This window comes from Uloborus diversus, unplaced genomic scaffold, assembly GCF_026930045.1.
Source record: "Uloborus diversus isolate 005 unplaced genomic scaffold, Udiv.v.3.1 scaffold_966, whole genome shotgun sequence".
Lineage (NCBI taxonomy): Eukaryota > Metazoa > Arthropoda > Arachnida > Araneae > Uloboridae > Uloborus > Uloborus diversus.
In genome coordinates, this window is record NW_026559194.1 from 308 (window position 1) to 72,396 (window position 72,089).

A 72,089-nucleotide genomic window follows, 5' to 3' on the forward strand; every position below is an offset into this window, starting at 1 on the left:
AAGCAGAGTATAACGGGACACCCCTCAATATTTTTCGACTTATGGATAGTAACATACTGGAAGAAGTTTAGCTTCCTTTTTCAACTGAAAGACGGTGCTCAACCCCCTCCCCCAAGCTTCGTAAGTCGAGGGGGGTACTTTTACAGCATCATATTATTAGGAAGTCTAAAACAATGGTTGGTGTCGGGTGTCCTGGACTCTAGCTGAAAAAAAGTTTTTTTGAACCACCCCAAGCCAGCTCCTTTTCATAAGCGCTAAATTAATTTGTTTTCTTTATGCGTGTTGTGCATAAAATTCTATATAAGTACACGTTAAACTTATTATAAAATTAGTCATCCCAAGAATGAAGTTTTTTTTTTTAATCTACGGAACCTAACCCCTATTTTAACACTAATATTAAGTCTTAATCTTAACTTACGCGGTTTTGATTCACGCAGAATTTCTGAGGAACGTAACCCCCGCGTAAAACGAGGGTTTACTGTAATTTAAAAAAAAAAAGTAACGTCAAAGGAATGGTGAAGAGAAGTCTGTGGCGGACCTGCGTCCAGACCCCATTACCTTGAAATTTGGTACAAAATTACTTCAAGCCCCGAGGGTTTGCACATGAGGTTTTTAATCTTAAATTTCGAGTTAGTTCTTTTATAAATAATTTTTTGAGTTAAAATTTCACGTAAATTGCCTATAAAAGTGATGAGATTTCCCCACACCCCTTAACGCTCTATGTCGTTCGAAACAGATTTTTTTTTTTGCATCAAATGAGAAGTTTGTTACAACTTTCTCAGTTAATTAGAACAGCAGGGTACTCATCTCAAGTCCTTAGCTAGAACGCAAAATATATTACTAGAGACCACGAATTTGAAAGTGACTTTTGAAACTTACAAACTGTTGTTTTGCAATACTCAGGAGCCCCGCAAGTTAATACATGTTAGTTTAAAACTCAGAAAGGGGTGCAGCTTGTTCAAAATAGAACTCGTAAAGCGTTTTTAATCTGATTGTTTCAAATTGACGATTTAAATCTTTGCAAATCAAATTTAAAATTGAAATTTTGCAATTATGTCTCGAAATTTTTCGAATCTTCTGACAAAATTTACTGAGCAATTATTTTTTGGGAGGTCACGGCGATCTCCCGTGACCTCTCATCGGGCGCCCCTGGTTAAATAACATTCTTTTTTGCATTATTTTACTGTAGTATGCATCTGGAAAAAATAATAATGCACGTGATATCAAAACTCGTTATCAAACTTTTAAAAATGAATTGAAAAAAAAGCACTTCTTTCCAGATTATTTCATTTAATTATAAATATGCATCAAAAATGCCGAAACAATATTCAAGTTTGAGATGTGATAAAATGTAAAAAATGTTTTCAATTCTAAAGACTTTATCTAAAAGCATGGTTCGCACTAAAAAGTATAAAATTAAGTATATGGTTTCTTAATTGCAACACTGAAAAACTGCAGTTGACCTTAATATCTTTTGTTTAGGGTAATTCTAAAGCAGTCAATAAAATTTAAATTAAAAATTCAGAGAAGAATAAATAGAGCCGTTATAATATAAAAGTTATTCATAAAAAGCAGTGTACCGCCTAGTTCTTTTTCCCTCAAAATTTAAATTTAAATTTTATTGGCTGCTTCAGAATTTCCCTAAACAAAAAAATCAAAGATCAACTGCAATTTTTTAGTGTTTTAATCAAGAAATCATACACTTATTTTATTTTATACTTTTTAGTGCGAATCGAGCTTATAGAAAGTCTTTATATTTAGAAAAAGAAAATGTTTTTTTTTTTTTTTTTTTAATACAGATTTTACATTTTGAAGTTTATTTGGGGTTCGCCTTTTTGAAATTTAAAACACATTTACTAGTTACCTATCCTTCTTTGGAAAGAAAAAAAAAAACAATTGTATTGACTTTCGTTCTAATATAAATGTGTTGCACCTAAAGAAAGAATAGCTTAAAATTTACTATTCATCTTTTTTCAATATTGTTGATTATATGCTCGAATTAAAAAACATTTTAAACAAGTACAGCGGGAAAAAAGCGCTTTTAAAAACACCCACAAATATATAGTTTCTTAAGTTAATCTTTGAAATTAATTCGTTAAATTTATTAATAATTCATTTATTCATTATTTTTGGCATTAATTAAAAAGCAGAAGTATGATAACTTTATAATTACTCTTATTCATTGCTTTTGACAACAATTAAAAACCGGAAGTAAAACTCAGGGTTTATTACAAAGAAAGTAAACTGAAAAATAGTCTTTAATAATAAAAATAGCTAATTTTTAACACATTGATTGACATTGGTCTTTTAAGCATATTATTAGATCGTTTGTATTACATCGTTCAAATTGTATAAACAATGACTTACCTGCTCTACTAACGTCTTTAGCCATGGTGCTAAAAAAGATGAAGGTTGTGGGGATTCTTTTTCGCAGCCTTTGGTTCTCTTTCTAAATACTGCTCTTGATTTTTTTTTTTTTTTTTGACATATCTTAAAATTGATTTTAAACCATACATGACGAGCAAAAAAATCCTGGGAATCGAAAAAGAAAAGGCAAAACTATCAAAAAAAAAAAAGTAAGTGGTATGAGCTAGAGCAGAGTATATGAGCTAAAGCAGAAGATGGGTACTCTTTAGAGAATGATTCTGAGGTTCAGCCTCTTCACAACACGCAAAAAAGACCACCAAATTTCGCGGCAGTTGATGAAGGCATCCATAAAAAGGGCTCCCAATTCATGAAACAGGGACTACGGCCAATGGAACAGTGTAACAATTTTCCCCTAGGCTAGCGGGGAACGCTTTCGTCCGTTTCGTCAAACTGAGAGAAACACATCATGTTGACAGCTTTATGACGTTTAATTGTTGAAAAGGGATATTTGAGCATTTCCGCTGTTTTGTATTGGTGTGTACTTCCCACAGCTCTGCTCCTATTCCTTTTCCAAGAGGGAGATTCTTAAGATAAGATATAGCAGGTCACTCTAAAATGAGTATTTTGACAAAAAAACATCGTAAAAAAAGCATAGATCAAAAAAGTAAGATAGCATGTACTTCAGATGAATTGGAAGAAGGTTACTTTTGTTGCCTTTTATTTAAGTGAACATCAAATGTATGTTACGCGACGATAGGATCGCCCCACCCAATTCCAGCTGTTTCTTTTTTTACCGTTTCCTTTCTTGTTAAGAGGAACGTCTTCGATTAACACCATTATTTTCTTAGCAGGGGCAATCCCCGCACGGAAGAGAAAGTTTAACTAGATTGTACAAATAACTATTCATGAAAAGCGGCTGTGAAACTGTCCTGAAGCGAACCACTAGGCCACACACAGAGGTGAAAGGCTTTAAATATTGAAACTGAGATTTTTCTTACTTTCGACACGAAAAGGAGGATCTAGTTTTATTAAACTAGTAAACTGCATTTACTTTGAAAAATAAAACAAGTGGCTGTGGATAATTCTTGGCCGGCCTTTTTCCGTTCAGGAAGGACCAGGAACAAAGCACCGTAAGCTTCACCTGGCCCCAGTGGAAAATACATGCAGCCTACCCCCCCCCCCCTTCTTCGTACACAACCTCTACTGAAATAGCAGCATCGCGAAGAGAGTGAGAGGAGATCAAAACACTTATTAAAAATATAAAACTACTATACGTCATACAAACACACACATATATATGTATGAAGATGTGTTGTAAGGGGGCCACGGCCGACGAGAATCGAGACGAACCCCCCTTCATAAAACTTGTAAAATTTATACTGCTTGGACTCCAAGCCAGGCCCCTTGTTTCCGCAGGATCAACGAGAGACCACATTAGCCTAGTTGTAAAATAAGAACAGGGCACTTGAAAGGATTCGGTTTGGAATCGGAGTAGCATAAGTTTTCTGCGGGAGGAGGCCCGGTGACCAGACTGACAAGGAGCCGCTCTCGGCGGCCCTGTGTTTCCGACTAGGCTAACATGGCTTCTCGTCGGCCCCCCATGAAAAGTTTTACGGTATTGTGCTCTAAAAACCTTCCCCCGAGCTATCGGTATCCCTTTGGGGCCGTGGCCCGATAATTTCGCTCCTGCATGGTTAAGGCTCTGATCCCTTTTCGGCGGCCCTTGGGGGAACCGGCCCTTCTGGCATTTGCCCAAATGCCCACATAGCCAGTCCGCCCCTGTGAGGGGGGGATATTCATCACCACTTCGGGATTAGGCGATCAGGTACACGGGCCTTTTCTGGGCTTCAGTTGCGCCGCCTTGGTTCAGTTTAAAAACAGATTAATTATAGGTTGAAATTACTAATTGGTAGTTGAAGACAAAGATACATCTTTTGCATATAATTCATGACAATTGCATTGATAATATGCGAATTACACTTTATTATCATTTGAAAATAATATATAGATCATTTGACAAACAATTTTAAAAAATCCTTTGCTTAAGAACTAGGGGGGGGCAAATAATACTTTGCCCATAGCTCAAAAAAAGTAGGGGGGCACTTGCCCCCTATGCCTATCCTAGTTTACGCCAATGTTATTAAACAACGTTATTTAATTTTTTTTAAACTATGTTTAGTGTACCTAAATCCATACATTATTACAACATTACTGAAATCTTAGTTATATGCTCAATTAAAAAAAAACAAAACAAATCAATTGGTTATTAAACAGTCTCTTTGTTTTTCTTAATTCTTTTTTTGGCTATTGTTCTTTCTCTTTCATCATACAGCAGTCAAAAAAGGAGAAGCATAACTACACCCTATACAAATTGTACGTAGTACGATGCAAAATTTCGGGGACAAGCTGTATAAAATCTTACCCAGAATAGTTCACATTACCGAAGCACATCCACCTTCAAAAGGTCGCCTTGAGGGACTATGTACTTCTGCCAGTGTTCATATAACTTTTGGAAACACTCCTGGAAGCCATTTTTCACTACCTTCTATGATGCAGCTTCATCTTCTCCTGATAGAAGAAAGCGACGTCTATGCAAATGTTTTTTTGCTGGGAACAGGTAAAAGTCACACGGAGCTAAGTCCGACGAAACGTTATGTTATTTGTTTGTCATATCAGAGTATTGACCAATCGAACCGTGCATCCTCAACATGAAAGTCGCCTTCTTCCCCACGATGAAGTTAAAACAACAGCACAAGAGGCCTTACAGGAATTTGCGAAAAATGTCTTCCAGGAGTGCTTCTAAAAGCTATACGAACGTTGGCAGAAGTGCATAATCGTTCAAGGTGACGATTTTGTAGATAGATATATGCTTCGGTAATGTGAACTATTCAGGGTAAGTTGGATAAAAATGAAACAAGGTTTAAAAGCACAAAAAGGATAAAAAGTTTATAAAAACGCAGACATGTTTCGGAGGCAATAGCCTCCTTCCTCAGTGCGAAATGTACATGTGGCACTTTTTTTTTTAAATTGCGAAATGTACATGTGGATGAATCAAGGTCAAGGCAGAGTTTAAATTGCGTAACCGGAAAAACATTGACCAATCAGCTATCAGCGAGTGCTGAGGCAAAATATGACGTATTCTAACATGTAAGATTGAATAAGAATGGAGAAAAATGCGGAACAGCAAAAGACTCATTGCAAAGATACTTTAAGTTTTTATGAATGTAAAAGGATTCCAGAAAATCTAATTCACCTACTGTTGTAGGTCTGCAAATGATCTTGGCTTCCAAAAAGAGAAAATTGTGCCTTGTGTCCCAACAATGTTTTGCAATTGAAGATTTGTTCACTTCCTGTTTTTTAACGTGGTTTTCATGTTCTTTCCAACGAAATTTAAGTGAACGCCTTGTCTGTCCCACGTAACCGATATTACATTGACAAGGAATGTGATATATGCCCCACTGATCAAGTGGTTGGATTGGGTCCTTAAGTTTGGAAAAAGAAAGTTTATTTTTGGGTCTGTAAATTACGCAAAAGTCAAATTTACTGAGAATTCTAGAAATACGAACAGAAATGTGTGGATACAACGATAAAACCACAAAATTTGTAGAAGAAAAACTATGTATGTTGGAGGTTTTATTCCGGGTTGAAAGTTTGCAAAAAGCCCTGTCGATGACCTGAAGAGGATAACCGCATGTACATTTCGCACTGAGGAAGGAGGCTATTGCCTCCGAAACATGTCTGCGTTTTTATAAACTTTTTATCCTTTTTGTGCTTTTAACCTTTTTTCATTTTTATCCAATTTACCTGCACAAAGCTATCCGCTTTTCAATCTATTCAGGGTAAGGTTTTATACAACTTGACCTAGAACTTTTAGATCATACTACGTACGTATGAGTTTTCAATTTACTATTTCATAACGTTTTTGAGTGATGCAAGTTTACGCGCATGAAGACATCACAAGAGAATTTGCAATAATTAACTGAGGAGGCGTTCAAAATGGATATTTGGTTATCTATATGTTCTTAGGTACATATGTATGTACCTAAAAAACTTGTGAAATGAGATGTGCCGAAAAAACTTGTGAAGTATAAATTTGGCGACAGTAAAATAGAAATTTAGGTCGAAATCCGATTTTTTTTTCTGATTACAATTTTTTATTCGTAGAAAGGAAGTAAAGTGAAATGAATCAATGATCCTTTAAATCCCTGACAATCTTATCAATTTATTTCTGTTTGATTTTTTTTTTTTGCCATCGGCCAACGGCATCGGCCATCGGCAGGAAAACAATCGGCATCGGCCCATCGGCCAAAAAATGCCATCGGTCGAGCCCTAATATAAAGGTTACTTTTTTTTCATATACACAAGGCAAGTACACGTCAAACTCACGCTCCAACATAACTGTCACTATTTGTGGTTTAACCGGTTGGATAGGGCCCTTAAGACAGCTGTTTTTTCGTCCAGACCAAACGCTGAGTAATCCCTGCTCTAGCACCTCCAGAGGTATTCATTTGGAGGACTTTGTGGCCACATATCATGTCAGGCAAGCAAACTATTCCCCCCCCCCTCCCCTTTTCTGAATCCACTACTGTTCCCTTTGGCAGCTACTGCTGCAAAAGAAAATTCAGAATGAGTATTTGACAAGCAACAATAAAATTAAGAATTAAAAGAAAAGTGACAGAGTCACAACTGTAGAACCAAGAGGGAAGATTGAAAATCCTTTTAAAAGCCCTATATTATAAAAAATCAATGTTGAGTATTTCATTTGCTATTAAATTGAAAACTGCAACAGGTAAAAATTTTAAATCATTGCGTTTTATGTCCTTGTCAGTCAACAATGAATTCGTTTATCAATCACATGAATAAAATCTGCGAAAAAAAAACGTTATAATTCAAATTCTTTGAATCATGGAAGTTCCGAACACATTCTATCAGACGCTGAAAAATATTCTCTTGATTTTGGTATCAAATTTTAAAATTTTTAACTGTTTTCACTGCAAAAAACCTTCTAGAGGTTTTTATTTAATATTTTTGTTATTTAATGTCATCCAAAGATGCAACCAAGCTAAGAACACTCTTGATCAACTCTCCTTTCGAACAAAATTTTTTTTTCAAAATCGGTCCATCCCTTTAGGCGCCAGAGTGCCACAGACAGACCCGTCAAACTTATAACCCTCTTCCTTTGTGTGTCAGGGTTAAAAATAATCACCAATAACATTGCATTGTCATAACTTTCACCCAAACTTTTAATAATGGTTACTTTGAACGTCCATTAAAAATGTTAGGCACAATGAAACTTGTGTGTAAGTTGTCTGCTTGCGGTGCAGTATTTTAGCGATCAACTTTTAAACAAAATATTCATGTTCTAGGACTAATTCTGTACCTGACAAAGAGGTGAACTATACAGGTTTTCCTGTTGGTTTTAGGGGGATTCCAGAATTTGTTTAATAAAAAACTCCGGAATTCTGGGGTAGCCCCAGAAAATTTGACCCCTGCACCTAAGAGTGTTTTAGGATTGCATTGAGCTTTCTTTGGTACATTGGGATTCCATGAAGTTTGGATCCAGGCACTTAATTTTCCAGGCTATAGTATACTGCTTTTTTTCACAAACTAGGGTAGCCACAGGTAAAGTACATTTCCATTATTTTTCATGTATAACTTTAAAAAATTCCCTGATAGATCATTCTTTTCCGGCTATATTTCTATGCTCAGAGATGAAATGTCTGAAACTCGTTTTTGAAGCAAGCTTCAAAAGGGAGCAAGCTAGGAGTAAAACTGAATTGGGAAAGGTTTGGAGCAGTAAAATTGTGAATTTAGAACATATTGCAACAGTAAAAACTTAATTTTTGTATCAACTTGCATAACTGCTGACATTGTTAGGACACTTACAATTAGGAAGACTTAGCATGAATAAGTTTCATGGCAAAAGTTTGGATGTAGAAGGGGTTTTTAAATTTTAGAAGGAATTTCTTTAGTTAACCTCTTACTAGACCCAAAATTTACAAGTTTTGGGGGAAAAAAAAGTTTTGCAAGAGGTACAAGTTTGTTGTCTTTTAAACCTGATAATGAACATTCTTTGCAACAGGTAAAAAAAAATAAGTTCAGAATAAAAATTGGGTGTGTTTTACTGCATTTTTTGGTAACTAAAGTTTTAAAAAGACAGAAAAGGATATCAGCATTGATTGACTAGGTACAATTTTCATGCTTGTGTATGAAAAGGTCTGTTTAACTGTAGGGAATTTTTCCGACCATTTTAATTACTGAAAGATCCCTCTTTTTTTGGGAACTTTGTTGTTTTGATGAAAATTAAAGAGATATTTACTTCATTTTGGGAGAAGTAGTTGCACTAAGGCGAGCCTTGTTTTGCATATGGACATTGTATTTTAAATTGAATAATGGTAACTTTATCCTTGTCAGAGAAAGAGACAAACATTGAAGTAAACATTAAAAATTACGCAAAACTTTTTTATGGCCATAATTTCTTAAGTACAATCTCGATACAAAAGCATAAAATGAATATAACTTTTTCAAAAATTTTATTAACAAAAGTGAAAATGCAAATGTTTCTAAAAATATAACAAACACTTTAAACGGTATAAAAACACTATAAACTTTTCAGCTTTAAGCACAATATGAAATCATTCACCAATAAACTTTGAAACCATACTTATAAAATATAAACATCTTTACATACAAAGGAACTCATATGACACACAAGAAATAAAAAATTATAATAACAAAAAAAAACTGTCAAAATTTTGAATTTGATATTTAAAAAAATGCTTGAATTTCTAACCAAAAACAGCACAAGTTTAACAATTCAGAGTTACCAACCCTATAAAAAGAAAAAAAATAGTCACAGTCTAAGTTCAAAAAAGATTTTAAATGATGCTACTTTGAGGAAATATGGGTTTTTATCATGTATTTCTTGTTTGAAATAGATTAATATCACTTGAATGATTTAAAAAAAAAATCTTTGTAAATTACCATGCGAATGGCTGAATATGCCTCATGAAAGTATTAATTATTGTTTAAAAAAAAATAAATACAATTGAAGGGCTTGAGGCAGAGATGTGACAAGCCTTTTTGTTTCTCATAACTAAAACTGAAATAAACATGTCAATGGATTATGTCATTTGGAAAAAAACATATCTGGTTTTAGTATTGCAGAATATAGAATGTATAATACCTTTGAAAATTCTACAAATATTTTTAATAACTTGGAAATTAGCCTACTGAAAAACTCACATTATGTGGCATATTATTCTTGCCCCGAGCCCTTCAATTTATAATAGTGTCATTAGTACTAACGCACTATTATCTAAACTATGCTTTTGTTTATAACGATGGATGCAAAAAATATCTTTGTGTTTCAGCTCAATAGGCTTTGCACAGAGTAAAATTCAGGAAATTATCAGAAAAAGGACGAACTGATGCTGAAGTGCACTAAAATTGCTTAAGCCCCTTTTCCACCTCTATACGGTAAACCATGCATATATGTAGTGCCGTAGATTCTTGAAAAAATGAACAAGCTATGGCACTACTACCTATTACGGCTTGGCAGATCAATTTTTCCTCTTACAAATGAAAATTTTGATAAATTATGTAAATAATCCTCCCCATTGAAAAACGAAAGAGTTGGCAGGTCCGACAATTTATGTTTGATTTGGAGTTAAGAAAAAAAACACCATTTGAAAAAAAATAAACCTGTGAATTCCTTACGTTAACAAACATCGACTAATTTTTAACATATAAATTGCGTTAGTGGCAATATGTGATCAGCAGTATTGTACTAGCAGAGAATGCAGGGAAACGCCTTTCTTCAAAATGTTTGGTTTGTTTTTGTTAAAATAATGCAAATTCACTTTAAATTTGTTTGAAATTACTCTTTAAAAAATAAATTGTTTTAAAATTAAAGGTCACAAAGTAGTAGTCCGACTGCGTTAAAATCGACATTTGATGAAATATTCGTAATCGTTTTTATGATTTCATTTTGTAGTCTGATTCATTAGCTTTCCAAAACTGTCTTAGTTTTTACCCTACGTGAATTACAACTGGAGTTATAGCTGTATTATTACAGAGTCGTACACTGAACTCCAGACCGGAAGTTGCATTTAAACGCGTTTTCTGAAGAACGATATTTTTGAAGAAAGCTGTCTACTGTATCAATGATATCTCAAAAAGTTATTCGAGTATTGATGTGAAATTTTCTGAGATAGTTCTCTGTAATATGCTTGATGTTTTCCTATAAAAGCTAAGCTGAATTTCATTCTTAAGTAATATTTTCATGCGGATAAGTTTAAACAAAGACGTTTGTTTACGAAAAAATACCAGTATAGGAACTTCGTTCAGCTATATTTCAGTACTTTTTTTAAAAATAATAAAACTTTTAGAGCAAAACACACATTAATGTCATACAAATGTATTACTACAAGGGTTTGTGTGTGATTAGAACCAAATTTTGTCCATAGCTGTTAGCGTAAGACACGTTTTTTTCGCTATTTTTCTTCAAATTTGTCCATTTTTTTTTTAAATAATATTTTAAAAGCTTGTTTTTACATTTTTTTCATCCTTTTGAAATATATGTAGTTAAAAAATAACATTTAAAAAAATGTCCAGGTTATTTTTCAAAAAAATGTCTTCAAACGCAGTCGGATACCTTAACTGACCTTTTTAGTGTGACAAAAATCCATTAACCATGAAACGTGTACCCTGTAAAAAGATGAGTTCCCTTGAATATTTTTTCCCAACAACAGAACTGGTGATCAGCTAATGAATTCTAGTGGCTTCTGGTATCATTGATGGCTAACTTAATTGAAACTTCAACATGTTTTAAATTAGTATGCAGTATATTTGAAATTAATGTATGCATCAGAAAACCAGTGCAACATTAGAAAACATTTGAAAAACCATGAATACTCTATTTTGCAATAACACTAACTGCTCTCATAAGGTGCTCAGAAAATAGCTTGAGAGCCAATAGTAGTAATGTGAGTTTAAATCAGTGGTGCCCAACCTATGGCTATTGAGCTGTTTGTTACCCAATGATGTTCACAAGGTCACAAATCAAAAACAACCAAGCAACCTCATTCAGTATTAAGAAGGAATATAAATGTGACAAACCCAGAACCAAACATTTAGAAATTGGTTTCTAAAAAATAAATGCTAACTTCACATAAATAAAATGAGCATCAAGTAATGATAATAATTCTTAGTTTGTTATTTTGCAAACTAATTAAGTTTTTTTAAAGATAAATCATCTGTGAGGTGAAGCCCTAAAAAAAATAAACACTACTGGTTTAAATGAATTCAAGTATTTGATTAGACAAAGTTTAAATTCAAACAATTATTAATCAATAAAATATTGTTTTTACATTATAATTTTACATTTGGTAAATGCAAGAACATCATGTGCAAAAAAAGGAATAACATTTCAATATGACCATTTTGATAAAAACCAACATACTTATAGTTTAACTGTTATTTAAAATTCAGATTCTTTAAGTTAACGTAAAAATCCTGTTGCCTGTTATATATCAGAGTTGTAATTAAATATGGTAAACACACAAAATATACATAAATGCTGTAACATATGTTTTTAAGTACATGCATGCCCCAGTAATCTTTTTATTTGCTTAAATGATTTGCTTATTCAATTATGAAAGAGGATAAATAGTCAACCCCGCCCCTCCTCTCAAAACATTCTTAAATATTATAAAATATCTTTTTTAGTAAAAACAATACTTAGCAACAAAATTATATTAGATCATTTCTAGCAAACATTTTATCTCTTACAGTTCAGCTGCAGTGGTGTAAACTCTGACTGACGCTCGCAGTACAACATGTTTGTTAGATTATCATAATTTAGTGTATAACCTATGCAGTAGTTGTACACTGAATCAAAATAAAAAGCAAATATTTAACATAATTAAAGTTCTGTTCTTTCTATTGTTATTTAAGAAAATGTACGTTTTTTTTCTTCTAACTCTACAAATTTGATCTGGAAACACGAAGTTCTACTATACATAAGCCTACTTAATTTCATTATCTGTGAATGTAATTTATGTAAATAAATACTTGAAATTTTAATTATGGGGAAACACACAAAAGAAATAAATACTGTAACATATGTTTAAGTACATGTCCCAATTAACTTTTTATTTGAATTGCTTAAGAAAATCAACAGTCAAACCCCATTAATGCAAATACTCTTGATTGGAAATTTTGCGCAACAAGCCCTTCCTGATACTGAAAAAATATGGGGGCGGTGGGCATCTCCAGAAATATAACTAGATATTTTAAACCTACGCAATTTAATTTTTGATCTTAAATATGTTTGTGAATATAATTTGAATAAATAAAGTAATACAGGAAGTTTCTTTACTGAAAAGGTACAGCGAAACTCATATGCAACGTTTCTAATATTTTTGTATTATTATTATTTTTTTAAATTTTACAACTGAATTTTTTAGACATGAGCTCATTGATCTATCTAAAAATAGGCGTTTCCAGCACATTCTGAACAACGGAGTTTACGTTTAAAGTCTTTAGTTAACTATGGCATGGTATAATCTGGGGATATGTCAGTATTTATTTAAATCTGTCGAACTAATTTTCGGATCATTAGATTTTTGAGAATTCATGAAAAATGTTTTGCCTATTTAACAAGGGTCCTCCCCCCCCCCTTTTTTTCCCTACATATACAAAGTTAAAACCTAGTCAACGGTGGTGGATCAAAACCTAGAAGGGTAGTCCAAAATTCAGAAATTTGTCTTTCTACTAAAAACAATCGCCTTATAATCAAGTTTTGGGTGTGCTAAATTCATTACCCAATCAAAGGCTAAAACATACATAAAATATTTGAGTTATGGCAAGAAAAAGGTATAAGATATTACATTATAAAATTATTCATTATTCAGAATATCAAGAAATTTTATACTTGAAAAAGTAAATAAACAATCACTACAGCACTTGATTTGCTTTCAATAAAATTTTATCTACAATTTAAAAAACAATATATATCAATTTAAAATACATGAAAAAAAAATTGTAATATTCACCAGGAAGACAATATGACCAGACATATTATAAAAATCAACCATAAATATCTACATAGAACCTACATTTAGAAGCAATTGTAGCAAAAAGATATTTTTACACAAGTTTAAAAGGAGCACTTAGAGACTAGTATTCTTAAATGCTTTGCACAAATTTCTGTTTCACATGCATACATTCAAAATAACATTACTAGAATTAATATCCTACAAAGTTTTAAAATCAGAATTATAGAACATTTTGAGCCCAAGACATCAAAAACATTTTAAGTCATAAAAAAGCTAAGGAAAAGAAAAAAGACAAGAATGTTAATAAAAAAACTTTATAATAAATCATTGATCATTTCACAACTGGTTGTACCTCAAAAATGTATATTTTGAGAAAAGCTGCCTTTAGCATTGGCTTCCGGCAGTCCATATACATACACATAGATTGTGTATCAAGGTTGCAGCATGATGGTTAAACCCTACATAAATTTTGTTTTTGAACTATATTGCCAATCTTCGTATCTTGATGCATATAAATGTAAGGGCTTGTATGACTCCCTTCCCCCGGGGAAAAAAACTTAGCTGGGCTAATAATGTGCGGGTATTTTTTATAAATGACCAAAACCAAAAATTTCCTTAAAAAATAAACTCAAAATGTTCAGTGAGATAGGACCATTTGTGAGATGGTTAATGAAATACAACTTATGAAACATAATATCAAATATTAACCAACTAGGCGATTCTCGAAAAAATGTCCCGTGCATAACGCTAACAATTTAATCTTATTCAAGTAACTATAAATTAAATATGGGATTAACTGTTATGCTTTGATAGTATATTAAAGCATGTATTATTCCCGAACAGCATTTTTTTTTTTTTTTTGAAGGCTTTGGTTAGCTGGAAAAATGAAATACTTAGCGTTACGCACAGGACATTTTTTCGAGAATCGCCCAACTGTAACTCAAAAAGTTAATGAGTACAAAATTAAAAAATAATAATAATTACTTGAATCAAAAGCTTCTACGCACCATTGTTTAACACCCAAAGATTAAAATAAAATTCAAAAGATAATCCATGAAAATGCAATTTATACACAATAATATTGATCAAGTTCAACTCAAATGATTAAATTTAAGACAAATGAGGTAGTGAGAAGCAAAGGGATGTAAGTGGCAAAATTAAAAATTTGGGGTAAACCAGTGCAAATGGTAGGTGAACCTCTCCTGTCTTGAGGCAAGAGATAATACTATTAGCCCTGGTAGGTGCTGCTGTACAGCATGAGTTAGGAAAAAAAACCAATGAAAGCCTACCTAGGAAGTAATCTTTATAGGCATTTTAGTCAAAACTTGAAAATGTCCACTTACATCCCTTTGTTTCTCACTGCCTCAAATGAGAATGAAATTAAAATCAAAAGCTATGATTGACAAAAGCATCTGAAAAGCTCTTACATTGGTAGGTTCAAATTTTGGGAAGGTCTGAATGGAAAGTACTAGCCTAGAGTGTCCGGGTGCAACATCTTAAAAATTACATTTTAAAAAATATTCAATAAAACCAAATAATACTTAAAAACTGAAGTTACATCAAAACATTTTAATATTGAGTAAGATGTCTACTTAAAAAACAGATTCTTCAACTTAAATTAACCTGTTGCTTTGGGGGAAAGTGGATGGGAATAAATAGTTTTTGTTTACTTTTTTTTTTTTTCAATGTTCAATTCTTTGAGTACAAATGTGTGCAATGCACACAAAAATCTTAATCTTGAAAAGTAATGGAAAAAAAATCTAAATTGAATAATTTTTGATGATTTAATATACATAAATTGTGGTATCTAAACTACAAAAATGAATTTTTTTTAAGGTATCACAGTTTCAACATAAAACGAAAAATGAGCTATAGAATCTACAAAGGTACTTTGAAATGCAAAAAAGAGAAATTTTTAAAAATCAAATCAGCAATACTTAAATTTGCTTATTTCAAATTTTAGCTTTTCAAGAAATGTTTGAAAAGTAAATCAAATGATAGCTTCAATAAATATATATATTTTTTAAACAGGAAAGCATCATATTGCAAAATTAAAAGCTCTGTTCAAATATATACAATTTGTATAATTAATTATATACACTTTAAATATAGTACATAGAAATAATCTAATCAAAGCATCATTGGTAAATCAAAAAGATCACACATTCCTTCCGTTTCATCTAAATTAAAAAAGTAGTCCCTAGTGCCAGGTGGAGGACTGAGTCTTAAAAACGGTGAAAGAGCTGCAAAAAAAGAAACAACTTCATAAAAATGCATGAAAGCTTTCAAAACGAAAAAATTATATATACGTCCATTTCACCTCCAAAAATTAACATTCAAACAAATTAAGAGCAATAAATACATAATTTATCTATTGCATTTCAGATTGTTATTGTTCCTAAAAATTAATACACAGTAGACCCTCGTTTTACGCGGGAGTTACGTTCCACGGAAATACCGTGTAAAATGAAACCGCGTAAATTGAGATTTAATAATAGTGTTAACATACGGGTTAGGTTCCCTAGGTGAAAAAAAATCCATTCTATTGATCGATAAATATATATAAGTTTAATATGTACTTATTACAATACAAATGCACAACGTGCATAAAGGAAGCATGAATTAACTTAGTGCTCATTATAACGAGCTGTTTATGTTATTCTTTTGGCATACAATAAAAAAAATTTCTCTGTAGTTCGATGTGGGGCACTAACGCCATCCATGATCATTCCTTTAATCTCCATGACAGGATCTTCCTTTACTAATAAATCAGATCATTTGTCATTATACGTGAATGGCTCAAAATTTTCAGTGAATGCTTTTGGTTGTGTGTCATTGATATTCTCATTGGTTTTGTTCTTAATTTGTTCAGTAAGTTACCACTCTATAGCCAGAGCTAAGGCAGAAATACATTCTTCGAGTCGAGCCGAACTATTGTTTCGGTCACTTGTCTGTTCAGTGCTAATCTTATATAATTAAAAACTGAGCGTATGTATCTATGTATGTATGTCCAAGTAACTTTTCACGAATGCCAATGAACTGACTATCGAGCCAGGTGTGGATGTTATCTTCCCGTCTTAATGTCTGGATATTTAACATAATCCTCTGATAATAAATAGCCAAGATATCAATTAAGAACTTAATTCTAACCCTTAGATTTCAAAATAAAATCCCTATTTTTCGAAAGCTTTCCTCCATTCAAATTATTATTCAGTGCTTCATCTCAACTTTCCGTAACAATGCTGTTATTAAAATTTGTAGTTGTAGCGTGAAGAAAATCGTTAAATGTGAAAGATGTTGCCTTTTTTTTTTCTCGAATATAAACAAATAAAATTTTGGTTTTTGTTTTGAGGCTTTTCCTGCAATCGGGGGATTTAAAATGCTTACTTTTTGGTTATTTTCCCGCACTCTGCCACAAAATTTTACTGATTTTTTTTTGTTTTTGTTTAAGCCTGATTGTTGAACATGCGTCACTAGACGTAACTATTATTTTCGAGGTACACCGTGCAAAGCCGGGCGACGCAGCTAGTTCCATATTAGCTACCGTTTGTTTGGCACTCTTGGCTTCCTTAAGAGGTTTTCCACTTCCAGCTCAGTCACTTCCTAAGCCGGGCTGATGAGTGCTATTAAGCACGTTACTGCAGTTCTCAGCTGGAATGACTGAGCTGGCGGAGTATTTTATGTACTTCTAAAAATTCTTCCTGTGAATTCTAAATTGTGCAAGTTTAATAACTTTACTTCTGGAAAGCGCTCTGGAACCAATCCCAAAAAATGTCCACAGTTGCCAAAGCTCGCTAGTTAGCATGTTTATTACTAGTCATCTACAATATAAGGAGTTGGGATTTTGAAAGAGAATGAAATTTTATCTGTTAGCATTGCCACATCCGCGTAAAATCGAAACTCATACGAGTAAAATAAAGGTGTCAAATCTTAAATCCCGCATAGTCGAAACCACATAAAAGAAACCCGTTTAAAATGAGGGTCTACTGTATATATATGGTAAGGAACTCCAAATTCAGAATGCTTGAGAAATGATATTTCCAGATTTTGAAATGTTCCAGGTTTTGGATTAAGACTTAAAACGAGCTGATGTGTGCATCACATGACTTTCTTTTACCCCAATTTAATCATAATAGTGCCTTGGAGTAAGCAAAGAAACTTTAAATATTTTTACCCCAAGTTTGTTGTGAACTGAAGCAAAAATAAAAAAAAAAAAATTTCAGAATTATTTTCCCATTGGACATTTTAATTTAATTCAATAGATAACGCTCTAAATATTGCCAATAGAGGCCAAAAAGAAACCAGATTTAAATTTTTTTAAAAATGCCAAATTTGTCACCAAGTTAGCAAAAAAACTTGGCAACCAAAAGCTTGGCGATATATTGCCAAGTGTTTACCAAATTATAACACCACTTGAGTTTGCATTAAAATTTACAATGACTTCCCCCCAAAACGGTGTAAAAGATTCCCTTTGGAACATCCGAATGCAACCAAAAGGGGAGGTGCACAACTAACCCCACCAGGAGTCTACATACCAAATTTCAACTTACTAGGACATACCGTTTTTGAGTTATGCCATATACATACGTACGTACATACAGACGTCACGGGAAAACTCGTTGTAATTAATTTGAGGATCGTCAAAATGGATATTTCGAGTGTTTGTACGTTCTTAGGCATATATCCACGTGTGGTCGGGTTGAAAAAAAATCATTATTCATTGGGGGGCGAGCAAAGTGGAAATTAAGGCCAATTTTTAGGTGAAAATTTTTTCGGGAATCCATTACTTCCTTTACTTTGTAAAAGGAAGTAAAAACCGGAAATTATAATAAAACACGTTTTCATGCGAAATTTCTTTTATCTCAACGAATTTCGAATGTTGAGAATTATCTGATATGACGACTGATACAGTAAATAAGGCATACTTGCCAACTTCCGAAGGAATAAAAACAGGGGATTCCACTAGAGGTATATAGGTGATTCACCACAGAATTATTAAATTATGCTTTTAAATAACATGAATACTAAATTTAAAGTGAAATGGGGATTTTTCACAGATGTAAGCAAATTGGTAGCAGCAAGAAAAATATAGTGCAAAGAAAAAAACCAAATAATAAGGAGTGAATTTGCTTAAAGTTTCGTACATTCCCATGTCTCTACCAAAAAGTATGGCTACCAAAATTTAAACTACTAAAATCCCCCCCTCCCAAAAAAAAATCAATATGTAAAGAAAATAAAATATAAAATAAGTAGGTATAGGGTAGTACATGTTAAAATAACTTCAAAGTTTCAAAATAATTGAATTATTTTTAAGATGCAAAAGGATTGAAATCTGCTGCAATTTTCGGCAAATCACGTGCTTCGTTGAATATGCAATGTAGGTATCGCCCAAAAAATTAATTTTTACTAAATGAGTTACTAATTGGAAAAATTCTTTTTTCCTGACATTGGTATACTTAAACAGGGCGCCATCTATTGAGTAGAAAGTGAAACTTCTTCATGATTAATTGAAAAAAACTGCAAAAACGGGAGAAAATCGTAAAAAACGTCCTTTTATTTACTTAATAGTAAATAACACAAAACATATTGAGCAAAATACAAAGCTATTTTTCAGTATAAATATGATTAACCTTGTTGCATCGATTGGCATACCATATTATGCATAATAATAAAATCAATATTCGCCAATCATAGGACAATGCAAATAATCATTACACCCCTCCCTTTCGCATATTACATTAAAATTACTCTTTTCTAAAAAAAAAATTAATTTTTAAAAATTCATAACTTATTGAACATTTTAGATTACTTTCAATAGTTTACATTGAGATAAACATTCAATTCTGTTTTTGGAAATTTACATCTACTTCCATCTTGCAAGTGACCAAATATGGCGACTAAATGAAAAAAACGTAAGATAATAACTAAAATTTCTGTATTTGTAGCATAAATGTAGTTATAAATAATTAATAATCCTTAAAAAAACTACAATTAAGACAAAATAAGAGTTTTTAGAACATCAAGCATCTAAATCCATTAAAATAAAAAATGTTTTTAAGATAAAATTTTGCATTTTTTCCAGAAAATAATTACGAATTATCCACAAAAAAAAAGGACACATTTTGCGTTTGTTTCGATATTTTGCATTGCAATAAACATTCAATTCCATTGTGGGAAACCTAGGCACTTAAAAAGTATTGTGTACTTCCATCTTGGGAATGACCAAATATGGCAGCTATGCCAAAAATAGGGAAGTTTTCGATTTTTCAATTTTATTTTTATATAATAGAGTAACATGTATGAACATCATAGGTGAAAAAATTTTAGCGATACAATAAGTAGTTTTTTTTAAATTAATTTTTTAAGTTCAAGCTCTTGTGACGTCAAATGGCATAGGAAGTGACGTCATCCCCTCTTCCGATAGGGGAGAAGCGAAGGTCACGCATTCAACTTCGAAGACGAAACGTAAAAGGCTTTCTCCTCGCATTTAACTCCTCGCGTTTCTGGAACATTAAACCTCTCATCCTCTCGGAAATATTTCGAATATAATCACTGATGTTACTTGAGGAAGATTATTTAGATTGTGCTTTAACGAATCCGGCCTCCATAGTGTGTTCAAAAGGATTATTGAATTTCTAAAAAATATAAATATCAGCGGGCTCAAAATGTCCCTAGCGAAAACAAGGGATCTTCGGCGGAAGGCTGCCCATTCGCGCCCTGTGACGTAGGCTCGTGACGTTTCAGAAGCGCGCACTTTTGCGCGTGGATTTTTAAAAATTCATTACAAATCAACCACGGTGTTTTAAAATTCGGCGATGGTGAATTTTTTAGTTTTGAGGGTCAATTAACAATATCCAATAGCCAAAATATGAACATTTAATAGGTTGCAACTTCCCTATTAAGAAATAGTTTTTTGAATTTGTAGAATGAAAACCATTGAAAAATAATAAATCTTCATGAAACTACGATTCAGTTGAAAAGTTTTTAGCACATTTGCGTCCAAGGCAATGAAGATAAAAATAAGTTTTAAGAACAAAATCTTTCATTTCTCAAAAAAAAATACATATTTAAAAATTAATCAATTTGCAGCACATTTTACATTACTTTCATTAGTTTTCAGTTAAAGAAAACATCCAACCTTGCTTGCTTTTTGGAAACTTAGGCTTTTAAGCATCGTGTCTACTTCTATCTTGTGAATGATCAAAAAATGGCGACTATGTTTCACACGTTGCTAAAAAGGGTTTTTGATAAAAAAAACAATTTCTTCGATCGACCCTCCTATCCTCAGACTTGTGCTTCTGAAGTAGTAAATTGTCTTCTCCCCTGTTGAGCTTGTGCATAATTCCTATTCACCTGAGGAATTTTTTTCTTGGGAACTATGGAGCAGCAAAAATGGCGACTGCAGAATTTTTTTTTTTTTTGGCGTCGCCACTTTTTTATTGCCAGCATCATTTTACCTCAAAATTTCAAAAAAATTTCAGGAAACATTGACAAAAACGAAGATTAGACCTCATAGTACAAAATTCCCAGGGAAAAAAAATTATTTTGGATAAAATTGCAAAATTTCCTGACACTTTTAGCTATGTCATTTTCCCTGACAATTCCAGGTTTTCCCGGAGCGTACCAACCCTGTCTTCACACACACACATTTCTTGAATTTTATTAAGTCTTCTAGTGCAAATTTAAGAAGAAGACCCTATATCAGGTCAAATTACTAACAAATCTATAGAAAAGATGGGAATACCAATAACTAATATGAACTTAAGAACTGAACACAAATTTAAAAATCCTCACACAGGTACAGTACAGAGGGCAGATGATGTAGTACTTTTGGAAGGAACCTTGAAGAATTAACTTTTACAAACACTAGTTACAATAAAAGAACTTTTTGAAGGTTTTGATGGACAAGTTCATGCATGGACTGTGCTGAAAATGGACTTTTTCACAGACCAATAGACTTAGTTCATCCTCTCAAAGCAATAAATGGGCATAGTTGACTTTAAACATTTTTCTTTTTTTTTTGTATGCATATTAATACTATTTCATTTCAGATAATGTTGCATTTTGTATTTCTATAATTAGTGAAATTCAATTTCCATGAAGTTTAGACGGGGAGGATGTAGAAATTCTCTTTGTAAGTTTTCCGTAAAGAGGTAGCTGGAAGTAAGTTTGTTCAGCTAACTTCGATAGAAGAACATGAAGTTAATACAGCGTTAAGCAGTATGTTTTATAGTGTAATGTGCTAGTGTAAGTTAATAAACATTAGCTTTATGCTGTCATTAGAATTAAATATTCCTTTGCATCCACTGCACCACCATTTGGCCATTTTTCTTTCTGGTTGGCTATTTTTGGCTTATTTCCTGAAGTGGTTTGGCTACTTTCCTTAATTTTCACCAAGCAACCCAGGCATTAAGGGAAGAAAACACGAAAAAAAAATTACATGCAGAATCATCAGAAGAGGTTGAACAACGAGAAAAAACTAGTATGTTGTGGCCATCACGAAACTTTCTTCTATATTTTTCCTTTTTCTGATCCCTCCCCATGCTTGACGAGGAAGCAATATTCCTAACAAAAACAAAATTACACATGCAAAAACTTGACGACCATCCCAATGTCTGAATTATTGTAAAAGCAAAGGAAAGAGCGAAAATTGAAAGTTATTTTAAAAGCCTTGCTTGAAATAATTACAAATATTTTATTTATTAACAAACATAAGATGGCAACAGTTAAAAATTTTAAATCATTGAGATAATATTTCCGATCATTTCCATACAATTAAAATCGCGAGAAATACGCAGATGACAATCTATTACAATTTATCTTTCTTATTGTTGCATTAATAAAGCTATTTCTATTCGCAAAAAAAAAAAAAAATCAACACCTCTTGGAGCGATTGGCCTCAAAATTGAACCAAAGCCTGTTTACGTATGGATTCACATATATTCCAAATTTCAGCCAGAACGTAGCATTACTTCTTGAGATATGGCACTCACAATGGAAAAAAAGAACGGGCGATTGCACTACCCCCTTTTTAGCTGTTGACACCAAAATAAAATCAGCTCTTATACCCACTAAGGGCTACTTGTCAAAAAAATTTTGTTTCATTCCGTTCGTTATTTCTTGAGATACAGCAGTCACAATTGACGACAAAAAACGTTCTATAACTCAACCCCCGTTTGAGCTATTGACACCAAAATTGAATCAGCACCTGCTCCTGTTAGAAGCAATATGTGGACCAAATTTTGTTCGATTTCGCCAGTTACTTCCTGAGGAATAGCAAGCACGCGTAACTCAAAAAACGTCCCATTGCTCCACCCCCCTTGGAGGAATTCGCGCCAAAAATCAATGGGCACAACTTCACATAGAGGCACATATGTGTACCAAATTTTGTTCAATTTCATGCGGTAATTTTTTGCTGTAGAGCAGCCACAAAAAACTGGTCACACACAGACGTGACACACACACACACACACACACACACAGACAGACAGACATTTTCCAAAAATAGTCGAAATGGACTCAGCACACCTCAAAACGTTCGAATCTGTCAAAATTCGAAATTCGAAAATTTGCACGAATCCAATACTTTCTTCTATATATTAGATATAGAAAAAAGTAACAATGAAATTAAAAACACTGTTGTGCCCATAATGCATTGAAAATCTAACCAGGTTTATTCAGAAAAGAAAACTTGGATATTTTAGAGGTTTTCTTGGATTTTAGGTTGTCATAAAATCTGAACAAAAATTATTCAAAAGCTCATATTTTGTAATTCCATTGTAAAAATACTTGTTTTTAATGGATTACAGTTGCAGAGCTTAAATATCTATTTTCTAAAAGATATTGACATCCAAAGTGGCTATCAAAATCGCTCAAGTGAAAAATAGCCTATTTTCAAAGAGCTATATCTCAAGTTTGTCACCTCGCACCTTCTTTACGTTAAAACCATTAGAAAGAACAGATTTTTTCCTTTCAAAATAAGTTTTTTTTTCGATGGTGTTCTTTCCTTTAAGGATAAAATAAATAACAGTTGTAGAAACTAAAAAAACACACTTTAGTAGCAAAATGAACTAAAAAGTTAAAAAATAATATTTGGATGACAAGTATGTAAAGTAATTGACCTAACACTTAATTTTACTGTAATAGAAAAGAAGCGTGGTTTGCTTCTTATCAGTTGTCTTAATTTTCTTCCACTTGTTATCCATGCAAAAATGTAAATAAGCAGCGCCCCACGCTTTTTTTTTATTACAGTAAAATTAAGTGTTTGGTCAATTACTTTATATACTTGTCATCCAAAGATTATTTTTAACTTTTTAGTTCATTTTGCTACTAAAACGTGTTTTTTTTAAGTTTTTTAAACTATTATTTTATTTTTTACTTTTAAGTTCATTTTGCTACAAAAGAAAGGTTTTTTAGTTTTTTAAACTATTATTATTATTTTTCAAATAAGATTTAGATACTAAATATTGCTAACACTTGTAACTCTTAAATGAAATCTTTGTGCATGAATTCGATTTCTATAATGGAATTTATCTTAGTATTCTATTGCATTAGACATTTTGAATGCTTTCTGATAAATTCATGTGCAAACACTGTTACATTTCGCTCCTCTGATTTGTACGTTGTAAGTAATTCTAATAAGCCACAGGCTATTTGTCCAAAGGAAAGTTGGACCCACAAACATACAAGTTAAGCTAATAAAAGCGTATTAATTAGAATAAACTAATAACTTATCGTTAATAAATTAATTCGATTGTAGAATATTGCATTGTCATTGGGTCTGAGGTTGCATTCCAAATTTTAAAAGAATCCGATCACAAAAAGGGGGTGAAAATTGAGTTGCAAGATTATAAAAATTTAATTTCGGTGCAGACGGGATTAGAACGCACGCCCAATGATTCCCAGAGGTGGATGTCAGCAAAGACCCGCGCCTTAGACTGCTTGGCCACGAACGCTAATAAAGTGGTGGAATGTACTAACAGTAATAGGCCACTAGCTCTTAGCCCAAAGGAGAGTTACTCACAAACATACAAGTGAAGCTAATAAAAGTGTGTTAAAAATTCGAGTCAAACTTAACAAGCTATGAATGAAAAACAAACAGCCTTACTTTCTGTGGAGATAAGTTCTTCCAATATTTGTTCTTGCAGTTTGTCATCTATGATTTTAAAACATATAAAAATATTACTTAAAATAGTACATAAATTATACTTGCAATACAAAATATAAAAAGAAAACAAGAAAAGGAAAAAAGGAAGTAGAAAATCAAGAAGATGTTTTTTTTTTCATTATTGATTTAAGTGCCATCAAGCAACCTTAATAGCAATAAAGACTGTTTGGCTTAATGCAGAAGTCAGCAAAGAAATTTCTTTTTAAAAGAATATGAAGGAGACTTATCTCCTTTGTTTATTTTTAATTTTTTTTTTTCTGAAAACTTGCCAATTTTCTGGGTAAGAGGGAACTTTTTGATTTGCACTAAACAGGAGCAGGGTACAGAAAAGAGATAAAGAGGTCCAGAGCAACCCAGGTCCTCACTCAGTTGATCTCAAACTACTGATTTTTAAGGGCCTCTTTTATCAGTTTTATTTGCACTTTTATGCTGTGGGTTTACTTCCAATATTTTCTGAAAAGTTTTAACTATTTATTACTAATGAGGTAGAGAGAGAGGGGCATTTAACTTTCAAAATAGTTCAAATCTTTACAATATGTACAAGGTTTGAAATTTCAAACGTGGTATACAATTTTTGGCAAATCACAATAATTTTCCAGAAATAGATTTTTACTAAATGAGTTAGACTTTAAAAATTAATTTATGAAAAAAGTTCTAAATACGACAATTTGAACTCAATCAACTCATTTTGACATCGATTTTTTAAAAAACTAAAAAACGAATTGGTGAAAAATCATGGGATTACGTTCGCGGTAAAAGCAGATACTTTGCTTGTTGTAATTTCCAGAGTCGATCAAAATTTCCCTGAGTTTTCCCGGTTTTCAAGTGGTATTTTGAAATTCCCCCAGATTTCCCTGTTTTCCAGGCTTCCTAAATGAGTTTCCAGACTGAGTGGTCAACCTGAAAATGCAATGCGACAGGATTCCTAGCCTGCAAATTTGCCACTGCTGTATTGTATGTTCATTTAGATCATTTTTTATTAATGTAATACTGTTTATATTCAATGTTTTGTACTTATTAAATAAACACTATTTTACACTGAAAAGCATTCATCTCTTCCCTGTAACTTATGACCCATTTTAGCTTGTTCTAGCTGTGGGTTCCGGACATTAAAAAAGAGTAATATATTTTGCAATCTGAACATTTTGATAGTTTGCAACTTACCAGGGGTCTAATAATAGTCGATTTTCACTAACTTCAAGTCTCATAACTCAAACACCACATATACTTGCGTTTTAGTGGATTTCTCAAATAAGTTGACACCCTCCCCCCTCCTTTGCTCCATTAGCAAATAGCGACCCCCTAAAGCAGAATACTTTGTGATGTTCTCTAATGTAAAATCATTTGCCCAAAATTGTTTACTTCTAGCATTGTACACATAAAACGTTAATAAAATTAGTTGATCATGAAAACTATAAAATTCCCAAAACCTAAAAAGGCTGTAAAACCTAAACCGTGCAAGATTCTCCAAATGCATAGAAAAGGCAAAAATGTAGTTTTATTAAAATCCTAGTCTGGGTGTCAAATCACACGTTTTCCTTTTTGGTTAATTTTACAAAATATGAATGAGCAATTAAAATAATGTTCATAAATAAATGAATTACTGAAATAATATATTAAATGAGGCGAGTTACGGCAGCATTTTATAAAATACCTCAAAACTTTCAAAATAATTGAAACATATTCAGGATGCAAAGGGATTGAAATCTTAAGCAAGAACCGCAATTTTGAAACACACAACGTGTTTCAATGTTGGCAGGTTCCCAAAACATACGTTTATGGCAGAAATTGAGGTGGATGAAGATCAATTGGGAAAAATAGGGAAAAGGAAACCAAAAATACAAAGAAAATCATATTTTCCAGATTTATAAGAAATATACAATCACTCTGGAGTCTGAAAAAGTGAAACCCCCAAGGAGGAAATTTCACAAAACAAACGTAAAAAGCTAAAATTCTGGTAAAAATCGGGATAATCTAATCTCATATGGCGGTTAAGGGCACAAAGTAAGCGCAAGCAGTCAAAGATGAAGATATTTTTGCAGACTTCTTTAAGTTCAAAGTAAATTTAAAGTTTCTGCAAATGACTCATAAAATTCTGATATTCCGCAAGCTTTAAAAGCTCTGCAAGCCCAAATAAGCGTAATTTGTGAGAATTTTAAGATCTTTTAATTTGAAGAAATCTGCCAAAATATATCTTTAGTTAGAAGATATTTGTAGAAAATCTACAGTTTGAACAGAAATTCTACAGAAATGTGCAGTTTATACAGAAATTCTACAGAATTTTCTAGAATTTCTTGAAAGAAAATTTGTCTGAGTTTTCCTCTCACATTTGAACAGAATTGTTCTGCAGCTCAGGCCTTTGTTCTGAGAAGTACGTAGCAAATTTTAGTAGCAGGGTTCGCTGATATATATCAGTCAATATATATCACGATATATATCCGATATTTCTTTTGAATATATCATGATATTTAGATATTTTCGATATTTATTTTTTCAACTGAAGTATTTTCAATACAAAAAATATATTAACCATTGTAATATTGTTCATTTATTATTGAAAATAACCAGAAAGTTATGTACTATATTTTTATGATGTATTTATACATCATTGATGTAACAAAGTAATATATTATTCTTTTTTTATTTTATATAGATAAAATGATTAGTAATGTAACAATTTTAATTCGTATTATAAGTGCCTTATTAAATATTAAATGTTGATCAGAAAAAAAGAAAATTTCTTATGACTGCGCACCGACTAAGGCATAATTTTTATTTGTGAATCATATAACTGTGTAAAAGTGGTTAATAGAAGAAAAATGAGTACAACAGCTAATACTAAATAAACTCCATTAAAATTGATAAAAAATTTTAATGAAATATTAGATATAATGAAAGAAGCGTTAATTTTAAGTCTAAATATTGTAATAACAATGTAAGAAAATAAAGAGTGATTTGAAGATTCATTTACTATTTTGAAGAGATTTTAATTTGTGCTGATTGAAAATATCGGATTGATATCAAAATATCCGATATGTATCAAAATATCGGATATTTTTGAAAATATCATGATATTTTCGAACCCTGTTAATAGTATTCTGCTTTGTGGGTGACTGCTAATCTGCATTTTTATTTTGAGCCAAATGCAGAACTTTTCCTATTACAGTGAAGCACTGTTTATACGTTTTTGAAGGGACTGTATTTAAAAAGCGTACAAACGAAAAAACGTATAATAGGTATAGGTTAATGTGTATTAGACTTTGCAAGGACCAATTTTAAAAACGTATAAAAGAGAAACGTATAAATGGCGCTTCACTGTATATCATATGCTTATCATTACACAGACTGATGCCCTCTTTAGGGCAAATGCATTTAATATGCAGAAATCAGAAGACTAAAAAAAGTACAAACCTTAAAGATCAACTCATGCACTTTTAAGTGTTCTGATTTAAATAAAACACAGAAATTTAATTCTGTGTAATAAAAGTTAAGGAATCGCTTACCAGCAATAGGGTCGAATAATAAATCTTTGGAAATGTTGAGCAAATTGTCAGCATCTGCTTGGACTTCGCTATTTAGCCCACTTTGCGAGTTACCTTAAAAAAATCATAACATTTTAGTTTCTATGAAAATATTATATAAAAAATAAAAAGCATGAGCAGGGCATGGAATATCAGTCCTGTACTAGTGCTAACACCAATTTTTATTGGTTGGTTGGTTAGTTGATTTTTTATGGCGCAAGAGCCCTTAAGGGCTATACTGCGCCAAACGATTTTTTGTTATAGTTTATTTAGTTTTCATTTAAGAATGAATCAAAAAAGTAAAAGTATTTTTTGAAGTAAAAGCATAAACCTTCAAGATGTAGTATTAAAAAAGGAACACCTTAAAAACATATAAATGCTAAAAACATATTAAGAAAAAATGGATGAAACAATATCTTGAAAAATATAAAAAGGACGAAATCACATAATGACGACACAAACACTAAATTAAAAGGGAGAAACCAATCTCCCGGAGGAAGGGGTGTAAATTGCGATGGGGTTGGTCCCCAAGCAACTCCTTCAAAGTAGGGTTAAAATCATTAAAATATTTGAAACGTACAGTGGCTCCCAAAAGTGTTCGTACACCTTGAAATTTTATAGTAAAATCAAAATAACGCAAAACGGAATTCGAGTATGAAGTCCAATTTTTTTTCACATCATTCCTATGCCATTCTGAATAAAACCCAGCAGTTTTTTCAAAATATTGCCAGATTTTATTTTTGGAATTTGTCAAAAAACGAAGGGACACAGAAAAAATACGCCACAAAAGTCATCGTACACTGAAATATTTTCGAATAAATTCATGATTAAAACTATCATATGTGGTTTTTTTTAATTGTTTTCCCATTGTTTTGATATTGTTAAGTCATTTGCCTTTAATTTTTTGTTTATTTATTACCTAATATTCTGCTAATTATTTTAAAATGGCAGGTATGCGCAGAAAACAACAAACACGATTCGAAATTTGATTTTTTCCCTCGCAGTAGACATAAATTGGTTTAAAATGTCTCTAAATTAGTTAATTTATTCCATTCTATAAGGAAGTGCTTGATAAAATGATTTAAAGACAAGAATCGGATCGAAAACAAGGTAAGAAAAGGTCAACTGGCAAAGTTAACAAAGCGTGATCGGAGGTTTACAGTTAAAAAAAATTATGAAAAATACACATTTGAGTGCTGAAAAAGTTTCTGCAGAATTGAATGAAACATTTTATGTTTAATTTTCACCTAAAATTGTTCGCCAAGTTCTCAGATTAGCTGGATTAATGGGGACCTCTTCACGCAGAAATTTTCTTGTTCGTGCGAAAAACAGTAAGCTTACGCTATCCGTCGTAAAATCAATGATAAATAAGCTCAAAACGTTTTGGAACAACGTCTTACTTATAGATAAAAATAAATTTAATATTTTGGGTTAAATTGTTGTATATCTGTCAATAGAAGGAAAAATGAGGAATTTAATCTTAAGAATTTAGTTGGATCAGTTAATCAGGACGGTGAAGGTGTTCTTGTGTGAGGGTGCATAACTGCATCAGGAGTAGGAAATTTAGAATTTTTAGAAGAAATAATGAATTATGCTGTTCATTTAAATATTTTAAAAAACAATTTCAAACTATTAGCCCAAAATTTGGTAATCGGAAACAACTTTGTTTTTTATCAATATAACGATAAGAAGTACACGTTTGCGTTTGGTGCCTCAAAAATTGTCCTTAAACCTAGAAATATCTCCTCAATCGCCATATTTAATCCTAATGGAACATATTTGGAGATATCTGGCGGCTAGATTACGAAAATACACCATTGAAACGAAAAACGAACTTGAAACAGTAAGACTCGAAGAGCGACTGAACACTTACTCAGAAATTGCATAAAAAAGAAAGAAAAAACAATGAAATTTATTCCCTGACATTTAAAAGCTGTTGTTGATACTGCATGATATTCTACTAAATAAAAACTTTGTAAAAAGTTAGATTATTTACCAATTTTTTGACATTTTTTCAAAGTGTACGAAGACTTTTGTGAGATAAAATTTCCGGCGATTTTTGGTTTTTGATTTTTTAAAAATTATGTTTTAATGTTTTATTAAAAATTTTCATGTTGTTTTGTTAAAAATAGAGCATAGATCTTATAATAAAATAATTATTCCAAAATATTAATTCTAACCAATGGATAATGGCCAATTTCATTGAAAGTCGTAGGTGTACGAACACTTTTGGGAGCCACTGTATATGATTAAAATTTGGGCAGTTACTTAAAATATGTAACACTGTCTGAATGACATTAGAAGTTATGCACATTGGAGCTGGTTCACGGCATAAAAGGTATTTATGTGTGAACCTAGTATGACCAATGCGAAGTCGATCTAATAAAACTTGTTCTCTCCTGGTGAGAGGCAATGATGTAAAGCCTTTAGTTGAGGGCTGAATTGAACGCAGTTTGTTTTGGGTTTCTGAATGCCAAGACCACTGCCAATGCGTATTAAGAGATTCAGAAATGGCGTTTTTGATGTCAGCGTAAGGAACACGGTCGTCAACCAGAATACTTGCAGTTCTGGCAGCCGAATCGGCTGCCTCATTGCCTACAATGCCTACATGACCAGGGATCCAACAAAAGAGGACTTTAAAATTGTTTTGCATAAGATTTTTTAACAAATGATAGGACTGAATGGTTATAGGGTGGCTATTATTATTGCAGTGAGTGATTGCTTCCACTGAACTCTTTGAGTCAGTGTATATCACCCACTTTTTGTAGTTGGATTGGGCTATTGACTGAAGAGATATAAATATGGCTTTTATTTCTGAAGTAAATACAGAGCAAGATCGGTTTAATTTTTCTGCCATAACGTGACCATCAACTATTGTAGAAAAGCCGACGTGATCGTTTGCTTTTGATCCATCGGTAAAAATATCTTTATATTCCGAATATTTGCATTTTGTATCATAAAATATTTGCTGGTAAGCTGTATTTGGTGTAGTCTCTTTAGGGAATTTAGCGAGGTCATTGATAGTAGATGTATTTACTTCACACCATGGTTCAATTGGTTTTAATGTGTTGAAGGTTTTGAAATCTAATAGCTGCAGGTCTGACAGCATCCGACGCATTCGGATCCCAAATGTTGGGATCATCGAAGGACGGTGTAGAAATAACAGAACATTTGATGGATTAAAAATATGAAGGTGTAGTGGGTGATTAGTGTAAGGTTTTGTTTTGAAGTAAAAATTTAAAGAAAGTTTGAGACGTCTATTGTTAAGAGACTGTTCATGTGCTAGAATATGAAGACTGTTGATAGGTGAGGTTCGGAAGGCTCCTGTGCAAATGCGCAGTGCCTGATTATGTATTGGATCCAAGGCTTTCAGATAGCTCTTCGCTGCAGAGCCATAAATTTGACATCCATAATCAAGTTTTGAGTGTATAAGAGCCCTGTAAATTCTCAACAGAGACTCTTTATCAGCACCCCAAGATGTGTTTGCTAAGACTTTCAGGATATTTAGTTTCAATAAACATTTTTTCCTCAATTCTTGTATGTGCGGTACAAATTTAAGTTTTTTATCAAATATGAGACCCAGGAATTTTCCCTGATCCTTTACAACTATTGGTTGATTATTAAGATTAAGGTTTGGATCAGGATGGAGACCTCTTTTACGGCAGAAATGAATGCAAAAGGTTTTTTGAGCAGAGAAAGAGAAGCCATTTTCTTCCGCCCATTGTGATACTTTATTGATGGCTATTTGAAGTTGTCTTTCAATGATACTCATGCTCGATGAAGAAAAAGAAATTTGAAAATCATCAACGAACATGGTACCTTTTACAGAAGGAGGCAGTTGATCACTTAAGCTATTGATTGCGATTATGAAAAGAGTTACGCTTAGCACACTTCCCTGGGGAACTCCTTCTTCTTGGATGAAGGTATCCGACAAAACAGACTTGACACGTACGCGAAAAGTTCGATCTCTTAGAAAATTAGAAAGAAAGATTGGTAGGTTACCTCGCAACCCATACTCGTGCAGGGTTTTGAGGATCCCATACCTCCAGGTACGGTCATATGCCTTTTCAATGTCGAAAAATACGCTCACAAGATGTTTTCGTTTAAGAAATGCTTCCCTTATTGATGTCTCAAGAAGCAGCAGGTTGTCGACTGTGCATCTGCCGCGCCTGAATCCACTTTGATGGGAAGATAGCAGATGGTCTGACTCAAGAATGTACATGAGTCTTGCGTTGACCATCCGCTCCATTAGTTTACATAGGCAGCTTGTTAGAGCTATAGGTCTATAGCTCTCGGGTTTATCAGTTTGTTTATTTGGTTTAAGGATAGGAATTACTATTGCTTGGCTCCAAAATTTTGGAAATCTGTGTTCAGAATAAATTCTATTGAAAAGTTGCAGAATATTTTCTAAAGAGGACCTGCTGAGATTTTTTAACATGCTATTGTGAATTTCGTCAGGGCCAGGTGATGTGTTTTTTGATTTTTGTAAAGCATTATGTAGTTCTTGAAAGGTAAATTTTGTGTTGTATTGATTAAAAATGTTCGAATTAAAATCTAGAACTTTTTGTTCTTTATGTGATTTGATAGCTAAAAACTTAGAACAGTAGTTGTTTGAGCTGGAGACGTCAGCCAAATGAGTCGCCAGGCAGTTAGCCACCTCTTTGTGATCAGATAAAATATTGCCGTTTTCTTCTAGAATGGGGGCACAAGATGTATTGTAGTTGCCAGAAATTTTTTTAATTTTACCCCATACGGTCTTTGATGGAGTGGACGTCGTGATGGTGCTGACATAGGTCTTCCACGAGTCCCGCTGGCTTTTCCGTCGAATCCTTCGAGCTTCAGCACGAGCACGTTTAAGTGCAACAAGATTTTGCGCGGTTGGATAACGACGAAATGTGTTCCATGCTTTTTTTTGTTTCTTCTGAGCTTCTTGGCAAGCAGAGTTCCACCATGGCTTAGGATATTTGATACTGCCTTTAGAGGTTCTTGGTATAGCAGCGTTCGCTGCGTTTAAGATAATGTCGGTTACTCGCTTTACCGCAACATCAATATCAATATCAGTCACGTCTTCCGGTGTTATTTCTGCCAACTGGGTAAATACTGCCCAATCAGCTCGATCAATGCGAAGACGGCCTTGCTGATGCTGCTGATAGCTGCAGCGTCCAGAACAAGTTATTTTGATAGGAAAGTGGCCACTGGTGTAGAGACCACCCTGCACCTGGAAATCCCAAAGTGGCAGAAAGGAAGGTGAGGATATTGCAAGATCGATTGCATGGTAGGTTTGCGTAGGAAGGTGGAAATAGGTATTTTCACCGTTGTTAAGAATACATAGATCGTCGTCTTCAATAAAGTTTTCTATTATTAAACCTCTGCTGTTGGAGTCTGAACTCCCCCAGAGAGGATTATGGCCATTAAAATCCCCCAAGAGGACAAATGGGGGAGGAAGTTGATCTACAAGTGTTTGCAATTCCACGCCTCTCAAGTCGTAAGAAGGTGGAATATATATAGAACAGATTGTAAACAGCGAGTGAAGGTGAACGCGCGCAGCTACTGCCTGCAGGGATGTGTTGATATTGAGCTGGCTGGATGCATAATCATTAGCGATTAGCAATGCCACTCCTCCACAACGACGGTCACCTGACAAGCAGTCCTTGCGGTATATGTCAAAACCTTTCAACCTCGGTCTATCAACAGGGGACAGAAATGTTTCTTGCAAACAGAATATGGCCGGTTGGTGATATTCGACAAGATCTTTGATGTCTGTGACATTATGCGAGTAACTCTGACAATTCCAAGAGAGAATGCTCAGGGCCATGGAGAAAAAAGAAAGGAGAAACGGCCGGAAGAAGAGGAAGCAGCTCATGAAGGAGGATGGTCCGTCCACCCTTCATCGTCGGATGGCGGTAGATCTTCAAAATCAACATCCTCGTCCTCCTCCTGGGGAGGAGGTTGTTGGAATTTTTCTATTTGTGATTTGTTCAATTTTACTTTCTTGCTAGAAAGTAAAAAGTCCTCTTTTTTAAAGTTATAAAGTTTTGGGGGCCTCTGTTTAGAGGCTACCCCAATTTTTGCGCGCGTTTGGATAATTTTCTTTTTTTCAATAAGTTTTTTCGAATTTTGAGTGATTGGTTTGTTTTCATTAACAGTAGCAGAATTTGTTTTTTGTATTTGTTGTTGATTACTTTTCTGAAAAGATTTGGGGCTATTATTCTGTTTATTTGATTTGGTTGTGTTTACAGTTTTGGCATTAGTAAAAGCATCGGTTTGGGTATCTGTTTGTGTGCTTACAGACTTTAGTACCTTTTTAACGGCTGAAGCATATGAAAGACCTGTTGTTGGTGTGCGGGATTCAACTAGTTTTCTTGCATCTGGATAAGATATTTTTTGTGTTGTTTTAATTATCTGAATTTCTTTTTCTGTGAGCCATTTTGAGCATGATCTGGAGTATGAAGGATGGTCCCCTTTGCAGTTTACGCATTTGTAGGTCTTGTTACATGTATTACTGTCGTGACCGGGTTCTGCACACCTGGCACAGGTGTCAGTACCACGGCACGCAAATTTCGAATGTCCAAACCGCTGGCATTTGAAACACCGGAGCGGATTTGGAATATAGGGGCGAACTGGGCAAGAGAGATAGCCAGCTTTAACACGTGGCGGGAGGACAGGTGTGTTAAATGTCAGAATGACATGTTTGGTGTTAGTCATTTCGCCATTGCGTTTTATGGTGATCCTTTTTACTGCGCACACGTTTTGTTCCTTCATTCCCTCCAAGATTTCCTCCTCGGGTGTAAAGAGAAGGTCAGGTTCCGAAATTATCCCCTTCGAAAAATTTAAAGTTTTGTGTTCTGTTACATCGACAAGATATGAGCCTATTTGTTTTATAGCCATTATTTGTTTTATTTGTTTGCTGTCTTTTATTTCTACTAAAAGTTCGCCGTTGCGTAATTTTTTGACAGATTGATATTCACCAATTAAATGTGTTAGGGCTTTGTTTATTAAAAATGGAGAAACTTTAGTTAAATTTAAATTTGGATCATTGCGCTTTATTATGAAAAACTTAGCAGTGCTAGACAAAACATTCTGACGCTCCCCACAAGGGGGAGAATGGTTATTTACGTTATCTTCCATAAATAAACCTGGGAACTAGGGGGAAAAATGGGGTCTAGCCCCTGTGTAGCCCCCCTACACAGAGGTAAGGCTGCGTACGACAGGGTTCGCCTGCTATCCCTGAAGCCTCCCGTTTGAGGCACCGACTACCCCCGGTACCACGCAGCCATCGGCACGGTTGACACACCTTAGCTTAGGGGTTTTCGTCCGAATTTGGTAAGTGTGATGAGGGAAGGAAGGGAAAAAAATCCCCTCCCGCCGATATTCTGTTTGAGCAACTGGGGGTTCACTACTCCTCCCAAGAGCTCGCCCCGAACTCACCACACCGCAAGCCCCCCCACCACGACAAGGTAAACGGACACGGGGGGGCACCAATTTTTAATCAGAATTTCTGTATATGGTATTAGGACATATACCAATTTTGAATCAGAACTCAAAATTGGATTAGGTAAACTCATTTTTATTTGCATCAGATCACAACACAATTTTGAAGCAGATACAAGATAACTTTGGGAAGAAATTTTAAAAGCACTACAGAAAAGCACCGATAAAAAGCTGAAAAGTTACTTACCTAAATTTTATTTTTTGCAAAAGTAAGTTAATACTAGTAATTTAATAACTAAAACATAGCATAAAAATAAATACAGTATTTAAAGATATAAATTAGCCGAGTTGGGGCAACATATAGTTGCCTCAGAGCAACAGTAAGATATCTAATCCCAGAAATAACACTAAGATATCTTACTGTTGCTCTGAAGCGACGATATGTTAAAATTATATGCAAATTTTAAAATAATTTAGATACATTTAAACAAAAAATACATTTGCAAGACACTAGAAGACTGAAATCTGCCCTGCAATTTTCACTAAAGATGGAAATGATGGATGGATTTTAATGTTGGAATGTTTAAAAAGGGAGGGACATAGGATTTTTTTTTTTCATGCATGGTAGACAGAAAGTTCAATTAAAATATTAGATATCTGAAACAGTTTGTGAACATTTTCGACATAAAATAATTTCTTCTGTTAATGGATGGTAAGGTGTCGATTCAAAACAATCGATTTAAATAAACAATTTTAATCATGACTTTAAACTACTTAGTTATTCACAAACCAGGGATGCACCAATAAGTATTTTGGCAGATTACCGATAACTAGGCAAAAGCTGGCCCTGAGATATCTGTCGTGGCCAACTTCGGTTATGATCATCAGGTAAAACTAAAGGAGTGATGAGATAGATACCTATTCTCCAGAACAATGATGACTAAAAAATAGGGCCTTTGAGCTACTTTTAGGGCTTTTCACTACGGAATATGGCTTTTATAAGTGCCCCTATAAACCGTTCTAAAAGATAGAGACTTTGGAGCGCACCACACATCAAACAGGATATTCAGCAGTAACAAGGAAAACTTGCCGCTACAACTTTCCAGAAAATTTTCAATCAAAAACCTTTTTGTGGTAAATTTTTTGTGCGCAGTACATTAATCTTAAATGTTTTCTTTCATTAATTTCAACTTAGCACACAAATATTAGGTCAAAAATCCAACTCTGTACTGAACATTTATAAAATAAGGTTGAACTAAGTTTTATTTAAGATTTTTGTATATTGCTTCGTTTGCTAAGGAAGGCACTTCACATCTTAAATATAAAAAAAGGAATGCTCATAAAAGTAGAATGAATTAGGACAGACAGAGAGCATGAAAAAAATTTACTGGCAATTAAATTTAGCCTTTTACAAGGTAAGCTTACTTTGAGATGATTCAGTAGAGTCTGTCTTTCCTTTTTGTCTTCTGGTCACTGGAGGTGCTAAAGTTGTAGGCACTAATTGTGATGCTCCCTTTCGAGGTGAGTTGCGTGTAACCATGCGATTCGAAGAAGCATCTTCCGCAGCCTTTAAAGATAATACAACATATTAACATGTTACCAATTAAATTGTGTTATAGTACAGTAAACTCCCGATTATACACGGAATACGTGTGTACATTAGTTCTGTCACTTCTTTGGAGCTAACTTGACTTCTATTCTTTAGTAATTTAAATTCTCATTCTAGAAAAAGCATCTCACATGTGATACACATTGGAGCTTGTCAAAGATACTGATTTTCAGCATTCATCGTGTATGGGTTTCCATATACAAAAGCTTTGACCATTGAAAGACTCAATTTTATTAATAAAGAGTCAATGTTTCTTGTTTCTTGTTTCATGTCAACCTATTTCACTATTTCCTAAGTCTAAAAAAAGCACTGGTTTTAAATAGATACCTTAATACTTTCATAAACTTAATACTTAAAATCCCACATTAAGTTTTCTTAGCATCAAGTTTAAGCTCTTAGTTTCCTGCAGGGTTCATATACTTGAGGTTAAAAAAACTTCCCTGACTTTTCCAGGTCAGGGGATTTGACCAGGATCTTGACCAGGTGTTCCAGGTCATTTTTTAGAAAATTCCAGGTTACAAGCTTCATTCAAAATTAAGTTTCAAGAACAATATTATGTTTTCATTTGTTTACTATTTATTGAAAACAATATACTCTCAACTTATTTCAGCATTTATACAATGCCACGTGTCATGTGCAATGCGTTTTGCTGTAATCGTGCAGCAATCTTTTAGCGTATGCTTTTGGTTTACAAAACTTTTTTAAATTTTCTTATTAGTATCTAACAAAAAACATAGTAAGCCAAATACTGCATTGATCGTCATACCATATAATGCACAAGAACAAAAATCAACATTCACAGATCATAGACCGAAGTCAATAATATCATCAGGTGTTTTTTTCTTTCATATATTATGCTTACATTAAAATTTTTCTTTTCTAAAAAATAATTAATTTTTAAAAATTTATAATTTTTTGCACATTTTATGTTACTTTTAATAGATTAATAACATTGACAATTGAGATAAACACCAATTCTGTTTCTGGAAATTTACGTCTACTTCCATCTTGCAAACAACCAAATATGGCAAATAAGTGAAGAATTTAAGATAATAAGTAGATCGTTGAATGTGTAGCATAAATGTTGTTATAATAATCCATAAAAAACTACAATTAAGACAGAATAGCCAGTTTTTAGCATATAAGAATCTAATCAAATAGAATAAAAAAAATGTTCTGAAGATAAAATTTTGATTTCTTCCAGAGAATAATTACGAATTACACAAAAAATTTTTTGCATTGTTTTCAATAGTTTGCATTGCAATAAACATTCAATGCCGTTTTCGTAAACTTAAGCACTTAGAAAGTCTTGCATACTTCTTGGGAATGACCAAATATGGCTGCTATGCCAAAAATTAAGAAATAAGTTTTTGAATTTTTAATGTGAAAACATTTTAAAATAGTAAATCTTCAAGACACTACAATTCAATTAATAAGTTTTTTTTGCAAATTTGCGTCCAAGGCAATAAGCATAAGATTTAAGAACAAAGTTTTTCATTTCTCAAGAAAATTATTTTAAATAATCAAAAAATAAATAAAAAAATTTTTTGCAGCACATTATGCGTCATTTTCATTAGTTTGCAGTTAAAGAAAACATCCAATTCTGCTTTGTATCTGGAAACTTAGGCATTTAAGCATCATGTCTACTTCCATCTTGTGAATGACCAAAAATTGCAATTACGTTTCATCGGTAGCCAAAAAGACTTTCCAATAAAAAAAATGATTTTCCCTGATCAACTCTCCCATACTCAGGCTTGTGCTTCCAAAGCAGTAAATTGTCTTCTCCCCTACTGAGTCTGTGCATAATTCCAGTTCACCCCAGGAATTTTTTGTTCTTAGGAACTATTGAGGACCAAAAATGGCGATTGCGGAAGTTTTCTTGGATTACCACTTTTTTTTTATTGCCAACGCCATTTTGCCTCAAAATGTTTACAATTTTTTTCAAGAAACATCGATACAAACGTAGATTAGATGTCATGTTTCAAAAGTATCATGGAAAAATTGAGAAAATTTTTTTGGGGCAATATTGGAAAATTCCATGACATTTTTAACTATATCATTTTCCCTGACAATTCAAGGTTTTCCCGGAGCGTACGAACCCTGTCCTGGTTTAACTACATTTTATTTCTGCATACCTGGGAAAGAAGCCAGCTTTTGGGTGTCCTAAATAGACTGATGGTTTTCTAAATTTTCATAACAGGAAAACGGTCGAGATTATAGAAACAATTCTTGCAGAACATTCATGTGACAAAGTGTAAATTTTCTTCCCAGAATTCCCGATTTAAGTTCAAAAATTTCCCATTAGAAGCCACCGCAGAAATTAAGCTTGTCAATAAAAAAAAACATAATTGAAAATTAAGTTTCAATTTTTTTCAAATTTTTAATGAATAAAACTTTAAAATATTTTCAAAATGTCTACCATCAGCTGTATTTACAAGTTGGTTGACTAAGCAAATATTTCTTAAAGCAACCTCATGTAAAAGGGTCATAAATTTTTCCTCTCAGAATTTTTCGTTTCAGGTTAAATGTTTTCCGATGCTGCAGTATGCCGGCAAAACTCTCCAGCAGTTGAGAAACTTGAAGAAATAATCAGTGATGAATGTGAAATTTCATAGGTAGTTTTACTTTACAGAAAATATTTTCTAATTTTGTCCTCTGGTTACATGTTGAAAGTTTTGAGAATATTCCAATGTAATGTCAACTCCAAATTTCAAAAAAATTTTAGGGTGAATTTCAATAATTTTTCTTTGATTCAAATGCTTACTATTCCAGTGCCATCTATTGAACAAAATTTGAACTAAAAACTGAAATACTGGGGAAAAAATTTATGCCCTATCACATGAATTTTCAGCCAAGAATTATTTTCATAACTTTCATCGTTTCCTTGTTTCTGCACTTAAACAATAGTAAAGGAATTGGTTGTTTTATCTTTGTTAATTTTATTTTTGAAACGAACATTATTTGTTCCCATTCACACAAAAAATGAAGAGAAACTTCTAGAATTGCATTGCTTGCAAGGCTTACAGTTCATAGTCATAACAATATTTAATAGCAACTATCACACAATGAAGTTAGGAACCTTTGCCAACACAAAAAAGAAAAAAAGTATGTCAACACTTTTTGATTTTATCTCTTTTGAAGAATTTTCCTCCGCTTTCCTAAACACCTGAACTCACACATTCAATTTCCCTTTCAACACCCAGATTGAATGCAATATTTAAAAGCGTAGCTCAGAAATTTCTAAAGTTGTTTACTTTCTGCTAAACTTAGTTATACAACTCTTATAAAAGATTGATCAAGACTTGAATACTAATAACATTAAAGCATCACCTCAAGCTCTTTCTTCTTCTGTAAAGATCTGCTACCACTCATCACTGCAGCAATAGTTCTCTTGACTCCGATGGAAGCTTGCCTCGTCTGTCTGCTATAGGTTCTGACAGGACTTTGGGCTTTTGGAACTTCGGGTTCCTTCTTTGTTACAGGAGGTTCTGGAATAGTTTCTTTCGGTACACATTCAGCTGTAGAAGGTGCAGGCTGTGAAGGGGCACAGGATGTGCTTGGGACATCTACTGTTGACGCAAGGGCCTACAACAAAATAATTAATGTTTTTTCAATGATATATTATTTACCAATTATTAGTGAATAATATTTATTTTTTTGCAAAAAAAGTTTAAAGACCAGAAAAATTAATGTAACTATCAGCAATGATCAGAATAGGGAAGAGGGCGTTTTTTTTCAGAAAGCAAAATCTTATTTCCAGACCCTGAGTAAAAAGAGCAATGTATCAAATTCTCAAAAATCACTATTATAATATTATGACGAAGAATGAAAAATTATAAAATGAAACATAGCTACAGAAAGAAAACAAAAAATATGTGCACTATGAAGTGAAACTTATTTAAGTATTTTGATTTAGAATTCCAACTACTTTGATGAAAAGTAGGACATTTCTACTTAAGTAGGAAAAAGTAGGAAAAGTAGGATGCCCTGAGCATGGCTATGTCCTGATTTTAAAATAGACTAGCAGGTGTATAGTTTGTAACTTAAGTTTTATTTGCATCTGAGCTGTCGTTCCTAATTTTCTAGCAAGGTTTTCTCTCAGAAGAGACAACTAACTGGACTTGTTACTTGCTTTTCATCTCATGACCTTGATCATATGAAAAGAGAGGTATGGCCAATCAGAACTTTAGCAAATGAACTAATATATAAAAAAGATAAGTTTATCAACAAAATCTAAGTAAGATTAAATATAATTATAAAGTAATGGAAAATAGCAACAATAACTTCAGTTTTCTTCAAGGGCAGTTCTCAAAAGGTGGGAACAAAAAAAATAACTTTGAGCAATTTCAAAAATTTTCAAATTTGACATCAATTTTGCTTTTATTCTATAGTATGCATACCTAGAACACAATATATGAACATGAAAAGACAGCACGTATTTGTAAAAATTGTTCATTGGCAAATTAAATCAGCAGTCTGTAGGTAACCGATTTTGGACATCATCACAATGTAAGTTTCACCATTTTTCACAATTGTTTATCTGATTTTTAACTTTTCCAATGAAAATTTTATTTACTACTTTTTGAATTTTGCAATTTAATAATAAAGCGGATATTAATGAAGTACTTGAATGGCTATACATACTGCTCTTTATATACACTGGTGTAAGAAATTAAGAGAATTTTCAGATTTGGTCAATTATTTTCAGAACCACTGGACCAATTTTAATGAAATTTGGCATGTGCATACATTGAAATAATACAAAACAAATAACCAATTAAAATTTAAAACACACAAGCATGATCGTAAATGACACTCGTTAGAGTAGGATGGTATGAAAGAGCAATTGCAAAACTAAAAAAAAGGGGGGGGTTAGTAGGGTGTTTGGTCCCCTCTAACAGACATATAGGCCTCGCAGTGTGACTCCATACTTGAAATAAAGCAGTTCATGGGATACTTAAGCAATTATTTCCACTTGTTCAACAACGCCGTTTTCGGTCTATGGATGGTCCCCGGAGGGATGTTACGAGTTGTTATTGCCCTCCTGAAAGCGTGCCAGACGTGTTCTACAGGATTGGAGTCTAGATATCTACTTGGGCAATCCATCGAGTGAATATCCTCCCGTTCCAGAAATTCGTCGACCAGAAGAGCTGTATATGGTCTTGTGTTAACATCCATTAAAACTAACTCGGGGCTAACAGCGCCCCTCAAGAGGGGATCATAGGGCTCCAAGATCACATCCCTATATTTCGCAACTGTCACAGAGTCTCTCTCAAAGACGTGGAGGGGTGTGCGGCCATCCAACATGATGCCTGCCCAGACCGTCAAACCATCCTCCTCCATAATGGTCGACTTCCCGGACATTGGAGGGTAAATAGTGAGTCCCGTTTCAGCTTAAACGACTATTATTGTCCTACGTTTACATGGATAGAAGCAGGAACCTGCTTCCTAATCTCCAATATCGGCGTAATCGATCATTATGGTGGTGGTGGTTTGACGGTCTGGGCAGGCATCATGTTGGATGGCCGCACACCCCTCTATGTCTTTGAGAGAGACTCTGTGACATTTTTCGAAGTATAGGGATAAAGTCTTGGAGCTCTATGCTCACCTCTTGAGGGGCGCTGTTAGCCCTGAGTTATTTTTAATGGATGTTAACACAAGGCCACATACAGCTCTTCTGGTCGACAAATTTCTGGAAGGGGTGGATATTTATTCAATGGATTGTCCAAGCAGATCTCTAGACTCTAATCCTATAGAACATGTCTGGGACGCTCTTGGGAGGGCAATAGCAACTCGCAACACCCCTCCGGGGACCATCCATAGCCTGAGAACTGCGTTGTTGAACGAGTGGAAATAATCGCTTAAGGATCCCATGAACTGCTTTATTTCAAGTATAGAGTCACACTACGAGGCCTATATGTCTCTTAGAGGGGACCATCCGTCCTACTAACCCATTTTGTTGTTCAATTTTGCAACCGCTGTTTCATGCCATCCGACTCTAACGAGTGTTATTTATGATCATGCATGTGTATTTTAAATTTTTGAGGGTTAATTGTTTTGTATTGTTTCTATGTATGCACATACCAAATTTCATTAAAATCGGACCAGTAGTTCTGGAGATGATTGACCAAATCTGAAAATTCTCTTATTTCTTACACCAGTGTATAATCAAGTTTTGGAATGATTTTGAAGAAGCTGATGAAAGGTAAAAAAAAGCTTCATGAAAATAACTATACTAACTTGTTGTTTGATTTATTGGGACAAATAAGGAATAAAAATGGAGACAAATAAATACGACATATACATTTTTAAAGGAAAAATAAACAAAATATGCTTTAAGAAAGAATGTAAAAAGTGACATCAGTTTTAATAATGAATAATTTTTCGAATGCCATAAGAATTAAAACAATGTCTAAAAAAAATCATTGAAAAAAGAAATTCGTATTTCTATTTGGAGATCGTTAAATTATGTTTCCAAAAGAAAGAAGAGAAAAAAAATCCTAAAATAATAAAGGCGGAAGAAAAAAAAAATTGCTAGCGCAGGTGATAAAGTCACCAAAACTGGTGCAACTGACGATAAACTACCGAAACTACATTTGTCAAACTGGAATTCTCCTCTGGTAACCTTTGGCTTTTCGTATACTGTGTTGTCGCCAACGGAGGTTTGCTTGGCGATTTTAGCGCAAAATGGCTTTTGTTACGATCATAGCCAGCCATGTTTCCACTGTAATTTATGTATTGTTCAACGTGTAACATATTAATTATGCAAAATACCAATGGATTAAAGAACATAACATTATAATAACCTTTTTTATTGAGGTTAGAAGACAGTGGATCATCAAAAATTATGAATAAACAGACAGAATTATCGGCGTCAAGATCGTAACGCCATTTGGACATCTCACATATACAGTGGCTCCCAAAAGTCTTCGTACACCTACGACTTTCAACGAAATAGGCCCCAAATCATTGGTTAGAATTAATATTTCGGAATAGGTATTTAATTATACGATCTATGATCAATTTTTAACAAAACTGCATGAAAAGTTTTCAAAAAATATTAAAACTTAATTTTTTAAGAACTAAAAACCGAAAAGTGCCCGAAATTTTATCTCACAAAAGTCTTCGTACACTTTATAAAATGTCTATATATTATTGAATAATCTAACTTTTGATTAAGTTATTAATTAGTAGAATATCATACAGTATTCATAAAGCCTTTTAAACGTCTGGGAATAGACTTCATTCTTTTTCTTTCTTTTTTTAGCGTAATTTCTGAGTAAGTGTTCTACCACACTTCGAGTATTACTATTTCTAGCTCTATTTTCGTTTTAAAGCCCTATTTTCGTAATCTAGCCTCCAGATATCTCTAAATACTTTACATTAAGTTACAATCTGGAGATTGAGGTGGTATTTTCTAAACTTTAGGACAACTTTCGAGGCACTAGACGCAAACGTTGAAAACCGTGTGCTTCTTATCGTTATCTTGATAAAAAACAAAGTTGTTTCCAATAACCAAATTTTTGGCTAAGAGTACAAAATTGGTTTTTAAAATATTTAAAGTAACAACATGATTCATTTTTCCATCAAAAAATTACAAACTACCAAGTCCTGATGCTGATATGCACCCTCACACTAAAACACCTTCACCGTCCTCATTAACTGATCCAACTAAGTTCTTAAGATTAAGTTCCTAATTTTTTCTTCTACTTACAGTTATACAAAAATTTAACCAAAAATGTTGAATTACTTTTTATCTGTAAGTAAGACATGATTCTAAACTGTTTTTAGCTTATTTATCATTGATTTTGGGATAAAAACCATAAGCTTTCTGTTTTTCGCACGACCAAGAAAATATCTGCGGGAAGAGGTCCCATTTAATCCAGCTAATCAAAGAACATGGAGAACAATTTTAGGTGAAAATTAAATGTAAAATGTTTCATTTAACTCTGCAGAAACTTTTACAGTACTCAAATGTGTATTTTTCATAAGTTTTTTAACTTTAAAGTTACGATCACGTTTTGTCAACTTTGCCGGTTGACCTTTTCGTACCTTGTTTTCGGTCCGATTCCTTTCTTTAAAGCATTTTATCAAGCAATTTACTATACAAACAAATAAATTAACTAATTTAGAGACATTTCAAACCAATTTACCACTACTGTGGGAAAAAAATTCAAATTTGAATGGAGTTTGCGGTTTTTTACGAATACCAGCCATTTTGTAGTAATAAGCAATATATTATGGAATAAATTAACAAAAAAATTAAAGCCAAATGACTTATAAGGGTCAACACAATGCAAAAGTACTAATGAAACGGCATATGATAATTTTAATCATGAATTTATTCGAAAATATTTGAGTGTACGATGACTTTTGTGACGTGTTATTACTCTGTCTCTTCGTTTTCTGACCCATTTCAAAAAGAAGATTCGTCAATATTTTGAAAAGAAACCAATGGGTTATATTTAGAATGACATAGGAATGATGTGAAAAAATATTAGACTTTATATTCGAATTCAGTTTTGAGTTATTTTGGTTTTACTAAAAAATTTCAAAGTGTACGAACACTTTTGGGAGCCACTGTATGTTTAAGAAAAATTACTTTTCTTCCAAGATACTGCATAAAAGCTTATGAAAACACTTTCAAACAATTAAAAATTGATTCTGCGGATCGATAAATACCTTTAAAATGAAAACATCATATGCTTGTAAAGATCGTAACTTTTGGACATACATCAAATTTCAAACTTACTTTTTTCTAAAATCGTTTACAAAGTAAATAATCTGTCTTTACTTTTGTTATTTGTGTAAAATATTAACAAAAAATTATTCAGTGTAAGATTCATACCTTTAATTTTTTTTTTTTTAACATATGGAAATAATTTAAAAAAAATTTTTAATGGCACATTTGCTCAGTTAACATTTTGCTATGTCAAAAATTGTGCATTTTAGTAAAAATTATATTTTTTAAAGGGCATTTGAAGAGCATTTTTTCCATAATTTATGTCAATTCTTGTCTCTATACAGTATTATAATTTAACTCAAAAATTTTTGGGTTAATTAAAATGAAAGTTATTTGGTGTTGAAGCTTCAAAGTTGAAGTTTGTGTTTGCTCCCACCTTTTGAGAACTGCCCTCAAATGGAATGTGAAATTAAAAAAGTTATTTTGATATTAATGGAAGAAAGAATAAAAAAATTAGATTAGTTCAGTTTTTTTATCAGATGTAAAAAAAAAGAAAAAGATGTTTGTTAAATTTTATTATTAAGCACATATGCTCACAAGAAAAGTTCTTTCCTACTAAATACCAAACCCAATTTCAGAAGGTCATTTTAACATTATTTGTGATAAGAGAATTTCAATAATTTAGCGAAAAAAAAGAAGAAAAAACAGCCATTATTTCGAAACAGTTTTGTTGAAAATTAAAATGTTACATATCTGAATATAACTATAAATAAAATTCCAAATTATCATTACAGTGAAACATTTGGAAATACCCAATTATTTACCTGTGATGCAATATTGGTGAGAGTTGCATTGGTATTAGCATCCTTATTCACTAATAACACATTAATAGGTCCAGTTGATGATGCCATGTGTAGTTGAAATTTGTTGGCTGGATTTTCAAATTCATCAACCTAAAAAAGGGGACAATATCAGCAATTAAAACCATCAAAAGTTAACATATCTGTCTCTTTTTGTCTTGAGGGCAAAATAAAAAAAGGCCAAAAATTATCAATTTATGGAACTAAATGCTTAAGTAAGGATGTTATTTTTGAAAAACAATTCTAGGAAAAAAGGAAATACAAATCAGCAGAATTTATAATTCTACCAGAATCCAAGCCTTTTTAATAAAGGACCACACATCACTGAAACCTCATTCATTTTATGGGGCATCCAGAGTAAAGCACTGCTTCTCCTGAGACCATCTTTTCAAGGTCATAAATTAATAAGCATTTAGAAGAGGGCAATGAGTTTTTTAATGGATTTTAATAGGATATATTTTTATTTTCTTTGATACATTTTTTCTTAATTTTCAATGCGGTTTTACATTTATTTTTTTAGTAAGGACAGGAATCAACTTGATATACGACTCACAGCCATGTTTCTTTTCTCTTCTTATAATAAAAATGAAAAGCAATGCCCTGAAATTTGAACATACTTAAGTACCAAGAGTGCTTGACTGTGTACTGTTCATTCAGCTTCTCAAACGAAACTCATTAGTCATAAATACGACTTTGAATTGAAAATTTATAAAATATTGTTTGACTAACGACCAAACGACACGGCCTTGAGGGACACGGATTTGGACGAAATTTTAGATATAAGTCTATTCCCACAAGATATGAGTCCGGCCTAAGCAGTTTTAATGTATAGGACCTAGTTTAGCTGGAACAAGAGTCCAAAGTTGCTAGTTTGGGCTCGGAAATGCAATGGTGTTTTCATTGGAATTTCAGACTTTGACACTATGTTCGATGTCCCAATACATTTGGCACATTTTGTTAGTACAATGAGTTGAAGGAAGAACCCCTATTTATTTATAGGCACAATTTAAGTTACTTGGAAAGTCGCAAGGATCTTGTATTTTTGTTTTTTTATGTGCCATGTGCAATAAATTAGAGTTTTTTCTTCTCTCCCACTTTCTGCTCATCATTGTGGAATATCTTTGAAAGCAGACAATAAATATCCAGTTAAAGTAAATGTCTTCATTAGCAAACAGTAAATACTTATTACTAGTGGAGAATTAATGTAGAAGAAAAATAATTAGTTTCATTTGCAAACGATAAACATCCTGTAATTACGTTATTTTGGCATATTGAAATTAAAAGCAGTGTCCAATTTAAATTTGAGAACCACCTATTAAAAATTAGTGTTCAACATAATTAATTTAAAGGTAAGTACATGCAAATAGATCATACTGCAGTACAACAGCAAAAAAAGGAGTAAAAATGATAATTCTAAGATAAACTCCATTGCAATTCTGGGTCCAAATTATCAACTTTGGACCCCCGTAGAAGCCGAATAAGGGCTTATGCAGTCAAACTGCTTTACCTGGGCTCATACCTAGTGACAATTGACCTATATCTAGGACTTGGTCTCAATCTGTGATCCTAAAGGTTGTACCGTTTGGTAGTAAGATTTATTTAAGATTTTTGTACATTGCTCGTTGTGCGCAAATAACAGGGCACATACTAATCTAATTCGGAGGTCCTGCTGACGTCTCATAAAACAGGGGAAAGAGTTTTCAACAAAGTGGGTCCTTTTTTAAAAACATGGGCCCCTATTAGACAGGGTGGCGACAGGAACAAGAAAAAAAAAGTTCCCTGACTTTTCCCTGATTAAGTTCAGCAAATTTCCCTGACTTACGTTACCAATGATAATGGTTTCCTTTCTTTGCCCTACATGAAAAGCATTGTATGTTAAATAAAATGCAGTGTTTTAAAACGATTTAAGTTGTTAATTAAAAATATATTTTGAAAAGATGCTCCTTTTTTGGTAAAAATAGTTATTAAATTATCGACAGAGAAATATTATAGGAAATCTAAAACAAATACTTTACTTCCAGGAACCAGTTAGCATAAGAATTCTAAGAAACTATTAAAACCACTCTTAAAGACATATCTAATCATGATAAAACTAAAAAATTTAAATAGAAATAATCTTGAACTGAACTTTCAAGCAGTATAATTGTTACTGCAAGAGTAACAAGTGATAGTTAGAACTATAGAAGTAAGTAGTTTTACTTATGTAAAAAATACTGCACCTTGTGCAGGTAAACGGCAGTATCTGCAGAAATTAATTTTCGAGATATTTGAAGAAATGTGTGGTGGATTCAGTACTAACAATGGGAAAATGTTGGAATTAAGTGTTTTTTTCGCGCTTCTTTTTCAGCGGAAACCAAATAAGCGAGCTTCTTTATTATATTATATTACTAATAATAAAGCTGAAAATCTGTTCGGAGGATGTCTGGATCTCTGTGACGCGCCTAGCGCCTAGACCGTTTGGCTGATTTTCATGAATATTGGCACAAAGTTAGTTTGTAGCGTGAGAATGTGCACCTCGAAGCGATCTTTCGAAAATTCGATGTGGTTCTTTTTCTATTCCAATTTTAAGAAAAAAACTATCATAATATGGACGAGTAAATTACGAAATTATCATAACGTGGAACCGTAACATGGGCACAAGCCAATTGGCGAGATACGAAATTATCATAACTTGTAACCGTAACATGGGTACAAGCCAATTGGCGGGAAAATTCACCATACATTATTTGTAAACACAGGCGAACCAAAAGATCTAATTTTTCTATTACGGGCAAAGCCGTGCAGGTATCACTAGTGTACAATAAAGGAAACGTACCATAGATGACAAAAATGCAAAAATAAAAAAGAAAACTGTGCAGTTTCTGCCTACGGCAGAATAGACATATTTATGTAAAACAAATTGAAATCTTCCAACAATCAGTCATATTGAGCTATTCTCTAATCAAGAACTTAGGTTTTAATGAATGAATACAGTATTTTAACTATTAAAAAGTTATTAGTTGTCGAAAAAAAATGTTACATTACTTTAGTCACAAACAACATTTAAATAAAAAACCAATTATTAATTTCAAAATGTATATGGTTTTAAAATAAAGAGCTTTAAAGTCTGAAAAAAAAAAACTCTTTGAGTAATCTGAAGTAACAGGGAATAATATAATGGCAAAAAAAAAAAAAAAACCATTTGTCAAAATCAATTTTAGCAATTAAATTAAAAATGCCAAGTGATAACTTTAAAGATTTTTTTCAGCATTAATTTAAAAAACAAAGATTCTTTCTTGATATCGTGATATAACAGTAGTATGCTAATTACTTCAAGACAATGAATAAAAGTATGGGAGCAAAGTCATTAATGACGGCTTCCTCTTTGCCTGTAGGGTTGTTTATTTTACATAGCATGGAATGCGTGAAGGAAAATTCAAGCTAGGTAAAATAAACAACTTTACAGACACAGGATCAATCTTAGAAAGCACATCCTAAGATTGAATACTTTGACCTTGCCAGAAAAAGATGCACAAACATTCGGCACTGTATGATCGCACCTCATTAATTTTACTTTTTTAAAACAAATAATTGGCGGAAAATTCATAGGAAGTCAAAGTACTTCATTTTGCAATGAAAAAAAAAAATTTTTTTTCTTCATTTGACCGATTTTCCCTGATTTTTTGTTATTTTTTCAAAATTCCCTGATATTTCCCTGAGTGATAAAGTTCCCTGACTTTTCCCTGATTTCCCTGATCTGTCGCCACCCTGTTAGATCCCCCACCCCCATCTTTTCAAGAGTGATATTAAGAGTGAACATATTGGACGAACTCATATGAAATTTAATAAAATATTTTTTAATTTACAGCCACCTGACCAGTATAATAGTGATGCTTTGACATGATGTGATGCTGAAGCAAATATTTTACAGATCTAGAAGTCTCAATTATAGTTTGACTAAAATATTATTCTTGGGTGGAAGAAGTTAAAAAAACTAGCCCCCCCCCCCCCCAGATGATATGAATTATGGTGTGTAGTATGATTAAAAAATCTACCTGCCACTAACTAAAAATTTTAATTTCCCAGCCAAATATGCACCAAAATTTTCAATGAATGTTAAACAAACCTGATCTGTTGTGGAAACTGAGAGCTGTGTTCCTAATGGAGCTTCAACTGCTATCATTGTGCTATCACCATAACCATTACATATATCATCATATAAAACATATGCCAGTTCAGCATTCTCAGGATCTTCTCTTATGTTGCATATGCTCTGCATAATCCATTGCTGATGAAGGTCCAATTCCTTTTCTTTTTGTTCTAGGAAATCTAATTCTCGCTTCAAAACTACTAAGCGGTCTGATATTTCTCTTGTATTGCATCCTGGTCCAGCACCCCTGAAATTAGTTTATTTTCTTTTAAATAATAAGTCACTAAAAAGTAGATTTGTTATGATGAAATTCACTTTTTAATAAAAAAAAAAACACAAAGGAATTTTTAAAAAAAATCAGTAAAAATAGTAAAAAATAAAAATTTAAGCATATTTGTCAGGGTTCGTACTCAATTTCAGAAATAAAATGAAGGTTCTGAGTTTTAGAGGAGTTTTGAAGGAGTAAAATGAGATTTTGAAGGAGTACAGTCGGATCCCGCTACAACGAGATCCGACTAACGCGAAATGGCTATAACGCGAGTTTTTCATGAGTAATGAATATTTTAATGCGGACACAAATTACTCGCCTGCAACATGAAATTTTTCGGAAAAGAGCGGCCTAGAGTTAGAATGGGCAATGTTTACACTAAATATTGGTTTTGTGAATGGACTTTCATCCCTTTAGCATCACTGAAAGCGGAAGTTCACCCATTGTATTAGTCTAAACAACGCTTTGCTTTAGTTTATACAAATAACCACTCCGATTCTAAACTTTTATTTTTCATTTTACACGTGAAAGTTGATAAAATACGTTGAACGTTGATAACAGTCTGATCACGCTGCATAAAACTTATTCATTTTTTAAATTGCAAATATATTTACTATATATTGATATTGTTAAGTGCTATAATAATGCTGTAGTGTACATACTGTAAGTACCATGCTGCTTTATTTTAAGTTTCTCCCCCCATTAATCATTGTGATTTCGTGCTAAATTACAAAATTTTACGTCAAATAATAACGCTTTTTCTAAAATACAGAAAAAGATACTGCAATATATAGTTAATAAATGGTTTGAAACAATATGAGGGGTTTTTGCAAACGTCTGAAACAATTGGGTATGCTTATAAAAAATTACTAAACATACCTTGTTCCACAACGCGAAATTCCGACTTACGCGAGGTGTCATGGAACACATCCCTCGCTTAAGTCGGGACTCGACTGTACTAATGGGTTGTCATTTAAAGATGTTGCACTTTTATTTAACATATTTTACCCCCTTCCCCCCTTGTCACAAAGTGTCACACTTCACCTAACTCTTCCTCTTGTCACATGTCATAATTTTAAAAAATAATGTTACAATAACTGTGTGACGTCACTCTCTCTCTTCCCCTTATCACAATTTCATCAACTTGTCACCCCCTCAAGGCACGACATCCCTTGTGGATGACCCATTTTATTATATCATATCTGCGATTTACAAAACAGTTGTTTTTTTAACACATTCACTTAATATAGTACATCAAAGTATGTATTTATAAATATTTAAATAATTAGACAACCTAACTTCTGCTGCTGAGAGCGAGGTGGAGGGAAAAACAATAATCATAAAACTTGAAAAAATAGCCAAGCACCATTTAAGCATGTTTTACTTCACTTGGGAAACTTCTTAGTTATCTAATAATATTTTCACCTTCAGGTTTTATGACTTCTATGATCAATTTACAAATCACATGTTTATGAAACAAATAAATATACCAAATCACATTAAAATTGCCCTTATACAATCGCCCTTGTGATGAAGTTAAGTTTTCAATTGAAATATTTTAAGTTATTGTCGTAGAAGATTAGGTATGCAGTCTTGAACTGAAAAAGAAGGAGTTTTGAAGGAGTTAAAACAAAAATGAAGGAGTTTGAAGGGCCCTTCAAAAAAAATTCCTAAATGAAGGAGTATTGGAGGAGTTTTGAAGGAGCGTACGAACCCTGTTTGTTTTTTAATATTACAAAATAATGTGTACAACTGATTTTTTAGTAGTTTCTAATGGAATGCATTTTTTATTTCCTTCTGCTACTAGCAGCAAGCTCTGAAAATGTCAAGTTCACCTCTTGTATTATTTTTTCAAAGCTTGCATATCAGTTATTGGAACTACAATTCTTTCTTTTTCTTCTGTTGAAATTCTGTCAGTCTGAATAGAGCAGAGGTCCTACCACAGTTCATCTAATAAATATCAGCATATGATGCTTGCTTAATTTCCTAACAGGAAATACAATTGCTTTGAATTTCGATGAATAATTTCGAACATTTTTCAGAAATTGGAAATGTACTTCAAATGCTTTAATTGCGAGATGGGCTTCAGCTCGTACTTTTTTTTAAATAAAAGAGCAACAAATTGCCCTGAAGTGCGGACGCACAATGCAACTGTGAAGCTCCGCTTCCTTGCACCCGATGTTCGTGATACGAATGGACGATTCATCTTTCGGGTTGTTCATCCGATTGGTCCGCATATCAAAGTGGCATATTGTCTGGTACATTTTGCCTATGTTGTAATCTGCAATTTGTGCTTTTGGCCAATTTTTATTGCTTGCTTGGTAAGCAGTATGTTGCTGACTTCTTGCCCGGCTTCCCACTCTTTTTCTAAAAAATCATAGAGTTCTTCTTCTACCTCATCGGATAATGGCTTGTGGCCTCTATGCAATAGTTGAAATGCAATCTAATAAAAGAATAACTTAGAAATAGAAGTAAAAAATAATGAAACATGCAAAAAAAAAATCACAACAGAAACATACTTTAAATTAAAAAAAGACAAAAAAAAAAAAAAAATTGAGAAACTTGCATTATCTGCATTTGCACATGCATAAGCAGAACATTAGAATTACCCGATTTTTTTTATTCTATTGCCATCCTAAATGTCCCAAATAAAAATTACAGATTAATATTATGTTTTTTTTTATCTTAAGAAGCCCCAAAATAGAGGCCAGTAAACAATACTGATTTTTACAAGTAGAATTCTGCCATGGGCAAGTAAAGGGGAGTAATTGCAAATGTCCAACATTTTCCTATTGCTAGTATTGAATCCAGCATACATTTCTTCAATTATTTCAAAAACTGATTTCGGTAGATACTGCTGTTTACCTGCCCACAGCAGTATTGGCTTGAATCAATTTCAGCGGAAGTGGATTGATATTTTCAAGTGGGCGTGGCAAAAAGAGGAGCTTACAATACAAGTCCTCTTTTATCAAAAATAAAATATAAGAATGGTTGAAAAAAATTGCAAGAACAAAATTATCAATGTCAAGATAGCAGAATTACATAATAAACTAAAATGATGTTTTGCAGAAAGAACAGATGCAATCAAGTTTTAAAATGTGTAAAAAATCTGGATTTCCTCAAAAAAGCAAAAATAACACCTTACATATAGAAATTTTATGCTTAATCTGGAAAAACTTACAGAGATGATGAAGGGACCCTGCAATATTTAAAAATACAAAACCACACTTTAGGGAGCAGTTTTATTCGGTTTACAGCAGAAAAGTACTATAATTAACGGAATTTTGTATTAGACTGGAACAGCTGGCACATCACAAAAAAGCAAATTATTGCAGAAGCATTTCGTTTTTGAAAAAAATTCCCAAATTTCCATATTAAATTAAATCTAAAAAAATCAAAATAGTCAAAAAAGCAAGCTGCATAATTTATATCAAATTCATATCATTAAAACTTTCTTTTACTATACTTACTTCCATTGAATACTATTTTTTGATTTTTTCTCTATTAAACCAATTCCTTCCAAAACATTTGTAATATCATAAATTCTTCTTTTCTGTCGAACAGCAAGTGTATCAGCTGCCTAAAAACACAATGTTTGACAATTAAGAAATGCCAAAAAATATCTTTTAATTTACAGGATACTGATAAAACCGAGAAAAAGGAGGTTTGGAAATAGAATGTTTTCAGGGACCGAGTTAAGCATTTGCCAATGCGCCAAAATGCGATAAAACCATAAATTCGGCAAAAAAATTTGAATTTGGCGAATTTATTGGCAAACAGAAATTTCACCAAAATATACACAGAAGAAAAATAATCTCCCGTCAAATGTCAGTCTAGATAAAAATTAGGTCCGTTCACAAAATTCGGACCCCTAAAAACGAACCTTTCACAAAACTCCCAGATTAGCAATCACTGAAAGTTGTTTTATCCTCAGACCACTCCGAGCAGAATGAGGTGTGTGCATGTGCATTAGAATCGGATCGGAGCGTTACTGTCCATCGGATCGGTGGAAGGATGACGTTTGCCTCTCGCTGAGTGTTGCTACCGAGTAGAAATTGTTGGCGGATGCTTTGTTGAATGGCGCGTTAGTTTCATTGTGTTCGACGTCTGAAACATCGGAGTAAGATAGGAATGCAGTCTTTACTTTATTAAAAGCTTTTATTTCTACTCTCAAACATTTTTAATAATGATAAATATCACTTTAAGTTGTTTTTAGTCATTTTTCCTTAGAAAAATTACATATAATTTGTGGAAAAACTGTACTTAATTTGCATTTTTTCTCAAAAAATTCCTAAAAAAGGACAAAAATTCCTGGATATACCCGTCCATATCCTCAAAAAATTGTCAAAAATTAAGTTATACTTCACTCTCTGTGTGGTGTATCGAACTAATTGAACTCCGCTATCGTAATCGCAGTGACGTCAGAAGTCACTGACGTCACTGAGGAAAAAACATCCTCTCAGGAACGGGGCAGATCGGAACGAACTCCGGAGATGTGCGCATTGGCGGCACACTCTGTCTTGTATATAGTATTATGTATATAGTAAATGTAGCAATTAGAATAGTAAAGTCTAGTATTATAATTCCTGAATGATTAATAATCCATTACATATTACAGCGAGCATAGGTTCCATAAAAAGGAGACATAACAGTGGCGACGAGTGTGTGACGAAACCACTAATGTAGTGCTATAACAGTGTTCTCGTTTCAAAAAGGATAGGGTAATTACCCGAAGACGGCCCAAGGTAGGAAATTTATATATTTTTGTATTTTGGATTGAAAAATAATGGAGGCCCTGGTTCAGGAACTCATAAAACAAAATGAAGCCCTTGTACAAGCTCTCAAGCTTAAAGTGGATACCCCAAATGAGTCAAAAGTGACAGGGGTCAATTTTGAAAAATATGATGAAATGTCCGAAAATTTTGATTCTTTTATAGAACGTTTCGAGGCATTCTTAGATATTCAAAATGTCCCGAACGAAAAAAGGGCGAAAACGCTTATATCAAGTTTGTCAGCAAAATTATACAATTTACTGAAGAATCTTTTGTCACCCGACAACCCTGGGGAAAAAGATTTCGAAACGCTCAAGGACATATTAAGAGATCATCTCAATCCGAAGCCATTAATTATTCCTAGCCGTCACATATTTTTAAACCGCAAGCAGAACGAGAATGAGCCGATTAACGCCTACATCGCAGAACTTCGCTCATTAGCGATTCCCTGTATGTATAAACCAGATGTCTTAAATATGATGCCTCGAGATGTTTTTATGTTTTTGTTAGCGGATTAAGAGATCGAGCAATACTAGATAGATTATTTGAGGAAAATGACCTTGAATTAAATCAAACCTTACAGATTGCTTTAGCGATGGAAAAATCTCATAAATCCACGGCAGAATTAATTGGAAGGCAATCTGGAATTCATAAAAATAATGCTGAAATGAAACAGAGCCAATATCGGAAGAAAAAGTGCTCTAAAGATAAAAATAATAGAAAATGCTATCGATGTAATGGAAAAAATCATTCTACAGATGAATGTAGGTTCAAGACTTACAAATGCAAATTATGCGGCAAAATTGGTCATTTAGGAAAAGCATGTTTTTCTGCCAAAGCAAATAAAGTTAACAAACCTGTTAAGCAAAAACAGGTGGATGTAGAAGCTTTTCTTGAAGATAAAGGTAATGATTCCGTGCCTATTTACACAATTCAGTCTGAAGAGTGTACACTGCCTGAACAAGAACCAAGGAAACCTATAATGGTAAAAGTTCAAATCGAAGGCCATTGGGTAAACTTTGAAGCCGATACAGGTGGAGCCGTTTCAATAATGTCGCTGAAGAATTTCCGAAAAATTTCAAATAAGAAAATTCAGCCTACAAAATTAATTTTTAAAACCTACAAAGGGGATAGAATTGTTCCAATGGGTTATGTAACGGTAAATGTTACCTATAACGAGGTTACGTACGCATTAAACTTGTATATCGTTAAGGAAAATTTAGATACAATTTTTGGTCGAGAATGGATGTATAAAATTAAACTAGATTGGAATTCAATAAAAAATTGCAAAGTTGAAACAAATGTTAGTCTTTCTAAATTGTTAGACGAATACAAAGAGTTATTTAGGGATGACTTGGGAGAAATTAAAAATTACGAGTGCAAATTAGAGCTAAAACCTGACGCTAGTCCGGTATTCTGCAGACCTAGACCCATGCCCTTTGCACTGAAAAATAGGGTTGGCGAGGAAATAGATCGCTTAGAACGCGAAAATATTATCGAAAAGGTACATATTTCGGATTGGGCAACACCGATCGTACCGGTGATTAAATCAAATGGTAAAGTTAGGTTGTGTGCAGATTACTCTGTAACATTAAATAAAAATTTAAAAGTGCAACAACACCCACTTCCTAGAATGGAAGATATTTTTGCATCACTGAGTGATGGCAAGGTGTTTTCCAAGGTTGATTTCTCTCAGGCATATTTGCAAATGAAAATGCACCCTGAAAGTCAAAAATTGTTGACAATAAATACACATAAGGGACTCTATCTGTGTAAAAGATTAATGTATGGGGTAAATGCCGCTCCGGCGATCTGGCAGAAATATATTGAAAGTGTTTTTCAGGATTTAAAGGGAGTTGAAGTATTTTTTGACGATGCTAGAATTGCAGCTCCAGACGCTGAAACTCATTTAGTAAGATTAAAAGAATTTTTTGAAAGATGCCGCGCTCATGGATTAAAAATTAACAAAGAAAAAAGTAAATTCTTTCAAAAAGAAATAGAATTTTTAGGGTACAAGATAAACTCTCAAGGACTATCCCAAACATCTGAAAAAGTTAAAGCAATTAAAAATGCCGTGGAACCCAAAAATGTTCATGAAGTTAAATCATTTATGGGGTTGGTAAATTTTTATTCGCGCTTTTCAAAAAAGTTAGCTACACTGGCTTATCCTTTGCATGAGTTAACGAAGAAAAATGTTCCTTGGAAATGGGATAAGAAATGTAAGGAAGCTTTTCAAAGGGTCAAAGAAGAAATTTGTTCGGAAAGAATTTTGGCACATTATGACCCGGAACTTCCACTTTTGTTGGCAACTGATGCGTCACCAGTTGGACTGGGAGCAGTATTGTCACATAAATTTCCAAATGGTTCAGAACGACCGCTTGCTTTTGCATCTAAAACTCTTTCTCCGACCGAACAACGGTATTCTCAAATTGACAAAGAAGCCTTAGCTATAGTATGGGCTGTGAAGAAATTTTTTCTCTATGTGAAAAATACCAAGTTTACTCTAATTACAGATCATAAGCCACTACTGGCAATTTTTGGCTCAAAGAAAGGCTTGCCAGTTTTAGCTGCTACACGTCTATTGCATTATGCGTTGACTCTGCAATCATTTCAATTTGACATTATTTATCGTCAAACTAAGGAACACGGCAATGCAGACTTTCTCTCGCGTTTACCTACGGATTCGGAAAAATTGGCTATACATGATGATATTGATATCTTCCAGTTACATCAAATTGAAACGCTGCCGGTGACAGCGAAAGATTTAGCCAAAGAAACTGAAAGGGATGAAGAACTCACTCCGTTATTACGAATCCTGGAAAGTGGAGGTGAACTGAAGGGAAGGGAGATGGAATACAGCCTGCAAGATGGTTGCATAATGTATGGGCAACGTGTATGCATTCCAAAACTGTATAGAGAAAGAATTTTAAATGAACTGCATCACGGACACTTAGGTGTAGTCAAAATGAAAACAATCGCGAGATCATACGTATTCTGGCAGGGAATCGACAAGGACATTGAAAGGGTTGCAAAAAACTGTGTAGATTGTGCAGTTAACAAAACTGATCCTCCTAAAGTAAAAGTACAACCATTGGGAGCACCCTAGCGCTCCAATGGATAGAATTCATGTTGATTTCGCAGGTCCTATATTTGAACATATGTTTTTAATAATAGTTGATGCACACTCAAAATGGCTAGAAGTATACCCCATGAAAACTAGCACTACTTTCAAAACTGTCGAATGTTTACGTGATTTCTTTGCTCGCTTTGGACTGCCGATCATGTTGGTAAGTGACAATGGTCCACAATTTACGTCACAGGAATTTCAGGCATTTCTGAAAGTTAATGGCATAAAACACAAACCCACAGCACCGTTCAAACCATCAAGTAACGGTCATGCCGAAAGGTATGTGTTTACTGTAAAGCAATCTTTGAGAACTATGAAAAATTATCCTGGAACTCTTAGACAAAAGCTGAGTACCTTTCTTATGCAATATAGGAAGGCCCCCAAACATGACGACATTACAAAGCCCAGCTATGCTCATGATGAAAAGAGAAATTCGTACAAGGATCGACCTGGTTAGACCAGATCTAAAGAGAAGAGTCGAGGAAAGAGTTCGCAAAGGAACTTATGAATTTTCGGATAGAGGATTCAATGTAGGAGATAAGGTTGCAGTTAGAAACTATCGTCCAGGCGATAGAAAATGGCGATTTGGAACAGTAAAAAGCAAAGACGGCCAACTACATTACACAGTAGATGTGAATGGTCAACTCTGGCGACGTCACATTGACCAGATGCGTGACGGGGGAGACATTGAAGACGTCGACTGGGTGCGCCGACCATCCTTCCGGAAAAGATCCAGTGACGTACGTCCTGAAAGCGGTACAGCCGACAACGACAACAGCAATCTCCAGGGAGACCGGTCCATGCCTTCGGAGATGACTGATGTCCGGCCAGGATCTCCAGCCGCCATACCTATGGCAGTTACCAAGATGCCAGGAGAGCCATCAGCTGCACCTGTTCCACTTAGACGTTCCACCCGCGCGAGAAAAGCACCAGATAGACTGGGCTACTAAAGATTAAAAAGGGAGGAATGTGGTATATCGAACTAATTGAACTCCGCTATCGTAATCGCAGTGACGTCAGAAGTCACTGACGTCACTGAGGAAAAACATCCTCTCAGGAACGGGGCAGATCGGAACGAACTCCAGAGATGTGCGCATTGGCGACACACTCTGTCTTGTATATAGTATTATGTATATAGTAAATGTAGCAATTAGAATAGTAAAGTCTAGTATTATAATTCCTGAATGATTAATAATCCATTACATATTACAGCGAGCATAGGTTCCCATGAAAAGGAGTCATAACAGTGGCGACGAGGATGGGATGAAACCACTAATGTCACTGTTATGACTCCTTTTCATGGGAACCTATGCTCGCTGTAATATGTAATGGATTATTAATCATTCAGGAATTATAATACTAGACTTTACTATTCTAATTGCTACATTTACTATATACATAATACTATATACAAGACAGAGTGTGTCGCCAATGCGCACATCTCTGGAGTTCGTTCCGATCTGCCCCGTTCCTGAGAGGATGTTTTTCCTCAGTGACGTCAGTGACTTCTGACGTCACTGCGATTACGATAGCGGAGTTCAATTAGTTCGATATACCACACCCATTAAGCTCAACAGACCATTGATTGGCTCAACTGCCCGCCCACTAAGTTCAACCGACCATCTATTGGCTCAACTGCCCGCCCACTAATCTGAACGGACCATTCATTGACTCAACTGCCCGCCCACTTAGCTCAACCGACCTTTGATTGGATCAACTGCACGACCACTTAGCTCAACCGACCTTGGATTGGCTCAACTGCCCGCCCACTAAGCTCAACCGACCATTGATTGGCTCAACTGACCGCCCATTAAGCTCAACCTACCATTGATTGACTCAACTGCCCGACCACTAAGCTCAACCGACCTTTGATTGGCTCAACTGCCCGCCCACTAAGCTACACCGGCCTTTGTTTGGCTCAACTGCCTGCCCACTAAGCTCAACCGACCTTTGATTGGCTCAACTGCCCGCCCACTAAGCTCACCCGACCTTCGATTGGCTCAACTGCCCGACCACTTTGCTCAACCGACTATTTATTGGCTCAACTGACCGCCCAATAAGCTCAACCGACCATTCGTTATTTCAACTACCCGACCACTAAGCTCAACCGACCATAGATTGGCTCAACGGCCCGCCCACTAAGCTCAACAGACCATTGATTGGCTCAACTGCCCGCCCACTAAGCTCAACCGACCATTGATTGGCTCAACTGCCCGCCCACTAAGCTCAACCAACCTTGGATTGGCTCAACCGCACGCCCACTAAGCTCAACCGACCTTGGATTAGCTCAACTGAACGCCGACTAAGCTCAACCGGCCCTTGTTTGGCTCAACTGCCTGCCCACTAAGCTCAACCGACCTTTGATTGGCTCAACTGCCCGTCCACTAAGCTCACCCGACCATTGATTGGCTCAACTGGCCGCCCACTAAGCTCAATCCACCATTGATTGGCTCAACTGGCCGCCCACTAAGCTCAACCTACCTTGGATTGGCTCAACTGCAAGCCCACTAAGCTCAACCGACCTTGCATTAGCTCAACTGCCCGCCCACTAAGCTCAACCGACCATTGATTTGCTCAACTCACCGCCCATTAAGCTCCACCGACCATTGATTTGCTCAACTAACCGCCCACTAAGCTCAACCGACCATTGATTGGCTCAACTGACCGCCTACTAAGCTCAACCGACCATTGTATGCTCAACTGCCCACCCACTAAGCTCAACCGACCATTGATTGGCTCTACTGACCGCCCACTAAGCTCAACCGACCATTGATTGGCTCAACTGCCTGCCCAATAAGATCAACCGACCATGGATTGGCTCACCTGAACGCCCACTAAGCTCAACCGACCATTGACTGGCTCAACTGCCCGCCCACTAAGCTCAACCGACCATTGATTGGCTCAACTGCCCGCCCACTAAGCTCAACCGACCATTGATTGGCTCAACTGCCCGCCCAATAAGCTCAACCGACCATTGATTGACTCAACTGCCCGCCCACTAAGCTCAACCTACCTTGGATTGGCTCAACTGCACGCCCACTAAGCTCAACCGACCTTGGATTACAACTGCCCGCCCACTAAGCTCAACCGACCATTGATTCGCTCAACTCACCGCCCATTAAGCTCCACCGACCATTGATTGGCTCAACAGCCCGCCCATTAAGCTCAACAGACCATTGATTGGCTCAACTGCCCGCCCACTAAGCTCAACCGACCATTGATTGGCTCAACTGCCCGCCCACTAATCTGAACGGACCATTGATTGCCTCAACTGACCGCCCATTAAGCTCAACCTACCATTGATTGACTCAACTGCCCGCCCACTAAGCTCAACCGACCTTTGATTGGCTCAACTGCCCGCCCACTAAGCTACACCGGCCTTTGTTTGGCTCAACTGCCTGCCCACTACGCTCAACCGACCTTTGATTGGCTCAACTGCCCGCCCACTAAGCTCACCCGACCTTCGATTGGCTCAACTGCCCGACCACTTTGCTCAACCGACTATTTATTGGCTCAACTGACCGCCGAATAAGCTCAACCGACCATTCGTTATTTCAACTACCCGACCACTAAGCTCAACCGACCATAGATTGGCTCAACGGCCCGCCCACTAAGCTCAACAGACCATTGATTGGCTCAACTGCACGACCACTTAGCTCAACCGACCTTGGATTGGCTCAACTGCCCGCCCACTAAGCTCAACCGACCATTGATTGGCTCAACTGACCGCCCATTAAGCTCAACCTACCATTGATTGACTCAACTGCCCGCCCACTAAGCTCAACCGACCACTGATAGGCTCAAATGCCCGCCCATCTAAGCTCAACCGACCAATGATTGGCTCAAATGCCCGCCCATCTAAGCTTAACGGAACATTGATTGACTCAACTGACCGCCCACTAAGCTCAACCGACCAGTAATTGGCTTAACTGCCCGCCCACTAATTTCAACCGACCATTGATTGGCTCAACTTCCCGTCCACGAAGTTCAACCGACCATTGATTGGCTCAACTGACCGCCCACTAAGCTCAACTGACCTTTGATTGGCTGAACTGACCGCCGACTAAGCTCAACCGACCACTGATTGGCTCAACTGCCCGCCCACTAAGTTCAACCGACCATTGATTGGCTCAACTGCCCGCCCACTAAGCTCAACCAACATTGGATTGGCTCAACTGCCCACCCACTAAGCTCAACCGACTATTGATTGGCTCAACTGACCGACCATTAAGTTTATCCGACCATTCATTATTTCAACTACCCGACCACTAAGCTCAACCGACCATTGATTGGCTCAACAGCCCGCACACTAAGCTGAACAGACAATTGATTGGCTCAACTGCCCGCCCACTAAGCTCAAACGACCATTGATTGGCTCCACTGACCGCCCATTGAGCTTAACAGACCATTGATTGGCTCAACTGCCCGCCCACTAAGCTCAACCGACCATTGATTTGCTCAACTGACCGCCCATGAAGCTCAACCGACCATTGATTGGCTCAACTACTCGCCCACTAAGCTCAACCGACCATTGATTGGCTCAACAGCCCGCCCACTAAGCTCAACCGACCATTGATTGACTCAACTACCGCCCACTAAGCTCAACCGACCATTGATTGGCTCAACTGCCCGTCCACGAAGCTCAACCGACCATTGATTGGCTCAACTGACCGCCCACTAAGCCAACCGACTTTTGATTGGCTCAACTGCCGGCCCACTAAGCTCAACCGAACTTTGATTGGCTGAACTGACCGCCCACTAAGCTCAACCGACCTATGATTGGCTCAACTGCCCGCCCACTAAGCTCAACCGGCCTTTGTTTGGCTCAACTGCCTGCCCATTAAGCTCAACCGACCTTTGATTGGCTCAACTGCCCGCCCACTAAGCTCACCCGACCTTTGATTGGCTCAACTGCCCGACCACTAAGCTCAACCGACTATTTATTGGCTCAACTGACCGCCCAATAAGCTCAACCGACCATTGATTAGCTCAACAGCCCGCCCACTAAGTTCAACAGACCAATGATTGACTCAACTGCCTGCCCACTAAGATCAACCGACCATTAATTGGCTCAACTGCCCGCCCACTAAGCTCAACCGACCATTGACTGGCTCAACTGCCCGACCACTAAGCTCAACCGACCATTCATTGGCTCAACTGCCGGCCCACTAAGCTCAACCGACCATTGATTGGCTCAACTGCATGCCCACTAAGCTCAACCGACCACTGATTGGCTCAACTGCCCGCCCACTAAGCTCAACCGACCACTGATTGGCTCAACTGCCCGCCCACTAAGCTCAACCGACCACTGATTGGCTCAACTGCCCGCCCACTAAGCTCAACCTACCTTGGATTGGCTCAACTGCAAGCCCACTAAGATCAACCGACCTTGGATTAGCTCAACTGCCCGCCCACTAAGCTCAACCGACCATTGTATGCTCAACTGCCCGCCCACTAAGCTCAACCGACCTTTGATTGGCTGAACTGACCGCCCACTAAGCTCAACCGACCATTGATTGGCACAACTGACCGCCCGTTAAGCTCAACCGACCATTGATTTGCTCAACTGACCGCCCACTAAGCTCAACCGACCATTGTTATGCTAAACTGCCCGCCCACTAAGCTCAACCGACCATTGATTGGCTCCATTGACCGCCCACTAAGCTCAACCGACCTTTGATTGGCTCAACTGCCCGCCCACTAAGCTCAACCGACCTTTGATTGGCTCAACTGCTCGCCCACTAAGCTACACCGGCCTTTGTTTGGCTCAACTGCCTGCCCACTAAGCTCAACCGACCTTTGATTGGCTCAACTGCCCGCCCACTAAGCTCACCCGACCTTTGATTGGCTCAACTGCCCGACCACTAAGCTCAACCGACTATTTATTGGCTCAACTGACCGCCCAATAAGCTCAACCGACCATTGATTGGCTCAACTGCCCGCCCACTAAGCTCAACCAACCTTGGATTGGCTCAACGGCCCGCCCACTAAGCTCAACAGACCATTGATTGGCTCAACTGCCCGCCCACTAAGCTCAACCGACCATTGATTGGCTCAACTGCCCGCCCACTAAGCTCAACCAACCTTGGATTGGCTCAACCGCACGCCCACTAAGCTCAACCGACCTTGGATTAGCTCAACTGAACGCCGACTAAGCTCAACCGGCCTTTGTTTGGCTCAACTGCCTGCCCACTAAGCTCAACCAACCTTTGATTGGCTCAACTGCCCGTCCACTAAGCTCACCCGACCTTTGATTGGCTCAACTGCCCGCCCACTAAGATCAACCGACTATTGATTGGCTCAACTGACTGACCATTAAGTTAAACCGACCATTCATTATTTCAACTACCCGACCACTAAGCTCAACCGACCATTGATTGGCTCAACAGCCCGCCCACTAAGCTGAGCAGACAATTGATTGGCTCAACTGCTCGCCCACTAAGCTCAAACGACCATTGATTGGCTCCACTGACCGCCCACTTAGCTCAACAGACCATTGATTGGCTCAACTGCCCGCCCACTAAGCTCAACCGACCATTGATTGGCTCAACTGACCGCCCATTAAGCTCAACCGACCATTGATTGGCTCAACTACCCGCCAACTAAGTGCAACCGACCATTGATTGGCTCAACAGCCCGCCCACTAAGCTCAACCGACCATTGATTGACTCAACTGACCGCCCACTAAGCTCAACCGACCATTGATTGGCTTAACTGCCCGCCCACTAATTTCAACCGACCATTGATTGGCTCAACTCCCCGTCCACGAAGCTCCACCGACCATTGATTGGCTCAACTGACCGCCCACTAAGCCAACCGACTTTTGATTGGCTCAACTGCCCGCCCACTAAGTTCAACCGACCTTTGATTGGCTGAACTGACCGCCCACTAAGCTCAACCGACCATGGATTGGCACAACTGACCGCCCGCTAAGCTCAACCGACCATTGATTGGCTCAACGGCCCGCCCACTAAGCTGAACAGACCATTGATTGGCTCAACTGCCCGCCCACTAAGCTCAAACGACCATTGATTGGCTCCACTGACCGCCCACTACGCTCAACCGACCATTAATTGGCTCAACTGCCCGCCCACTAAGCTCAACCGACCATTAATTGACTCAACTGACCGCCCACTAAGCTCAACCGACCATTGTTATGCTAAACTGCCCGCCCACTAATTTCAACCGGCCATTGATTGGCTCAACTGACCGCCCGCTAAGCTCAACCGACCATTGATTTGCTCAACTGACCGCCCACTAAGCTCAACCGACCATTGTTATGCTGAACTGCCCGCCCACTAAGCTCAACCGACCATTGATTGGCTCCATTGACCGCCCACTAAGCTCAACCGACCTTTGATTGGCTCAACTGCCCGCCCACTAAGCTCAACCGACCTTTGATTGGCTCAACTGCTCGCCCACTAAGCTACACCGGCCTTTGTTTGGCTCAACTGCCTGCCCACTAAGCTCAACCGACCTTTGATTGGCTCAACTGCCCGCCCACTAAGCTCACCCGACCTTTGATTGGCTCAACTGCCCGACCACTAAGCTCAACCGACTATTAATTGGCTCAACTGACCGCCCAATAAGCTAAACCGACCATTGATTGGCTCAACTGCCCGCCCACTAAGCTCAACCAACCTTGGATTGGCTCAACGGCCCGCCCACTAAGCTCAACAGACCATTGATTGGCTCAACTGTCCGCCCACTAAGCTCAACCGACCATTGATTGGCTCAACTGCCCGCCCACTAAGCTCAACCAACCTTGGATTGGCTCAACCGCACGCCCACTAAGCTCAACCAACCTTGGATTAGCTCAACTGAACGCCGACTAAGCTCAACCGGCCTTTGTTTGGCTCAACTGCCTGCCCACTAAGCTCAACCGACCTTTGATTGGCTCAACTGCCCGTCCACTAAGCTCACCCGACCTTTGATTGGCTCAACTGCCCGCCCACTAAGCTCAACCGACTATTGATTGGCTCAACTGACTGACCATTAAGTTAGACCGACCATTCATTATTTCAACTACCCGACCACTAAGCTCAACCGACCATTGATTGGCTCAACAGCCCGCCCACTAAGCTGAACAGACAATTGATTGGCTCCACTGCTCGCCCACTAAGCTCAAACGACCATTGATTGGCTCCACTGACCGCCCGCTTAGCTCAACAGACCATTGATTGGCTCAACTGCCCGCCCACTAAGCTCAACCGACCATTGATTGGCTCAACTGACCGCCCATTAAGCTCAACCGACCATTGATTGGCTTAACTGCCCGCCAACTAATTTCAACCGACCATTGATTGGCTCAACTGCCCGTCCACGAAGCTCAACCGACCATTGATTGGCTCAACTGACCGCCCACTAAGCTCAACCGACCATTGATTGGCTTAACTGCCCGCCCACTAATTTCAACCGACCATTGATTGGCTCAACTGCCCGTCACTAATCTGAACGGACCATTGATTGACTCAACTGCCCGCCCACTTATCTCAACCGACCTTTGATTGGATCAACTGCACGACCACTTAGCTCAACCGACCTTGGATTGGCTCAACTGCCCGCCCACTAAGCTCAACCGACCATTGATTGGCTCAACTGCCCGCCCACTAAGCTACACCGGCCTTTGTTTGGCTCAACTGCCTGCCCACTAAGCTCAACCGACCTTTGATTGGCTCAACTGCCCGCCCACTAAGCTCACCCGACCTTTGATTGGCTCAACTGCCCGACCACTAAGCTCAACCGAGTATTGATTGGCTCAACTGACCGACCAATAAGCTCAACCGACCATTCATTATTTCAACTACCCGACCACTAAGCTCAACCGACCATTGATTGGCTCAACGGCCCGCCCACTAAGCTCAACAGACCATTGATTGGCTCAACTGCCCGCCCACTAAGCTCAAACGACCATTGATTGGCTCCACTGACCGCCCACTACGCTCAACCGACCATTAATTGGCTCAACTGCCCGCCCACTAAGCTCAACCGACCATTGATTGACTCAAATGACCGCCCACTAAGCTCAACCGACCAGTAATTGGCTGAACTGACCGCCCACTAATTTCAACCGGCCATTGATTGGCTCAACTGCCCGTCCACGAAGCTCAACCGACCATTGTTATGCTCAACTGCCCGCCCACTAATCTCAACCGACCATTGATTGGCTCCACTGACCGCCCACTAAGCTCACCGACCACTGATTGGCCCCATTGACCGCCCACTAAGCTCAACCGACCTTTGATTGGCTCAACAGCCCGCCCACTAAGCTAAACAGACAATTGATTGGCTCAACTGCCCGCCCAATAAGCTCAAACGACCATTGATTGGCTCCACTGACCACCCACTGAGCTCAACAGACCATTGATTGGCTCAACTTTAAACCGACCATTGATTGGCTCAACTGCCCGTCCACTAATCTGAACGGACCATTGATTGACTCAACTGCCCGCCCACTAAGCTCAAACGACCATTGATTGGCTCAACTGCCCGCCCACTAAGCTCAACCAACCTTGTATTTTCTCAACTGCACGCCCACTAAGCTCAACCGACCTTGGATTAGCTCAACTGCCCGCCCACTAAGCTCAACCGACCATTGATTCGCTCAACTGCCCGCCCACTAAGCTCAACCGACCAGTAATTGGCTTAACTGCCCGCCCACTAATTTCAACCGACCATTGATTGGCTCAACTGCCCGTCCACGAAGATCAACCGACCATTGATTGGCTTAACTGACCGCCCACTAAGCTCAACCGACCTTTGATTGGCTCAACTGACCGCCCACTAAGCTCAACCGACCACTGATTTGCACAACTGACCGCCCACTAAGCTCAACCGGCCTTTGTTTGGCTCAACTGCCTGCCCACTAAGCTCAACCGACCTTTGATTGGCCCAACTGCCCGCCCACTAAGCTCACCCGACCTTTGATTGGCTCAACTGCCCGCCCACTAAGCTCAACCGACTATTGATTGGCTCAACAGACCGACCATTAAGTTTAACCGACCATTCATTATTTCAACTACCCGACCACTAAGCTCAACCGACCATTGATTGGCTCAACAGCCCGCCCACTAAGCTGAACAGACAATTGATTGGCTCAACTGCCCGCCCACTAAGCTCAAACGACCATTGATTGGCTCCACTGACCGCCCACTGAGCTCAACAGACCATTGATTGGCTCAACTGCCCGCCCACTAAGCTCAACCGACCATTGATTGGCTCAACTGACCACCCATTAAGCTCAACCGACCATTGATTGGCTCAACTACCCGCCAACTAAGTGCAACCGACCATTGATTGGCTCAACAGCCCGCCCACTAAGCTCAACCGACCATTGATTGACTCAACTGACCGCCCACTAAGCTCAACCGACCATTGATTGGCTTAACTGCCCGCCCACTAATTTCAACCGACCATTGATTGGCTCAACTCCCCGTCCACGAAGCTCAACCGACCATTGATTGGCTCAACTGACCGCCCACTAAGCCAACCAACTTTTGATTGGCTCAACTGCCCGCCCACTAAGCTCAACCGACCTTTGATTGGCTGAACTGACCGCCCACTAAGCTCAACCGACCATTGATTGGCACAACTGACCGCCCGTTAAGCTCAACCGACCATTGATTTGCTCAACTGACCGCCCACTAAGCTCAACCGACCATTGTTATGCTAAACTGCCCGCCCACTAAGCTCAACCGACCATTGATTGGCTCCATTGACCGCCCACTAAGCTCAACCGACCTTTGATTGGCTCAACTGCCCGCCCACTAAGCTCAACCGACCTTTGATTGGCTCAACTGCTCGCCCACTAAGCTACACCGGCCTTTGTTTGGCTCAACTGCCTGCCCACTAAGCTCAACCGACCTTTGATTGGCTCAACTGCCCGCCCACTAAGCTCACCCGACCTTTGATTGGCTCAACTGCCCGACCACTAAGCTCAACCGACTATTTATTGGCTCAACTGACCGCCCAATAAGCTCAACCGACCATTGATTGGCTCAACTGCCCGCCCACTAAGCTCAACCAACCTTGGATTGGCTCAACGGCCCGCCCACTAAGCTCAACAGACCATTGATTGGCTCAACTGCCCGCCCACTAAGCTCAACCGACCATTGATTGGCTCAACTGCCCGCCCACTAAGCTCAACCAACCTTGGATTGGCTCAACCGCACGCCCACTAAGCTCAACCGACCTTGGATTAGCTCAACTGAACGCCGACTAAGCTCAACCGGCCTTTGTTTGGCTCAACTGCCTGCCCACTAAGCTCAACCGACCTTTGATTGGCTCAACTGCCCGTCCACTAAGCTCACCCGACCTTTGATTGGCTCAACTGCCCGCCCACTAAGCTCAACCGACTATTGATTGGCTCAACTGACTGACCATTAAGTTAAACCGACCATTCATTATTTCAACTACCCGACCACTAAGCTCAACCGACCATTGATTGGCTCAACAGCCCGCCCACTAAGCTGAGCAGACAATTGATTGGCTCAACTGCTCGCCCACTAAGCTCAAACGACCATTGATTGGCTCCACTGACCGCCCACTTAGCTCAACAGACCATTGATTGGCTCAACTGCCCGCCCACTAAGCTCAACCGACCATTGATTGGCTCAACTGACCGCCCATTATGCTCAACCGACCATTGATTGGCTCAACTACCCGCCAACTAAGTGCAACCGACCATTGATTGGCTCAACAGCCCGCCCACTAAGCTCAACCGACCATTGATTGACTCAACTGACCGCCCACTAAGCTCAACCGACCATTGATTGGCTTAACTGCCCGCCCACTAATTTCAACCGACCATTGATTGGCTCAACTCCCCGTCCACGAAGCTCCACCGACCATTGATTGGCTCAACTGACCGCCCACTAAGCCAACCGACTTTTGATTGGCTCAACTGCCCGCCCACTAAGCTCAACCGACCTTTGATTGGCTGAACTGACCGCCCACTAAGCTCAACCGACCATGGATTGGCACAACTGACCGCCCGCTAAGCTCAACCGACCATTGATTGGCTCAACGGCCCGCCCACTAAGCTGAACAGACCATTGATTGGCTCAACTGCCCGCCCACTAAGCTCAAACGACCATTGATTGGCTCCACTGACCGCCCACTACGCTCAACCGACCATTAATTGGCTCAACTGCCCGCCCACTAAGCTCAACCGACCATTGATTGACTCAACTGACCGCCCACTAAGCTCAACCGACCAGTAATTGGCTGAACTGACCGCCCACTAATTTCAACCGGCCATTGATTGGCTCAACTGACCGCCCGCTAAGCTCAACCGACCATTGATTTGCTCAACTGACCGCCCACTAAGCTCAACCGACCATTGTTATGCTAAACTGCCCGCCCACTAAGCTCAACCGACCATTGATTGGCTCCATTGACCGCCCACTAAGCTCAACCGACCTTTGATTGGCTCAACTGCCCGCCCACTAAGCTCAACCGACCTTTGATTGGCTCAACTGCTCGCCCACTAAGCTACACCGGCCTTTGTTTGGCTCAACTGCCTGCCCACTAAGCTCAACCGACCTTTGATTGGCTCAACTGCCCGCCCACTAAGCTCACCCGACCTTTGATTGGCTCAACTGCCCGACCACTAAGCTCAACCGACTATTAATTGGCTCAACTGACCGCCCAATAAGCTAAACCGACCATTGATTGGCTCAACTGCCCGCCCACTAAGCTCAACCAACCTTGGATTGGCTCAACGGCCCGCCCACTAAGCTCAACAGACCATTGATTGGCTCAACTGTCCGCCCACTAAGCTCAACCGACCATTGATTGGCTCAACTGCCCGCCCACTAAGCTCAACCAACCTTGGATTGGCTCAACCGCACGCCCACTAAGCTCAACCAACCTTGGATTAGCTCAACTGAACGCCGACTAAGCTCAACCGGCCTTTGTTTGGCTCAACTGCCTGCCCACTAAGCTCAACCGACCTTTGATTGGCTCAACTGCCCGTCCACTAAGCTCACCCGACCTTTGATTGGCTCAACTGCCCGCCCACTAAGCTCAACCGACTATTGATTGGCTCAACTGACTGACCATTAAGTTAGACCGACCATTCATTATTTCAACTAC

At 36.6% G+C, this 72,089-nt stretch overlaps 1 protein-coding gene across 1 annotated transcript; it reads right to left on the reverse strand.

Annotated features, from left to right (window-relative positions):
- Positions 1-15,557: 15,557 nt before the first annotated feature.
- Positions 15,558-58,744, reverse strand: LOC129234068 (transcription factor E2F4-like). The gene is made up of 9 exons (XM_054867959.1): positions 58,667-58,744; positions 54,566-54,675; positions 50,804-51,074; positions 46,663-46,791; positions 40,486-40,740; positions 36,972-37,113; positions 28,098-28,190; positions 24,535-24,582; positions 15,558-15,670 (listed from the first exon to the last, which is right to left on the reverse strand). Exons 1-9 carry the CDS (start codon positions 58,742-58,744, stop codon positions 15,558-15,560), a joined length of 1,239 nt encoding a protein of 412 aa, XP_054723934.1.
- Between the last annotated feature and the right edge of the window lie 13,345 nt (positions 58,745-72,089).

Coding starts and splice junctions, on each gene's coding strand:
- LOC129234068 (XM_054867959.1), bottom strand. CDS start 58,744: ATGCAACCATCTTGCAGGCTGTATTCCATCTCCCTTCCCTTCAGTTCA. Junction 54,676..58,666: donor CCAGGATTCGTAATAACGGA/GTGAGTTCTTCA, acceptor TTGTGTTTTTAG/GCAGCTGATACACTTGCTGT. Junction 37,114..40,485: donor AGAAGAAGAAAGAGCTTGAG/GTGATGCTTTAA, acceptor TTATCTTTAAAG/GCTGCGGAAGATGCTTCTTC.